Source organism: Lactuca virosa, chromosome 4, assembly GCF_052849685.1.
Source record: "Lactuca virosa cultivar CGN04683 chromosome 4, Lactuca_virosa_CGN04683_v6, whole genome shotgun sequence".
Taxonomy (NCBI): Eukaryota; Viridiplantae; Streptophyta; class Magnoliopsida; order Asterales; family Asteraceae; genus Lactuca; species Lactuca virosa.
In genome coordinates, this window is record NC_136429.1 from 315,617,155 (window position 1) to 315,689,243 (window position 72,089).

Below are 72,089 nucleotides of genomic sequence, written 5' to 3' on the forward strand. Positions count from 1 at the left end.
TTCTGAGTATTGGATTCAACCCGCGCTCATTTGAATCACTTCATGGATTTTATCATGAGTGATCATGAGACGATAATATCTTATATTCTTCAAACTTAGAGATATGAGTTGGTTCTACATTGATTGCACGAAAACGCATTCGGTAACTCGATGTTATAAAACGTGCCTTTGTGTATGATTCAACAAGTTGTAGAACAAGCCATATGAGTCGAAGTTTATCCATTCCTTTTACCTTCGGGATAAAAGCGATATCTATGGGCCCCTCGATGATTTAAAGATGATACATGTGAGTGCTTGGCCAAGCCAGGACTGATTTGATTTGTTCAATCAGTCGGTCATCATGAATCGGAAATCGGGAAACAACAAATGGACAGAGAGAATGATTGATAATCCATGTCTCAGTCCATATGATATCTAGAATGGAGGAATATATGATCCCCTATCTAATGGACAAGTCATTGACAAAGGTCAGAGTTCATCGACAAGGTCAGAGTTCGACAGAATCTTTTGAGAGCTATGATTGCTGATCGGTTCCTGAAGTCATACGCAATAATAGTTTTAGACTTATCCAAGTGGGAGACTGTTGGATTAATGTCTAAGTCCATAACTATAATTGGTAAGACTTGACCCGACCCGGCGTGGTCCATTTGGGTTGCATGGCATCATGCATTTGGATAGACTATAATGAGAGAAATAACACTTAAGGTTGGTTAATATATTATAAGTTCTAATATATTAATAAGGTTATTTAATTAGTATTGATCAAGAATTAATTTGGAATTAATTAAGTGATCAAAAGGAGACTAATTAAATATATGGGTTGATTGTGTAAATCATTCATTCTTATATATGTGGGCTTGTGATCCAAGATTCCTTATGTTGGACTAAGTCCATGGGGTGACCCATGGATACTCCATGGAGGTTAAAATCCATGGAGCATAAGGAATGGGTAAAGTTATGAGTTACATGGTGTAACCCTAATAGCCACCATATAAAAGAATCCCATGGCTCAAGAAATCGTGCACTAATGTGTGAATATGAGGGCTAGACGATTTCAAGGAGTGCTCCATTTCTCTCAAGTCATTCCATGTGCATTTGGTGTTGTGTGAACCATTTGAGGTGTCACACTTGGGGCACTAGGCACTCAAGCTTCATGGAGACAAGTTACATCAAACAAAGGTATGTATTCTATCCATTTGATTACCCAAGTATCAAGTAGTGTATGCTAGATAGGGTAATACCTTGGAAAGTTCATAATTGCATGTATAATAGAGAAAACATAGATCCAAGGTATTTAGGGTTGCATGTACACTTAGGAGTGTTAGAATGCGCAAAACCCATCAGCTATATGGCTAAAGAACTTCATCGGAGACCTTGGAGTTGTACCAGCTATAAAGGAGCCAATGGAGATTTTCTGTGACAGCAATAGTGCGGTTGCCTTAGCCAAGGAACCAAGAGATCATGGGAGATCCAGACACATTGACAGAAAATATCACTTCATCAGACATCGAATAGAAGAAGGAATCCTCGTGGCAAAGAGGGTATCATCGGATGAGAACCCAGCAGATCCCCTCAGGAAGGGACTGACTCGGGCTAAGCATCTCCAGCATGCTCGGAGCATAGGGCTGAAGGATGATATTAGTTTTAGTAGTTAGATAATCTTGAAATTTGTAAAATGTAATTGACATTTGATGATAAATAAAAGCTATTATTTATGAGTAAAGTGTTGCTATCTCTTGTCAATCGTTTACTATTATTTCTTTTTGCATGTTTTGACTTCCAGAATAATTATGTTATGGTTTATATCATATTATTCAAACTCTCCACAGTCGGTCATATGTTGGAAGTAGATATGAATCAAGACTGTCATGGGTTGGCTTGTAGAGGTCTAAGATGTTAGACAAAGCGGGGCTACAGCACTCATGAGTGCTCATAAGTTCCGAGTATTGGATTCAACCCACGCTCACTTGTATCACTTCATGGAATTTATCTCGAGTGATCGTGAGACGGTAATATCAGATAAGTCTTCAAACCTAGAGATATGATTTGTTGCCTATGAGTTGGTTATGCATTGATTGCACGAAAACGCATTGGTAACTCGATGTTATAAACCGTGCTTTTGTGTGTAATTCAACAAGTAGTAGAGCAAACATATGAGTCGAAGTTTATCTGTTCCTTGTAGGATTAGAAGCGATATCTGGGCCCCTCGATGATTTTGTTTTGACCTATGTACCGGGCCCGGTCAGAACTAAATTGATGTGTTCAGTTAAGTTCTATGTCAAACAAATCGGAAATCGGGAAACAAATGCTGGACAATAAGCAAGACCATGTTCCATGTATTTGTCCGGCTGATATCTAGAACAGAGGATTATATGATCACTTATCTAAAATGGCGCTTCATAGTTCAACAGAGTTTAAAGAGCTACGATTGTTGATCGGTTCCTGAAGTCATACTTGCAACTATAGTTATTAGACTTATCCAAGTGGGAGACTGTTGGATATAGTGTCTAAGTCCATAACTATATTTGGTATGTACTTGACCCGACCCGGCATGGTCCATTTGGGTTGCACTTCACCTGAACAATTTATGGATAATCGTTTGAGAATAGTATAAGTTATGATTTATTAATATATTATAAGTCCTAATATATTAATATAAAATCATATTATTTAATTAGTATTGATCTATAATTAATTTAGAGATCAAAAGTATGACTAATTAAATATGGGCTCTTGTATTTATATAGTGTGGGCTAATGCTTATTTGGAATGGGCTAGGCTTGCATGGAAAGTCCATGGATACTCCATGGAGCTTTAACCCATGGATCTCATGGAAATGAAAAGACATGGGTATTAGGGTTTACATGGATGTAACCCTAATCCACCACACTATATAAAGGAGGCTTTGGTTCTTGAAATTGCACTAGTTGATGTGTGTAAACTAAGAGGGCCGATTTCAAGAAGTTTGTGAATATTCTCTCAAGTTTCCAAGTTTGTGGTGATTTGTGACTTCCATTTGAGGCATCCACATTATTGGTGCTAGGCTCTCAAACTCCAAGCAATCAACTACTACTACAAGGTAAGTAATTCTACTAGTTTTATTTGATTCAAGTACCCCATGCCATGCTAGTTAGGATAAGAACCTTGGAAAAATAATTATTTGCATGTATCTTAGTCAAACATAGATCCAAGGTTTCTAGGGTTGCATGTACACCATAGGAGTGTCAGAATGCTCAAAACCCATCAATACTAAGATACTCTCCTCCACGATCGGATCGCAACATCGTTATCTTCCTGCCCAATTGATTCTCCACTTCTTGCTTAAACTCTTTGAACTTCTCAAAGGTTTCTGACTTATGCTTGATTAAGTAAATATACTCATATCTGCTATAATCATTAGTAAAAGTCAGATAGAAGCGGTTAGCATCCCTTATGGCGGTTCTGAATGGTCCACACACATCAGTGTGTATGAGATCCAACAGACCTTCACCCCTTTCACAAGTACCAGTGAAGGGTGACTTGGTCATCTTTCCAAGTAAACAAGATTCGCAAGTGTCATCCAAATTTAAGTCGAATGACTCCAAAACTCCATCCTTTTGGAGTTGGGCTATGCGTTTCTTGTTGACAGGACCAAGACGACAATGCCACAAGCATGCTTTATCCAAATCATTGGAAGAATCAATATTTAACACATTATTTTGCTAAATTACCTACAAACATCACAGTTTCATATATACCATTGCAAGGTAATGCTTCAAAATAAAATCCACCATTACAATAAACATAAATACCACCATTTTCATTATTAAAAGAAAAGGTAAAACCTTGTTTATACAAACTGTGAAAGGAAATAACATTTCTCGCCATATCGGCCGAGTAACAACAATTATTCAAATCTAAATTAAAACCATTATTAAGAAATAAAGAATAAACTCCAATCTTGGTAACAGGCGACATTTTCCTATTTCCCATGATTAAGTTTATCTTCCCGTGCTCCACATCCCTACTTGTTTTTAGTCCCTGCAAATCAGATCAAATGTGAATACCACAACCTGTATCAAGGACCCAAGAATTAGCATGTGATGAGTTATTAGATTAAATAGTGTAAATACCTACAAAGGAGGGTTTGATCTTCCCATCCTTTTGTCCTGCAAGTACTTAGGGCAGCTTCGTTTCCAGTGCCCTTTATCATGACAGTGGAAGCACTCTGCTTCCTTCGGGTTGGAAGAGGGATTAGCAGAACCAGCTTTGGTCCCACTTGAAGAGAATCCATCAAGAGACTTTCCCTTGCAGCTCTTGTAGGGAGCCTTCCTCTTCTTTCCCTTCCCATGCCCGATTGCCAGAACAGGGGTAGAAGTAGTAGTAGGAGTAGATACAACCGTTTTGCCTTTCAGGTTGCTTTCTACAGTCCTAAGAAGGCCTTGAAGCTTTCTAAGAGTGACCTCCTCCTTGTTCATATGATAAGTCATACAAAACTGATCATAACAAGAAGGTAAAGAGTGTAAAATAATATATATGGACAACTCTTCATCAAAATTAACATTTAATTTAAGCAAGCGGTTCACGAATCTCTGCATTCTCTGCAAGTGGGTCGTGATGGGTTCACCATCCTTCATTTTGGTTGTGATCATGGAGGAAATGATCTCATACCTCTCCTGCCGAGCACTTTGATGGTATCTTTCCATCAAATCATGATACATTTCATAAGGATAGTAGTCCTCATAGGACTTCTGCAGCTCAGCAGTCATGGTTGCAATCATTAGACACGACACCTTTGTCGCATCCCTCTCATGAGTAGTATGTTCAACGATTTGTTCAGGAGTAGCAGTGGTGATATCAATCTCCTTAAGCTCTTTATCAAGGACATATTCGTTGTCCTCATAGCGAATAGCCATCCTGATGTTTCAAATCCAGTCATTGAAATTCGAGCCATCAAAAATGACCCTCCCACACAGATTCATTAGGGAGAAAGAGCCTGAAGAGATTGGGTTGGAAGCATTGTTTGGGATAGACATTTGTAAAAGAAGAAGAACAACGTTTAGGTTAGATGATTATCCTTAATATTACACCCAATATGAAATATTAAGGCTAGGACCCAACACAATATTCTACAATTACGAATAGGGATTCCGTAATCCAATTGTAAAATATTTGAAGGTATGTAAATGAAGATTTACCAATTTCCACCATGAAAAACGAAATAGATTAAGTTTTAATTGGATTTGAAATTCCTAGATATTTGAGATTCATTGAACTTTTCAATGGCATGTTTAAATCTCGATTGTGCCCTTCAAGTTTGTGACTGGGATGCCGAGGATCACAAACAATGAGTGAATAACCATGCAAATTAGCTTGGTACACCCAATGTTACAAATCACCTAATCAATGTGCCAGTTAACCACACACGCTCCATTGATCTATGATTAACACCAAGTTACCCTTTGCTACTCATTGTCAGTCCCAGATTAGTGTGCCGGTTAACCACACACGCTCCACTGATGACTTAACAAGGTGCAAAGTGTAATTTCATGGATTAGCACCATTTCACATTTTTCCTAAAGTAACTAAGATTAGGAATTTAATAAAAGTTTAGTTACTTTATATTTATCATTATACTTTTTAATGAAGGAGAATTAATGTCATATCCTACCTGTTCGGCTAACGACCCTCCACCAGTCAAGGAAGCGGTGGGTGAGAGTGGACACCCATTAAACTACCATTTTATAGGCACTAACCTTATACCCCCCTTATAGACTGGCTTCGTGAATGAGGCCTACTAACGGTAAGACCGACTTTATATTATGCATATATATATATATATATATATATATATATATATATATATATATATATATATATATATATATATATAAACTTATAATATTATAAAGTATAAGGGTTGAATTTTAACTTTTAAAACTCTAGGGTTTGGAATTAAAGTTTCATTTAATAAGACTTTGCAAATTCCAAAACTTGAGGGCAAGTTTTGAAACTTGTCAAAACTCTTCACATTCATAACTTATGAGTTTAATTGATTTTAATGTATGAGACCTTTCATTTTCCATAACTTGAGGACAAGTTATGGAGGTCATTAAAATACATTTAGATCATTTTTTCTAATAACAAAATTATCACATAACCTATGATCTAACTAAACTCATAATCAAGATAATTTCTAGTCAACAATTTGAAAGCAATTTTGTTTATCATATAAAAACAACAATTATTTTAAAACTTTGACAATTATCTTGTGGTTGGATGATTACAAGCACTACCATATCATAAAAAACATTTTCAATGATCCAAAACAGTTTATGGTAGTGTTCCTAATCCAAACTAGGCCAAGAAACTCGAAATTCTGCAAACAGGGCCTTCAACTCGTCGAGTGTATGAACTAACTCACCGAGTTGCCTTGTTTACTGAGTGGACTCGTCTAGTCTGTTCATGTACTCAGCGAGTTCATCAGTCAGTGGCTAAAATTTCGACTTTTCCAGCTTTGAAAAACTAGTAAGCATCAAATATAATAGAAAACAATCCTAGTCTCTGATACCACTGTTGGGTTTTGAGAACTATAACACTCCTATGGTGCACATGCAACCCTAAATGATTTGGATCTATGTTTTCTATAATTATACATGCATTTTCTTTTTCCAAAGCATTTTCCCTAACTAGCATATAATTGAAGCTATATAATATAAAACTTAGTTTGGATGCTTACCTCTTGAGTAGGGTAGAGTTCTTGACCTTTGAAAGCTTGAGCACCTCAAGTGTGATGCCTCTATTGGTTCACAAACATCAAAATGCAAGAGGAGATTTTAGGAGAATAATATGCTTGACTCCAAAGAGTGTGTAGCCGATTTTGGCTTATGGGGTCACTATTTTTAATGTGGCAAACACTAGGGTTACACTTTATAAACCCTAATGCTCCATGTCTTTTAACATTCTTATACTCCATGGGTTAACCTCCATGGACTATCCATGGATTATCTTATTGGTTTAGCCCAACCATATAGTCATGGACCATTAGCCCATATTACAAGAATCATTGATTTACATAATCAATCTCCATATATTTAATTAGTCTCTTTTGATCACAAAATTAATTCCAAATTCATTTTTGACCAATACTAATTAAATAGTATTAATATATTATACTTGTAATATATTAATAAATCACAAATAATCTTATTCTCAAAAATCCTTCCTATCAAATTGCACTGGTGAAGGCAACCCAAAAAGGGACCATGCTACAATCGGGTCAAGTACATACCAGTTATAGTTATGGGCTTAGACACCAAATCCAACAGTTACCCCTTGTCCACGCCGTGTTCCGCCAGCATCCAAACAGTCGGGTAAACTCCAGCCAACACGCTGTGTTGACTTGCAAACATGTCGTATTTGTCGAAGTTCCAACAGCTTAATACATTAAGCTGCTTCTTTCGATTCCAAGAGCTCCAAAGCTCAGATCTAGACCAAAATGTGATTTAGGAGGATAAAGTTTCCAACTTTATCCATTGTGACTACCCAAAAAGGGTCCAAAACCCAATCCATATGGCTTAATAATGCAAAGGCTTAACCAATAAGCACTTAATCCTTAAAGTCTGAAGTCCATCCTTTCCAGAAGTGATTCCAATACCAAAACTATCCCAAAGGTTGGTGCTTTATAGACATACATGTCCAATGCATGTATTACACCCAATTTAGGTTAAAATGGGGATTTATGATCCAATCTCTATGCATGGCATCAAAACTTGATTATAGTGCAGATCCAAGACACTACTAACTCATTTTGACATGGAGATTCATAAAGTTGCAACATTTATGAAGTCTAAATATTCCATCATTCAAGAACAAGAAACTAAAGGGACAAAACTCAAGATCTAACCACTTGATGATAAAAATTGAGTCTTGGACACTTACAAAGGTCCAGAAGAGTGCCAAACTGAAGAATGAGAGCTTGTTTGCTAGATATTTTCTTCTTTCTTCCACCTTCTTCCTTCTTTAGCTTCAAAAGGCCCCAAAATAGCTCAAAAATAGTGGAAGGTGACTAGGGTTTTTTGTCAGGGCTTGAGGGACTGATGGGGGATGAGGATGAACAAACCCTAGCCTCCACATTCCTTAAATAGGGAGCAAAAACCCGGAAGATTAGGGTTTTCATTCCAGTCGTCAACACGTCATGTTCAAAGAGCCAACTCACCGTGTTGACTTTAGTGAAAGTCGTGCTTCTTCTTATCTGGACACGCCGTGTTGGTTCCTCCAGCACGTCGTGTCCAATCCTCAAAAGGGGATTATTCCCAACAATTGTTCCTCAAGATTCCGGGTGTTACAGTAATTCAATCTCATATTCTGAATACACAAACTCAACAATTGTTCCTCAAGATTTCGGGTGTTATAGTAATTTATTATCTCTTTTAGTTTTGAGGTAAATACAGTAGATGATTTTGTGTATCACAGATTAAGTGGGGGTAAATTTATCTTTCTGGTTTTGGGCAGATATCTACGCAAACTAAGTTTGGATCATAAGAAAGTAGCCAAATGGATTTTAAGATACCTATATATAATAAAAGGCTATATGCTCAACTATAGGAAATCAGATGTTTTAGAGATCACTTTTATTAAGAATATGATTTTATTAGATGCCAAAATGGAATAGATTGCGGTACCACGCATAGGATATCCAAAGTTGTACCATGATGAGCCATTTCATGGAATAGATTTCGGTAGCTTCTTCCATAATGGCAACGTAATTTGAAGCATTGTCACAACTAGCAAATTTGGGTTATGTTCTCTATCCTTGTACAACAAAATTTCTTTGTGTAATCTTGTAACCCTACTTTTGGTATAAGTCAAACTTCAATGCTATACAAGCTTATACATCCAAAAATTGTGATTCAAGTCGAAACTTCCTCGTGTAAGCCCAAAACCTAACCCAATAAGCTATGTCCACTCAACTTTGGGCCTTAACCCAAGCTTTCTCGGTCCAAACCTCTTAATGGACCAAGACCTTCTTATTGGGCCCTAATGGGCGGTAGCCCTTCCAGTTGATCTTTTGGGCCGTAAAACCCTTATTGGGCCTTATTGGGCTGCAAGAATTTATTCTTAGATGCTAATGGGCCAAATACCTCTATTAGGTACTATTTTGGGCCAGAAAACCGCCATTGGGCTCTTTTTGGGCCAAAAGCCCTAATTGACCTTTATATAGGCCGAGAACCCATATTTGAGCCATTGTTGGGCCGAAAATCATTTTTAGGGCTCATCAAACCGAAAACCACTATTGGGCCCCTTTTTGGGCCGTAAACTTTTCCATTTAATCTCATTGGGCCGAAAACCCATATATGGGCGGTAATGGGTCGAAAATTCTTATTGGGCCCAATGTATTCTCGGTTGTCCTTCAAGCCCAAAAACCTTTTTCTCCCCTCTCCTTGGGCCGATCGGTTAGCCCATTTAATAATAATAAAAAAAAGAAATAGAGGTTAATGCATGTGTCACCTCACTTTTGCATGGCAAATAACCATGCATTTACCCCCCATGTAACTAAGACCCTCACATCAACTCTAGCTAAGGTCAACCCCTATCACCCCCTCTTCCCTTCATCGGCCGACCCCCCCCCCCCCTCTCATTCCATAATTCACTTTCAACTTTATTCTCCACTCATTTCCTCTCTAATCTTTAAGTGTTCCCTCCTTCTTTTCTCCAATGAATTCGTGAGTGCTAGTGTGTTTCAAGAAGTTTTCGTCAAGCATTGTACTCTTGGTAAGATCCTATCAAACTAAAGATGTTTTATTTACATATTATACTAAGATCATTCCTCATACCACTTTATTTTCATGATTTTGCTCTTAGAACTCCATAACTTCGAAAATCTCCTCAGGGAAACAAGCTAGAACCGAAATCCTTCTCCATTTTTCCTCTTCAAAACCAAAAAAGCCCCAAGGTGAGCTTCATACCCCTATTTTTCGAGTTTTCTTTCTTTTGGGGGAGGATACAAGTCTAGTCTTGTGAAAGATCTTTGTATATTTGCTTGCATGTGTATGTTTTACATGTTATGTGTGTTGAAATGTTGTGAAATCATGCTAAAAGTCCATGAACTCTAGATTTTTGGTTGAATCTCAAGTTGTTGGAACATAGTTAAGTTGATATGTTGCTAAAAATGAAAACTAGTTTCTAAATGAAAAAAAATGTTTTCACTTGATGCATGTTAAAAATCACAAGGATTACTCAAAGAATATGTTTAAACAAAGTTTGGTTATGAAAGCTTGGAAAATAATCAAATATGAATATTTTTGGTAAAAATGGGCCATTTGTAAACATTTTGGTAAAATGGGTTTTTATGGCAATTTTGGTGAAAATGGGTCTTATATATTTTAGTAAAAATGGGCCTTTTATGACAATTTGTGTAAAATGGACCTTATGCGACAATTTTAGTAAAAATTGGGCCTTTATTGACAATTTTAGTAAAATTGGGCATTTATTGACAATTTTAGTAAAATTGGGCCTTTATTGACAATTTTGGTAAAATTGGGCTATTTTTGACAACAATGGTAAAAATGGGCTATTTTTGACACTTATGGTAAAAATGGTTTATAATTTGTAGTTGGAAATATACACTAGTAACATTATTTATAACGTTAAATAATGGAATTCAATATTCGCGTAAATTCCGTTAAGGCTCTTGTGGGACACTCATTCACTCGTACCTACCTAGTGTACATCGTAAGTCATGTAGTTATAACCACAGTCTCCTAGAGGGAGAGCGGGATATTGTGTATAGATCTATACGGGGTTGACACCCCCACACCTGAGTTGTTCCTACAGCTAGACAGACCAATCTAGGGTGACAATTATCTTTAGAAACTGACGCCTGAAGAACGTCAAGACGGACGCTTTAGTCATATTAGTATGGTTGTAACGACTCACATAGAGAATAACAATAATCTTTTAAAAATTTACTCATAACATATACTCTACTCATTTTATAAGGTACAAAACTACGTGTCGTTTATTTCGCAAAGAATTTCACCACTCGGGTCTTAGGGTTTTAAGACCACAACTTTTCGTATAACAGAAAATATAGGATTTTCTGGGAATCACTCTCTATATACTTTCAAACAAGATAAACAAAGAATACACATGCAATTATACATGATTTGAAACGAGACTCACGAACTATTTTTACAAGAAAATATTGGATTTTCTGGAAGTTTACAAACTATTACAAAGTTTCTTACAAACATGCTTATGAACTCACCAACATTCTATGTTGATGCTTTTTCAAAACGACTTGTATTCTCAGGGACTCAGTAAGCAGGTTGGCAGCTAAGGAATTTGGATAATTGTTGTATTTTTGAATTATCATACATTATGTTATTTTGGATATATTTCGTAAACAAACACAAAGATGTAAACAATGCATGTTGATATCGTTAATGTATGGTGATGATGGTTGTTATGTTTCATTCATATTCAATTGTTATGATATTACAAGATGAAGTCACCCGCCCCCGGACGTTTCCGCCGTCCCGTTTCGGGGGTGTGACAAGCATGGAATATGGTTGCGGATATTTGTCACGAGGCTATACATTATTGGTATTGAAAGACCACTAAAGTTGTGATAATAAGTCATCAATTTTATATTCCAACAACAGAAGTTCTATTAAGTCAAAACATATTGACATCAAGTTTCCTTCTGTTAATATAATACTACAAAATGGAAATATATATAGCACATATGAACAAACTCCATGAAAGCGGGTCCGCTCATAAAGGGATTACCTCCGTAGGTCTTTCATGAGCATACTACACACGTTGGTGTGATATTTGGTTTTAGTGGGAATTTTATGGTGCTTTATGTCTTGTTTAAGAATATGTTTTTCTGGACAGAATTAAAAATTCGGTTAACTCCATTATTAGTTGCACTTATTTGAAGTTTGATCTCACTTCAATCTAAAGATGAACTCGTTGGAAATCTATTTAGATTTTAAAACCACACATCATGTTTAATCTATATCGTTAGTTATTTATGTATATGTGACCATTGATAGGTTTAGTTACTTAAATTGTAACGAAAACCGTTTTGATCCTATACTATTATGATTAGTGGACGAGATTGTTTAAGGGTACCAATATTATGATAACATTCATTAAAGCGCTTATACAGTTATACGTACATTTATATATTTGTGGTCTAGTGGGAGATTGTTAGATAATTATGGGACCACGTCATATATATGTAATGTTATCATTAAATCCAGGTAGTATGGTAAGAATATAAATTGTTGATGAACCGGTTTGCTGGGGGATTTAAAGATAGTTATTGAGATCAACTAGAAAACCAAACCCTAGTTTTTCAGATCTGAATATCATAATGAAATCAGGTATGTAATCATTTCTTTAATGTTTAAGTTTTCTTTTAATCAAATTCGAGATTAAAGATCCAAAGTTTATGCTTCCGCGTTTATACTTTGGTTATCAAAATATCCAACATATGCAGGTTAGGGATGTAAGATTATATGATTGTTACCGGCTCTATAAATAACTTAATAAAAAAAATTGCGTTTCTTATACACACACACACACACACACACACACACACACATATATATATATATATATATATATATATATATATATATATATATATATATATATATATATATATATATATATATATATATATATATAGGGTGGCGTTCAATAGAGAACCATAATTAACCAATGAACCAATCTTTTTTTCAACTTTTAGAACTTATTTTTTATCAAAAAAAAAACTAAAAATACAGAAATTCATAGCTTTTTATCCTTTTTCCAATGATATCAAATTCGAATTTTTTTTTATTTTACGTCAAATTCACAATGTGAATCTTTGAAAATTCACAATGTGAATCCGGATTCACACGGTGAATCCGAAAAATATTTTTCACATTCACAATGTTAATATATGAATGTAGATATTTTTAGATTTTTTTTTCGATAAAGAATAAGCTCTACAAATTGAAAAAAAAAAATTTGGTTCCTTGAAGAACCAATAATTATGGTTCTCTATTGAACTTTTCCCTATATATATATATATATATATATATATATATATATATATATATATATATATATATATATATATATATATATATATATATATATATATATATATATATATATATATATATATATATATATATATATATGCTTAGGTTATTCTATTCAAAGTAATTATTGTGTTATTGTATACATAAATGTGGGCCAATCAAATTTACTTATTTTAAGAAAGTGATTAATATACATTATTGAATTAAATATAATTGAAAATATCATCTTAATTAATTACAAGGGTAATTTAGTCAATTAATATAGATTTAATAAAGGAAAATTGCATTTTTAAAGGGATAATAGATTCTATTAATTTTAAAAATCCGATTTTACGAATTATAATTCTTTTAATTCGGACATTCTGACAGAATATGTTTATGAGTATATTCAAAAATAAAAATATTCTTGAACCATAAATAATAAAAATATTCTTGAACCTATTTCTTGATCATGAATTTAAAAACTTCGTGTAGATTAACAAATTCTTGAAGAATAAATTGAAGAATAAAAACAAAAAATACATTATTTCTTATAGAATACGTGTAACAATTGTTAAGAATTACATTTCTTGTTAAAGAATAAAACTAAAAAAACTTTCAAAACGGGAAAGAAAACATCAAAATCTAACAACGACTAATACATTCTAAAAGAATAAGGTGGTCCGTTTCAATTTTGTGGTCCGTTCTTCAAGCATCAACTTCTGTGATTCCAACAGAATTGGAATTCGTGATTCCATTCCAACAGAATTGGAATTCGTGATTCCATTCCAATAGAATTGGAATCTCACCAATACCCTTATGTGATTCCATTTCATTATGGTTTTCAGGACATTACTACACTCAAACCCAAAGGAAAAAGTGTTTCCTCTTCACAATAGATGTTGTCACACGGATTACAGTCACGAAATACAAGAACAATCTTGTTATTTCCCTTATGTACCCAACAAACCAACAAAAAAAAAAAGAGGGCAGTTTCCCATTCGTTTTCTTTCTTCTCCCATTCCTGTGAAAACAACAAACCCAATCAACTCTACAAACACCCATCGATTTTGTGTCAAAAGCAACCCCAAAATATCTAATTTTGTACAACTGAAATGGTGTTCCCTTTACCCTTTCTGAATTGAACTAAAGTGCACTCCTTTCTTCACTGCTAGCCTCAGACCACCCAAACACCAGCTGTTCCCTCTTGTTGTTCCTACTTCCTTCTTTCCTGTCAAACAATCAAACCCATAACCTGATAAAAATTAATAACTTATCACAAATTCCGATTTCAATCTTTGATCGATCTTGGTGTTTCTTGTACGATTCTGTGGTTAAATAACCTACTTGTTTCAATCGGTTTTGTTTGGGAACCAATTTTTATGAATCCTTGATCGTATGTGCTTTGACAAATTCTTTAAAGCGATTGGGTGTTTGGAAATTTCGACTACCAGTGATGAATAGATAAAGATCGGATGAACATAATTGGGTTGTGGTTTTATTGGACAAAACTGTAATGTTTGATCTCACTGGGTTTGGAAGAGTGATGTTGGGAACGATTGAAATCGGAATTTGATCTTAATCGACATGATTTGAGCAGATGTTCTTGGCAGTCAAGGGAAAAAGTCAAAATTGAATTTGTGAATCCTTTGGTACGAACTGTGTCACATGCGAATGGTTGGGGCTTGACCACCTGCGAATGGAATCGATCTCATCTGGGATGAACGACGGTCAAAATCAAAAAGTCAAATTTGTGAATGGATTCACTACCTGCGAACAACTTGGATTCAATATTGGATCTTGGGCTCACACTCGTTCTTCACCCACGAACGTTCGATGACTGTGGTTCGTAGCGAATATGTGCTTGGCTACCTGTTCTTCGGACCATTCGAACACCGGAGGTGCTCACCTCCTTACGACTCCTCCCTCCTCGCAAATCGAAAGACGAAGCGCACCTGCAAGCTTTTGGCTACCTTCATTCTCTGCTTCCGTTCCCCTCTTTCTTGCCCGATGAATCAGCCAGCCATAGAGCCGTTTTTATTCAACTTTCTGTGTTGTTCTTATTTTCCTAGCCGATGGCTTTCTTTCCCAGCCGATTGGTGATGAAGATTGATCAGATCAGTAGACCGTTTATAAAAGGGGGGAATTAGGTTAAAATCAACGTAACTAACAAAATTATAGGGAGTATATGTGGAAGTTATTTCTGAAATTACCTAGTTACCCTTATTGATTTATTTAATTATTGTTTTTTCTATTATTTTTTGATTGGTCCACAATCATGCATACAATAACACAATACTTACTTAAAACACCTGAATATATATATATATATATATATATATATATATATATATATATTGATCACATATACGTTATACCTAATACTAACAATACACTATCAAAATACGTTCATTTCACTACAAGACAAATCTGTAGATCATAAACCATCAATTCATACACGTACACGTGGACAGCCATGATCATCCCACTTGATGACCTCTAGTAGGTTCTTATCCTCACCGGCCGTCCACGTCTCCTGCATTATATGGTCCTACACATTATCACCCAACAATAACAAATTACTCAATTAAAATTCATCCCCCAATCAATCCTCAGACTTTTGGAAAATGTCATACCGCACCCTCATAAAATAAAAAATTTAAGGACGTGGGCCACGTTATCGCCTACAAGTATACAGTAAGCTACTCCATGCCCAATTAATTTAATCAATTTTACCACAAACTTTTGTATTAGACCCTGACCCTTCATCTACCCTTTCAGATACTGGTCCAGATTCATCTCTGAGTAAATAGATACACACATTTTCGAAAGGTTTTCTATACATACAACAGTCAGGTGAGTATCTTGTTTGTCTTTCCTATTTTTGGTTTTGCTTATTTGAAAAGACATGATGATTATGTTAATTTCCTTATTTGGTTGTGATTTAGTCCATGTTTGATGAATTTACGTTCTGGGTCTTGTTAGTTTTGTCTTTTTCAAAAAGAAATGGAACATGATTGTTGTTCTAAGTTGTGTGCTCTGTTTTTGATGATTTGAGGTTGCAATGGTAATTCATGAATAGGGCTTACATAATTTCAAATTTTGGCTGAGATTTTGCTCATTTCAAGTTTCAACGTGTGTCGACAATGGCGAACTTAAACAAATTTGTTACTGAAAACTGAAAAGGATTTTCTCTAAATTTGCTACATGTCATTGCTATCTGGTTATTTCGTAATCCAGCTTGATCTAAATCAATTTCTGTTTTATATTAGGAAATTGAGTTGGGATTTGATTTGGGATTTGATTGTATAATCATATCAAGTTTAGAGCATTCAGGGGAGAATTATGAACTTCAAAAACTTCGCAAATCAGCCAACGGATAGCAGAAATGGGAGCGGCCGGCCACCGGGGAACTTCCCGTTGGCGAGGCAAGGTTCCATCTATTCGTTGACCTTTGATGAGCTACAAAACACCATGGGAAGCATCGGAAAAGATTTTGGGTCAATGAACATGGATGAATTACTAAAAAACATCTGGAACGCTGAAGAAATGCAAACAACGGGATCTAACTCCGGCGCCACCGTTCAAGATCGCGGCGGAGCTGGTGGAGCAAATTTACAGAGACAAGGATCGTTAACACTCCCAAGAACATTAAGCCAAAAAACAGTCGATGAAGTTTGGAAAGATTTATCAAACAACGGATTCGGACACCCGAATTTACCCCAAAGGCAACAGACTCTCGGAGAGATGACTCTCGAGGAGTTTCTGGTTAAAGCCGGCGTTGTTCGGGAAGAAATTCAATTATCCGGTAAACCAAATGATAACGTGTTGTTCTCCGATTTAACAAATTCTCAAAATAACAACGGGTTTGGTGCTATCGGATTCCAACAGGCGGTAGGTGTAGGTCAGAATTCCGCCATTGATGATCCTCGTAGTAATCAAATTTCATTTCAGTCTGGAAATCAACAAATGAACGGCAATGGGGTTCGATCTATTTTACCTTACGGAGCTCCTCCCGTCGCTATTCCAAGAAACAATCATTTGGGTAGTCCTGTAATCAGGAATGGAGTCGTGGGTGTAGGTCTTTCCGATCCGATGATGAACAATAATAACACTTTAGTTTCGGCCGCCACTCTTCAAGGCGGGATGGCAGGGATGGGTGGTGGCGGTGGTGGTGGTGGTGGTGGGGTCACAGTTGCCACCGGGTCTCCGGCGCTTTCATCGGAGGGGTTAGCAAAGAGTAATGGTGATACGTCGTCTGTATCACCTGTTCCTTATGTTTTTAATGGAGTTTTCCGGGGAAGGAAAAGCGGTGCGGTTGAGAAAGTCGTTGAACGGAGACAGCGGCGGATGATCAAGAACCGAGAATCGGCTGCCAGATCTCGGGCTCGTAAGCAGGTGAATATTTTAATTTTTAATTTTTAATTTTAATATTTCTTCATTAATAGATTTAGTATATTTTTGTAGTTTTTTAAAAAATTATTATGGTTTAAAGCTTATAAAAACATAAAAAGGACAAAAAGATGGAGAGATTTAGGATACGAATCCGAGGTCATTAAATTCTTGTAAATCCATGGATTTGATGCATGAAAGATTGGTTATTTTATGCGGCAGAGTTGTAATTTGATAGATAGAGATATGCCTCGTGATGAACGATTGAGATGTTTCACACAAGGATGTCACTTCGCATCAGGTAACAAAAAGGCATATTTTAAGTTTTAAGGAACATAATAGATTAGGGAGTCTATAATCTTGAATTAGAACAAGCCACGTGTTACTTCGTTTTCATTAAAGGTCGTCTTAGATAATCAATGTTTAAAAACATTTAAGAGAAAAAAGTAATTACGACAAATTTGTAAAAAGGCTGGAACCAACGAAAAAATTGTGTACCTCATTTAATATATTGAAGATAGAAAGTAATGGTTTATTTGGATAAAACCGAATTGTCCAATTTGACAATTTGGATTGGACTATTTAGTTCGGATATTCGGATCTTTAGATTGGTTTTCAACAAAACCGAATTATTATTTTGGATTTCGGATTGGTTTTGGTTTATAAAATAAGAACCGAATAGTTTAAAAAAACCGAATAAACATTTATTATTTATTTATTTATAATATATATTTATAGTTATTTATTAATTTTGTAATTTATTTTTTCAAACATGTTCAAAACGTTTCATCCAATAAAAAAAACATTAATATGTATTTTCTCTCAAAAGTTTTCTATCTATAAAATATTTAACTATAATATATCTTCTTAGTAGTTTATAAATTTCAAATCACAACTAAATAATTTGTTTTCTCTTATTGTATAAAGTTAAGTAATATTATAAGGGAAATCTCTAGAAAAATCCTAAAATTTTACCCTAATTTACGAAAAAATCTCAAACTAAATTTTGTTTACGAAAAAGCATGAATTACCGGTAAAAATGGCGATTTGACCACCTTTTTTCGGTTTACCGGTTTTATTACTTACCTGTTTCACTAAAGTCTCATTATTTTACCCTAATTTGCGAATAAGTCCCAAAATAAAATTTACTGATGATTTGACCATTTTCTCTATATAATATACATTTTACCGGTTTCATTACTGACCCGGACGCCTAGTCATTAAATGAGATGATGAGATGGATATGTTGAGTTATATAATGCTATGTTTAGCATAAAACTTGATATCCTGATGAATTGTATATCTTTTTGGAACATAAAATGCATCCAACGAAGACTACAATAATTACATAAACTAACAACAACTGCGTTATTTTTTACGTTTATAAGAAATATCAAATTGTCTATCTAATCTTATGTAACCCAATATATCAATCTCATCAGACATCAACTCATTTTCTGCCCTTTTTTCTTGGAAACATACATTTTATTGGTTTCATTGCTGACGTAGATACATAATCATCAATGAGCCGATGAAATGTGTATCAAATTTTATAGTAAATGTGGCATTATATAACCCATCGTATTCATCTTATCAGCTAATTTAATGACTGAGTGTGTTTAAGTCAGCAATGAAACCGATAAAATGTATATTACATGAAGAAAATGGCCAAATCATCAGTAAATTTTATTTTGGGACTTATTCACAAATTAGGGTAAAATAATGGACTTTAGTGAAACATTTAAGTAATAAATCGGTAAACCAGAAAAAAGGAGTCAAATCGCCATTTTTACCGGTAATTCATGGTTTTTCGTAAACAAATTTTAGTTTGGGACTTTTTCGTAAATTAGGGTAAAATTTTAGAACTTTTCTGGAGATTTCTCATATTATAATTATATGTCGTTTTAAAATGTTTCGGTTTTTGAAAACCGAATTATAAAAATCGATCCAACCGAATTGTAATTGGATCGGATCAGATTGGATTTGAATTTAATTTGGACTATTTGGATCCATGTTTTGAAAACCGAAATCAATTTGGATTCACTTGATTGGATCAGATCAAACCGATTCATCTAAACGAACACCCCTAGTAATGGTAATGGTGGAGTTGTTGGAAGAATAATTTTTTTCATATATAGATTATTTATTTATTGATTTATTTATTTGCAATTGTAGGCATATACAATGGAACTTGAAGCAGAAGTATCGGAATTGAAACAGAAGAACCAAGAACTGAAACGGAAACAGGTTAAAGCATATCAGATTATACGAGTCATTATTTTTTTATTATTTTTTATAAATTACGACTTTGAATTCACATAACTCAAATCTTGCAGGCTGAGCTACTAGAAATGCAGAAAAATCAGGTATGCAAGAAAAAGTTTTACAAAACAATGGCATGCTAGTTTTCTTTTTCTATTTAGTCTTTATTATATTTAGCAAAGATAAATGCAACAAATATGAACATACTTTTTATTGATTTGATTATTGTTGCATTCTATATTTATTTATTTTTTTAATACAATGTTATATTATCAAAAAGTCTACTCACTTATAGCAATGTTATCCAAATATTTTACAGTTTTATTGTTGTAATTGGGTGACTTTTTCAAAATATAATGATCTAATAAGAAAAGAATTACAATATAATATAAGAGTAGTCATTTGTACACAATAATTTTTAGTCATACATAACAATTTATGCTTTAGATAGTTGTACTGTATAACTGTGTAAAGCACAATTTGTTATGTATGACTAAAAATTATTGCGTACGGATTATCACCCATAATATTATAAATAAGTGGATTTTTCAAAGGACAATATAGATAAAAGAAAGTTAAAAGTACAATGAATGGGAAAATATGATTTTATTACAAGTAAATAAAAGTATGATGCTATTTATTGCATTTAGCCCAGGTAATAATACTATTAAATTTGTTAAAATTGTTTAAAATTGTTTAAAATATATAGTACCATCGTTGTTTTCCCTAGATTGACCATGCATATAACAAGATCAAACAAAAATGTATAAATTTCAAATTATTTAATGAAAAATTTGTTATTATTTCAAATTCATTTGAAAAAAAAAATCTATATTAAATGTTTTGTAATGTTAGGAAAGCATGTGTTACATAACTTAAGAGAACACAGTTAGACATTCTCAAAAAACGGGAGGTTTTAAAAAACAAAGAGCTTAAAATAAAAGTATATATTTTAATAATATATCTATAATGTGTTGTCTTTTTCTCCTTCTCCTTTATTTCTTCATAACGTTTTTGGTAACTTGTAACAATAGAATATGAAAAATGAGGGTTTAAATTGTGGCTATATAGGTCTTTTACTTAATTTTGGTTAAATCTTAGAACAAATTAATAAAATTAGGCTAATTTTTTTTTCTCAAAAGACAGCGGTCACCTAATATAACATTAAATTGGTGTTGTTAATAGCAGGTTATGGAGATGATGAACATGCAACCAGGGACAAAACGACATCGTCTAAAAAAAACACTTTCTGGGCCATGGTAAATAGTGTTTATTTATGTACCCAATCATCAATTGGTGCATGTAAATAATAAATATATGTTTTCGTTAGGTAAAAAAGTCAGTTCCTTATACTACATGAAGTAGAGTAGTTAAAGTTATAACAGATAATATATTAATATATTAGGTAGTAGTGAAAAGATTGATTACACTGTGTGTAATCCATTTGTTTATTTTGTTAGGATGATGATTAGTTATGTAAAAGAGTGTGGCTATTTTGTTTTTTGCTTTTTGTTTTTTTAATGTCATTAGTTATGAAATTAATAAAGACAAAATTGTAAAAATAGTGCATGTGTATGCATTTTTTTGGGGTTTTAGTCCAATAACTTTCGGATTGGTGGTCATTTTGAAGTAGTTTACATGCAGTTTTGGTCCCTGTCCAAACTACAATGACTATTATACCCTTAATGAATTTAGTTTTCATTTTTCTTTCACTTTTTAAAATTATTATTATTATTAAATATAAAATTATTATTATTAGTAAATATAAAAGGGAAATATGAGACCCACTTCGTTGGTCTTCATCGATCTCGAATGGTACGAACGGAGTAGACCAAAATTGAAACGAATGTGGAGATGGTTGTTCTTACTGCAGCAGGAGGGCGGCGATAGTCGGAACTTCCACAACAACAGTGGGAGGTGGCGATATAGCAGTGGCAGCCGGTGGTGATTGCACTCACGGCGACAACAACGATTGGCGGCAGCTCCACCGCTTCCTTCCTCTCCTCCGACTGTGAACTACGAGTGGAGAGAGTGCGGGGTGACACTGGTGATGGAGGGGCTGTGGTGGTGCAAGATAGGGAGGAAATGGGTGGAGTGGCGGTGTTTTCTTGGTGGTATGTGACAGAACAATAAAGTAAGGTGGTGGTTCGACGGAGATGGTCGGCGGCAGCAGCAACGTAGAATGACGGTGGTGGTTGACTCCTCAACAGCAGCGATGGGGGTGGCAAGTGGTGGCAGCACAGCGGTGGTGGCTATCTCCAACAACAGTGGCGACGACAGCTTGTTGCCTTCGTTCTCTTCGTTTGCCGGCAATAAATGAGAGGGGGAGAGAGGCGGTAGAAGGCAACAGATGGTCGGAGAGGAGTAGTTCTGAAAGCAACAACAAAGATGGGTGGTGGTGGCTTACGTCGGCGATGGGTAGCAGCTACGCTGCCCGGTTTTCTTCTTCCGTATACATTCGTTGTTGTAGTGTCATCGAGAGGAGGGTAGTGGCGAGTTGCATGTGACGAGAAGGAGGTTGTGGAGGGTGGTGAACGACAGCAGAGGTCGCAAACGGTGGTGGGTTGTTACAGCCGGCAGCTCGCCGGTGTCATTGTCTTCGTCGGTGGAGTACGAATGAGTGAGAGGGGTCACAAAGATGACTGATGAGGTGGTGACATGGGTTTCACCCGTGAGAGAGAGAGAGAGAGAGAGAGAGAGAGAGAGAGAGATTTGGGCCAAATTAATCAATTATTTTCTTTTTCCTTTAAATTAAATAGAAAAAATATAAAAAAAATATATCAGAAGGGCATTACAGTCATTTCAGTTTACCGAGGGACCAAAAACGCAACGAAACTACCTCAAAAGGACCACCGATCCAAAAAAGTCGTGGTTTGGACTAAAACAGTAAAACCCCAAAAAAAATCATACCACAGCGACCATTTTTGCAAATTCGTCACTAATAAAAATAAAGAAAAAACATCATAAATGGTCCCTGTGGTTTCACCAGATCTGAAGTTTAGTCCCCGTGGTTTAAAAACATCATAGATGGTCCCTGTGCTTTCAAAACTTTTGACGATTGGTCATTATTGCTAACTCCATTAAGCTTGGTTCGTTAACTGAAGGGCATTTTCATCATTTCACTACCACAGGGACCATTTATGATGTTTTCACTTATTTAAATAAATAATATGCAAATGGGTCTCTCTCTCTCTCTCTCTCTCTCTCTCTCCCTCCCCCAAGACTTCTGCCACTTCCCTACTTAGATTTTTACACTAAACATCTACTTTTCTCCACCGCCGACAACCACCACCCTCATGACGGATCCTGGTATCATATTGTTTGGCAAGAAGATCGGGTTGTTGGAAACCCCCAAGATTTCCGATTCTCCCCCCCCCCTTCGCCGTCGCTGATGGTGGTGATAATGGTTTTCAGACGGACGACAGCCCGAAAACTCCATCTATTGATGAAGACAATTCGCCAGAGAAACACCAAACCACCGGAGGTCTAAAGAAACCTGACAAGATTCTCCCTTGTCCTCGATGCGAAAGCATGAACACGAGTTTGTTATTACAACAACTCGAACTTCAACCATCCACACCATTTTTGCAAGAGTTATCAAAGGTACTAGACTGCCGGAGGCACGATGAGGAATATGTCGATCGGAGCAGGTCGCCGGAAGAAAAGAACGCTTCATCGGATTGTCATTTCATTATCTCCCACGAAGCTTTTGATGTGGGACCTCAGATTGAATTCGCTGCTGATAATTCTGACTGGGTTTACAATACTTCTCGTCAACCAAAAGTTCTTTCCTTTACTCCAAATTCGCCGTTATGTCGAGGGAAAGAAAGCGGAGACGATTGTTCAAGTGGAACAACCACCGTTGTTTCTTCCAATTCCGTAGTTGAGAAACCACACGAGATTAACAGATTCCATTCTCAAGTTCATTGGATTCCTGGGACTCCATGGTCGTATAATCCATGGGTTCTAATGCAGATTCCGACAGGATACCCTCCGATTCCATTCTACCCTCCACCGTACTGGAATTCCGTTTCTTGGTTACCTCCAGTGACCTCTGCTCCAAACTATTCAATCCTAGGAAAACATTCATCAGATCGGGTATCAATTAACCCAATTAAGGAGCCAAAGAAACAGAAGAATTCAATTTTGATCCCCAAAACGCTTAGAATTGATGATCCAGATGAAGCTGCGCAGAGTTCTATATGGGCGACACTCAGAATCAAGAACGAAAACTGTATCATACGAGATATTTTCAAGGGGTTTCAAGCAAAAGGAGATGAAAAGAAGAAACAACCGACAGAACCTTCATTATTATTACAAGCAAATCCTGCTGCGTTTTCAAGATCGCTTTACTTTCAGGAAAGAGCCTAATGGTGATTGTACTCTTTGAGAGAGAGAGAGAGAGAGAGAGAGAGAGAGAGAGAGACCCCTTTGCATATTATTTATTTCTTTATTTATTTAAATAAGTGAAAACATCATAAATGGTCTCCTATGGTAGTGAAATGATGAAAATGCCCTTCAGTTAACGAACCAAACTTAACAGTGTTAGCAATAATGACCAATCGTCAAAAGTTTTGAAAGCACATGGACCATCTATGATGTTTTTAAACCATGGGGACTAAAATTCAGATATGGAGAAACCACAAGGACCATTTATGATGTTTTTTCAAAAATAAAAATAGGATAAACTTTCAAGTGTCAACGGGACGATGACAATTGTTTATTTATCTGAAACAAGAAAATTACAAGGTTAAACAGAATGAAGTTTGCAACTTCATGTATAGAAGTATAAATTCTTGGATATTCTTTTGTATGCGTAACATCCTAAGTTTTGGAATTTATTAAAAGAAATCTTTTTTCATGTTTAATAAGTATTATTGGGAAATAAAATTTAGGGTTTGTGAATTATGGAATAAAGTATATGAAAATGGAAAGCCTAATAATTTCAAATTGCCAGTGTGGTGTGTTACGACCTGTGGGTATTATATAATTAGGTTATAGCTCGTAGAAACCACAGTTACAAAAATAATTAAATTTTTATAACAAAAACTCATAATTATTAAACAATTATTTTCAAGAAATTATTAGTTAAGAGATTTTGTTTTGCTTATATAAAATTATAATCGTTGATTCAAATAAATATGTGAAATTATTTTTCAAGATATATTAGACAGTTTTTATTTGTGAATTAACGAAAAAAATAATGATATTGAATAATGAAATGCTAAATTGATTATAAAAATAAAACAACCATAATAAATGAAGTAACTTAAAATTGGTATATGGCAAACATTAAGTTGTTGAAATAAACATATATGAAAAAATATAACAAATTACAAATAAAAATTAACAATAAAGTCTTATTATAAATAATAATAAAAGATGTTATAAGATACCAGATTATTTTGCTATTGGTATATGGGCAACAAATGGGTATAGGGCAATAAATGGGATAAAATGTAAATAATGATGAAAAAATGAAAACAAAAACAGTTGACAAACTAAAATAACATGGATAATAACAAAATCATATTAGGTAAACATAAATTTGCAAACACTTCGTTGTAAATATAGTTGGAATTTTAATGTATTGGTTTCTACGAGAATTGATTTAGTATTATTGATCTTTTTAGCAGCTAACGGGTGATATAGACGTAGAAACCTGCAATATTATGAAATTTGTTTAGAACATCATGTCAAAACAATAAACGTTTTTGCTTAGAATACCATGTCAAAACAATATTGTGAAATTTTGTTAGAATATCATCTTAAAACAATAAACATTCTTGTGAAATTTGATCTATTATGGTTTGTGTATTATAACAACAAACTCTATTTCTCAGATATAGTAGTTTGAAATTTATTTCTCAGATATAGTTTGTGAAATTTGATCTATTATGTTCTTGTGAAATAACAACATACTTTCATTGTTTTGTGTATTACATCATCATACTTCTATTTCTTTCTATTATGGCAGTGCACCTTCAAAAAATTTATTTCTCAGATATAGTAGTTTGAAATTTTACCCAAGTATATATATATATATATATATATATATATATATATATATATATATATATATTCTCTATTGCTATATTTGGGTAGATTTTTTAAAATACAATGTTATAGTCAAAAAAGTAAAAATGGGATGCTATAATAAAAAATCAATGAAAGTACGTTGTCATTTCTTACATATAAAATTACGTATAATGGTTCAATTGGGAAAAATCATATATGTATTGGAATTGTTAGAGACATTGGTTTTGGTCTACAAGGGTAGCTTGTTTAGGTAAATGGTCAATATGTAGTTTGTAGACACTTGCATCAACGATAAAAATTTGTAATTAATAAGGAAATGAGTAATATTTTAGAATAACAATCACTAACATGGAATGAAATCTTGACTTCCTATTCGATGTTTAACATGGAATGAAATCTTTTAATTACCAACCTAACAAATACTGTTAGAATCCATGAACCAACGACCTCATGAAGCTCTTACTTTCAGATGGTTGTTTATTTTTCAAAACCTATTTCATTGGATTATAGGTTATTAGTATCCAAATGTGAAATAAGAATGGCTAAAGTACACCACCATGGAGTAATGTTTCTTTTTTGCTTCATCTTGAAATGTAACAAAAAAAGATGTCAAATAAAGCACTATTTAGACCAAATTTACTACTAACCTTAGATTCCACATCCATGATTGAGTGCAGTCTTACTTAACCTTCTTTATCATAACGAAGATTAAAGTTTTTATTTGTTTTGGGAAGACTAAACTGCAAATTTGGTCCCTGTGGTTAGCAAAAAATTATGGATGGAGTCCAAAAAGTTTCCAACTTGCATCACTGGTCCAAAATCACAAAATTTTTGTGGATTTGGTCCCTGAACAATTTGAAATGACTATTTTACCCTTTTGATTTGTTTTTTCTATTTTCTTTATTAATTTTAGTATTTAAATGTTTAAAAAAAATAAATAAAAAAATAAAATCCTACCCCATCCATCCCTCTCCACCGGTAACCTCTCTCTCTCTCTCTCTCTCTCTCTTTTTCTCTCTCCACTTGCAAAACCCTCTTTCTCTCATCGTCTTATTCATCCCTCCAATGACAAAAACACCTGGTAACATAATTTTAGAGCTACCTTAAAAAACCTTAAGCCAGCACTGTCATTGAAATTATTCCCTAGAACTGGAGAAATTTTTGATCTTAAATGGAATTCCCCTAAAAACTGATTCTCATGAAAAATGGGGTCAATCTTCTAAAGCATCTTAACCCACCCTCCCAATTCGTAAACCCCACCCCTCCCTTTCTTTATTGGGTTCAGCACACACAAGAACAACCACGAGTTAAAACACATATCTGCAACACCTTCCGGTGGTGAACTTGAGTCACTGTAAAGAGTCAGAATTTGCATGTTGGACCTTCAAGAAATTGAATCAGAATCTGAAGATTGGGCCTTCAAGAAATTGAGATATGGAAATAATGGTGTTGAACAAGTGTTTGAAAATGAGAGCTTCATCACATACATACACCGATGAACACAGAAATTGACACCACCTGAGTATCTAAAAACCCTAAAATCTCGGATCTGAACAACTACACATACATTGATGATCGCTTCGCTCTTGGAGGTTTACCGAATGAAAACCTAGCTCCGACGGTGAAAATCCTTTGCTGGAATGAGAGACTCAAGAAAGAGAGTATTAGAGGGAGGTGCTGGCTTATCAATGTTCTCAATCTGGTTTATCAGTATGTATGTATGCGTGTGTGTGTGTGTGTCTTTGTTGAATCAGGAAGAGAGAACGAGAGACACAAGAGAGAGAGGTGTGTGTGTGCACATATCTGTGTTTAATCTGCATCAATTTTTCCAAAACTTCATTATGTGTGCTCATATGTGTTGAATCTGCATAATTTTTTCCCAGAACTTCATTGTGTTCATAGTTTATGTGTGTGTATCAGGGTATGATTATGAATTAAATCAGTAAGAGAGGGGTAGGGTTATCGGCGTAAGAGGTGGGGGTGGGAGGGGTGCTGATAATATTTTCTTTTTGCTTATTTTTTCAATTACTGAATTACTGAAATACATAAAAAAATGGAATAAACAAAATGGAAGGTTAAAATAGTCTTTCTAAGTAATTTTAAAATTTTCAGGGACCAAAACCACAAAAAGTTTCAGCTTTTGGACTAATGTTGCAAGTTGAAAACATTTTGGACCTTATCCATACTTTTTGGATAACCACAGGGACCAAAAATGCAGTTTTGTCTTTTGGGAATATAAACATCTCTTACAAAATAAAAAATAACATATGTATTAAAAAAAAGATAAATTGGAATATTGGATTAATGGAACACAAGTCAATAGGCCATTTCATATTTGTTCTATAATTCCATCAAAGAGTTCAATCATGCAAGATAACTCTAGATCCATAGAGAAAGGATGAAAAGCTAGGTTAAATATCCTTACAAATGATTTAGCAAAATGATTCCAGAGATTGGAGAGTGTTGTTTGATTGCTTCTTGCACCCAATCTTCTCCTACTTCCTTTAAAACCACCAAAAAAGGCTTGAAAATGAGCTCAAGAGCTTCAAGGTGGGTTAGGGTTAGCTTTTGGGGCTTGAGAGTGATGGAGGCTGAAGATGGCAACCCTAGCCTCCCCACTTTCCTTTAAATACCCGAAAAAATAGGGTTTCCACGACAGAGGGTCGCCACGTTGTGGCCAATATATGCCACATCGTGGGGATCATTAAATGATCTGAAAACTTCCAGAAAATCCAAAATACATTAAAATTAAACACCTCAAAAAATATGGATGTTACAATACCATACTATACTTTTAGTCTGGCATGTTATTTTTCTTTCATCTTATAAAATTTATTGTCACACCCCCAAACCAGAACGGCGGAAACGTCTGGGGGTGGGTGACTTCATGTACAGTATCATAACAATTGAATATTAATGATCAAAGCCATACAACCGTCATAATGATAATTTATAAGTTTACATTGTATTCAAATCATTGTTTGTTTGACATCAAATACATATGACAAAAATATATGACGTGATGTTGCAACGCTCCATCCTCAAAAAAACGTTTTGATTACTTGTTTACTGATTTTTCTGAAAATACAAGCAGTTTTGAAAAGAAATGTCAACAATTAAGTTGGTGAGTTCATAAGAGTTTTGTATGAAAATGATTGGTAACTTTTCCTTGTAGAAATGATAGAGTGTACTTTCAGAAAATCCAATATTTTCTTTAAAATGAGCTATAAGCCTTAAATCCAAAGACTAAAAATGTAAGTAATGTTGTATTGGAAAATAGTATTATGAAGTTTTATCTTTATATAAAACTACTTGAATGTATAATAACCCCGTAAACCAAATGTTTTGTTAATACCCCATGTGAGTTATCATAACCATGCTAGTGACTAGTGGCCTGCTACGACGTTCTTCAGGCGTCGGAATGTTAGACATTTGTCACCCTAGACCTGTCGGTCTAACTTTAGCTAACATCTTGGGTGCGGGGTTGTCAGTCTCGTATAGATCTATACACAAGTGTCACGCTCTCCATACAAGAGACTCTGGTTATAATTCAGGACTATAGTGTGTACTCTGGTAGGTACGGTGAAGTTAAATGTCTTACAAAATTGTATCAACCAGTTTACATCTAGTGTAATGAAAACCCTTTTTCTTGTAATGAAAGTATTACCCTTCCTTAGTGGTTATATAGTGTAAAATAATTATACCTTTAAATAAAAATTTCTTTGTCCCGAGAGGGTAAGCTAGTGAAAATGCCCAATAAACTATACTTATTATAGTTTATAAAAATGCTTCGTTGACATGAAAAAAACTTTTGTATGTAATGTTATCATTTTACCATGATAAAAGTAATATGGAATGAAATAATTACATATGTATTTTATATAATTATGCACATTGTTCAACATGTTACAAAGGTGACAAAGTCTCACAAACTATACTTACATAGTTTATTATAGCAATTAAATTTGTACCCAATATATATATATATATATATATATATATATATATATATATATATATATATACGAATAACATAGCGTGTTTGTGCTCGTTTTTCATAGCTTTATGTTTTTATCAAAACTTTGCATGTAAAAGTTCACAAGTTTGGTAATAAAGCTATTTCATGTATTTAGCACTTTTTCACAAAAAGTAAGAAAACTTATTTAAACATTTGTGTTTTAACATAAGTTTTCTTGTGTTTTACTTGTATCCCCCCACCCTAAAACATGAAAAAGTCTCGAAAAATGTAGGGGTATGAACTCACCTTGAGTGTGATTGTGGTGGGATGAAGAGGTGATGGTGAAAATGTTCAGGCCTAGAACACTTAAAGGTAGTTGTATCCTATGAGTTTTTAACACATAGTAATGTGTGTGAATGAGATGAACTATCATAAAAGTGTTGTAAAAATACTAGATTTACAAGGAACACTTACAAATAATTCCTAAGAAACCACTTGAAGATTCATTCCCTGTGAAAGTTTGAACTTGATCTTAGAGAGAGAAGGTGACGAAGGCGAAGAAATGTTGAAAATTCGAAAGAGGTTGGAGAGGCTCTTGGCCGAAGTTTATACAGGGGGAAAAAGAGGGTGGGGTGAAATGACGTTTGCATTGAATTGTGTAATATATCACGTTGAAAAAGATCCACCAATGAAGTTACAACACCACCGAAATCACTTGGTGATTTCGGTCCAAGACCCCAACCGAGAACCCCTTTAAGCCACTAAAATCACATGTGATTTCGGTCCAAGTGAAACCAAAATCCCAAGGTTTTCGGGCTTATACCACCAAAGTCTTCAAGGTCTTCGGTCCTAACCACTGAAATCTCAAGGTTTTTGGTCCTAACCGAGAACCTTAAAAGCAAGGTATAATTTATGATTTATGTCCTAACTATCTGACTTTCATTGAGTTGTTTGACTTTTGTTGACCTAGAACAGCTGGTTGACATATCATCCCCCCCGTTAGAGAGAATTTCGTCCCGAAATTAGTTCTAGAGTGGGTACTCATGAGCTAGGGAAAAGATGTGGGTACTTCTGTTTCATTTGATCTTCTCGTTCCCAGGTATATTCTGGCCCTCGCTTGGTGTTCCAACGGATCTTCACTATGGGTATGTGGCTATGTTTCGTCCTTTGACCTCCCTGTCCATGATTTCCACAGGTTCTTCTACGAAGTGTAGACTCTCGTTTACCTCGATTTCATCGAGTGGGATTACAAGAGTCTCGCCGGACAGACACTTCTTCAGATTGGACACGTGGAAGATGGGGTGTACGTTGCTGAGTTCCTGTGGTAGTCGGAGTTTATAAGCTACCGGGCCGATTCTGTAAATGATTTCGAATGGTCCGATATACCTTGGACTTAATTTCCCATGTTTTCCAAAACGTATCATTCCCTTCCAGGGTGAGACCTTTAACAGCACGCGGTCACCAACATGGAATTCCAAGGGTTTGCGTCGCTTATCTGCATAACTCTTTTGCCAATCCCGGGATGCCTTTAATCGTTCACAGATCTGAACAATCTTCTTCGTAGTTTCTCGTATGATCTCGGGGCCGGTGAGAGTGTTGTTAGGAACTTGCCCCCTTGCTAGCTGCATGTGACCACTTCAGCCCAACACAGAGGTGATCTGCACTTGCGTCCGTAGAGGGCTTCGAATGGAGCAACCTTAATGCTAGTGTGATAACTGTTATTGTATAAGAACTCTATGAGCGGTAAATGGGTATCCCAGGCTTTACCAAAGTCTATCACGCAAGCCCTCAACATGTCTTCCAGCGTCTGTATGGTTCTCTCGCTTTTCCCGTCAGTTTGAGGGTGATAAGCTGTACTCATGTCGAGTTTGGTCCCCAAGGACTTCTGTAGTGACTGCCAGAACCGTGAGGTGAATCTACTATCCCTGTCGGAGATGATGGATATTGGCACGCCATGCAATCGTACAATCTCTTTGATGTACGTCCTTGTTAGCTTCTCAATCTTGTCGGTCTCTTTTATTGGTAGGAAGTGTGCAGATTTGGTTAGCCTGTCAACGATCACCCAGATGATGTCAAGTCCACCCGTCGTCTTGGGCAATTTGGTTATGAAATCCATGGTTATCTGCTCCCACTTCCACTCGGATATATCCGGTTGTTGTAGTAAACCCAAGGGCTTCTGGTATTCTACCTTGACCTTGGCGCAAGTCAAGAACTTGCCCACATAGGTAGCAATTTCTGCCTTCATGTTTGGCCACCAATAAAGTTTCTTGAGGTCCAGGTACATCTTGTCCGAACCGGGATGAACGAAGTATCTGGTCTTGTGAGCCTCAATCATGACAACGTCTCTGTACCCTCCAAGTTTCGGTGTCCAGATTCGGTTCATGAGATAATAAGCTTCGTCGTCCTTGACTGTAAGGTTCTTATCCATTCCTCGCAAGGCTTCATTTAAGACATTCTCGGGTTTCAAGGCTTCCAGTTGAGCCTCTTTGATCTGCGTGGACAGGTGTGAGTGGATGGTCATGGTTAATGATTTTACTCGGCGGCCCGAGTATTCTTTTCGACTTAGGGCATCTGCTACTACGTTGTCCTTGCCTGGATGATAACGAATTTTGCATTCGTAGTCATTTAGCAGTTCTACCCATCGTCGTTGTCTCATGTTGAGCTCTTTTTTCTTATTCCCGAACTTCCGCTTGTTGTGTCCCCTCGTTGGTTGTTCAGGCGTGGGGGTTATAATGCCTTGACGAATTCCTTGATTGACAAGAGTTTGTGCCAAACGCTTTGCACTGTCGACAATGCTCGGGTTGGCGGATGTGACCATTCCCTGGATCTGAGGGGATAGTCCCCAAATGTAACGTTCCACTTTCTTGGCCTCTGGGGTGACCATTTCATGGCACAGAGTTGCCAGTTCATTAAATCGGGTGCTGTAGGTGGCAATATCAGAGCCTTTCATGGTGTGTTCCCACAGTTCTTGTTCCAGTTTCTGCATCTCGCTCCTTGTACAGTATTCCTCGAGCATCATAAATTTCAGGTCCTCCCAACTCATGGCGTTAGCCACAGCTAGAGTCAGAGTTTTAACGTGGCCGCTCCACCACGACAAGGCCGAGTCCGCGAATGTACACCTTGCATATTTGACTTTGAATTCATCCAGGCATGCATAGATTTCAAATATGGATTCAGTTTTCTCAAACCATCTTGTCAAAGTGATGACACCACCGTCGCCATGATAGGTTCTGGGTTTGCAGTTCATGAATTCTTTGTAGGAGCACATCCGTTGTGGCCCTTGGTTTTCGCCCAGATTGGAAACTATTAGTCCCGTTTCCACTTTCGTTGCCGTTTTCATTCCCGTTCCCATTCGTGCCGTTACTGCTGATTTGGCCCATCGCGGCAGCCATGGCGGCTGTTACAGCAGCCTGGAACATGGCGGAGTCCTTTTATGGAGGTGGCGTTGGTGGAGCTGTTGAGGTGTTGACGATGCGCCTGATGACTCTTCGTGGTGGTATCTTTCTGCTAGAAAGTTAAAGGTGGAATGATGATAAGTCTTTGATAAGGGTTATGAGTCGGGCTTTACCGTAATGGAATGTCTTGGTTATATATGTATCAAGTCTCGTTGTTATTGAAGTTTGTAAGCAATTCATAAATGAAATTTACTATAAAAGTAAACAAATGTATAACAAATAACAACACCCAATGAAATAAAATGCATGCCCATTTCATTGGTAATATAGTATTAGTACATAGTTTTGTGAAAATTGACCTTTAAGAAGGTCTACAATACATCAAGAGATAAGAAGAAGGAAAATTTTGACAGCTTAACGACCCCTTGAATAGTGTAATCACTTTTTCGTAGGGTCGAACCTACATACAGGAAAGACTAGCACCAACGCTTACTCGTAAACCTAATCTATAACAAAATGCGAGTAGTATGAGCCCTACTCGCGATGGATGGTCTCCTGTGGGCCACGGGATGAAGTCGTAGATGCCTGCATCTCCGCTATCCGGCGCTCAGCCGCGATCACCCTCTCCTCGAGAGTCGAGTGTCTCTCCTGGTACTCCCTCGTTTCCGCTCGAGCGGTGGTGAGGTCCTCCTGGAGGTTGTCAATAATACTACATGTCCGGGGGTAGTCCCTTTCCAGTCGTCGAGCTCGCGCGTCAGCGATCTCCGCGGTAGCCCCCACTTCCAGGATCCGACTAGTCGATGCCCTGGTCTGATCCCCTAGTCCTGTGATCTGCTGAACCATGACAGGGAGGGCCCTGTCTGCCGAACCTCCGTGACTGAGGTTATAGAAACCTCGATCCATGCCGTATGGGGAACGCTGATGTTGTTGTCTGCTCCACATCTCCAGGTCCTCCGCCCAACGGGGCGTGGGCCCCTGGTAGCCTAGATGATGTGCGGGAACTCGGGCGACATAGGTAGGATTAATGACCTCGGACTCTGCATCCGAGTCCTCCTCTATCTCCTCCTCGTCTTCTTCCTCATCTGGATCCTCTTCGGGATCTTCCTCCATTACCTCCTCAGGATCCTCTTCGGGATCCTCTACGATCCAACCACCATTTCCCTGGTTAGGGAAATAGGGGTCTCCATGCATGTGGAAGCCTGCCATGACATCTGTGCAAGAATAGAGATATGATAAATATAAGAAGGTTTTAAGTGTATGGCTCTGTAGTATTCTAAAATACTCCTATTGTATTTTAAGATTTATGTTTGGTTCTTAGAGTTTCTTTGTATGGGGTTGGTAAGTTTTAGATTCGTTGCCCACCATGACCATTCCTAAACACATGTTAGTCATATCTCGTATAAATATAGTTGATCAGGCTATATTTATCCCAAATATGATTACATAACTGTCTACGCATAATTGTAGTGTTCAACTTATCATAATACTTTTATAGGGTTCTTGTTATGACACAATCCTAGTATATATGCATGTATGTATACTTTTTATAAAAATACTATTATATTTTAAAAATATATATATATATATATATACTTCTTAGTCAGAGTGTTTTAGCCCCATTGTATTTATAGTTGTATATCTTACATGGTTTAATATATTTAGTTCACTATAAACAATGCTTTGATACCAATCTGTCACCCCCCAAACCATAACGGTAGAAACGTCTGGGGGTGGGTGACTTCATGTATAGTATCATAACAATTGAGTATTAATGATCAAAGTCATACAACCATCATGATGATAATTTATAAGTTTACATTGTATTTAAATCATTGTTTGTTTGACATCAAATACATATGACAAAAATATATGACGTGATGTTGCAGCGCTCCATCCTCAAAAAAACGTTTTGATTACCTGTTTACTGATTTCCTGAGAATACAAGCAGTTTTGAAAAGAAGTGTCAACAACTAAGTTGGTGAGTTCATAAGAGTTTTGTATGAGAAGAATTGGTAACTTTTCCTTGTAGAAATGATAGAGTGTACTTTCAGAAAATCCAATATTTTCTTTAAAATGAGCTGTAAGCCTTAAATCCAATGACTAAAAATGTAAGTAGTGTTGTACAGGAAAATAGTATTATGAAGTTTTATCTTTATATAAAACTACTTGAATGTATGTTAACCCCGTAAACCAAATGTTTTGTTAATACCCCATGTGAGTTATCATAACCATGCTAGCGACTAGTGGTCTGCTACGACGTTCTTCAGGCGTCGGAATGTTAGACATTTGTCACCCTAGACCTGCCGGTCTAACTGTAGCAAACAACTTGGGTGCGGGGTTGTCAGTCCCATATAGATCAATACCCAAGTGTCACTTTCTCCCTACAAGAGACTCTGGTTATAATTCAAGACTTTAGTGTGTACTCTGGTAGGTACGGTGAAGCCAAATGTCTCAAAAAATTGTATCAACCGGTTTACGTCTAGTGTAATGAAAACCCTTTTTCTTGTAATGAAAGTATCACAATTCCTTAGTGGTTACATAGTGTAAAATAATTATACCGTTAAATAATCATTTCTTTGTCCCGAGAGGGTAAGCTAGTGAAAATTTCGCATAAACTATACTTATTATAGTTTATAAAAATGGTTCGTTGACATGGAAAAAAAACTTTTGTGTGTAATGTTATCATTTTACCATGACAAAATTAATATGGAATGAAATAATTACATATGTATTTTATATAATTATGTACCTTTCTCAACATGTTACGAAGGTGACAAAGTCTCATAAACTATACTTACATAGTTTATTATAGCAATTAAATTTGTACCCAATATATATATATATATATATATATATATATATATATATATATATATATATATATATATATATATATATATACGAATAACATAGCGTGTTTGTACTTGTTTTTCATAGCTTTATGTTTTTATCAAAACTTTGAATGTAAAAGTTCACGAGTTTGGTAATAAATCTATTTCATGTATTTAGCACTTTTTCACAAAAAGTAAGAAAACTTATTTAAACATTTGTGTTTTAACGTAAGTTTTCTTGTGTTTTACTTGTATTCCCCCCCTCCCCCCTAAAACATGAAAAAGTCTCGATAAATGTAGGGGTATGAACTCACCTTGAGTGTGATTGTGGTGGGATGAAGAGATGATGGTGAAAATCTTCAGGTCTAGAACACTTAAAGGTAGTTGTATCCTATGAGTTTTTAACACAAAGTAATGTGTGTGAATGAGATGAACTATCATAAAAGTGTTGTAAAAATACTAGATTTACAAGGAACACTTACAAATAATTCCTAAGAAACCACTTGAAGATTCATTCCCTGTGAAAGTTTGAACTTGATCTTAGAGAGAAAAGGTGAAGAAGGTGAAGAAATGTTGAAAATGCGAAAGAGGTTGGAGAGGCTCTTGGCCGAAGTTTATATAGAGGGAAAAAGAGGGTGGGGTGAAATGACGTTTGCATTGAATTGTGTAATATATCACGTTGGAAAAAAGATCCACCAATCAAGTTGCAGCACCACCGAAATCACTTGGTGATTTCGGTCCAAGACCCCAACCGAGAACCCCTTTAAGCCACCGAAATCACATGTGATTTCGGTCCAAGTGAAACCGAAATTCCAAGGTTTTCGGTCTTGTACCAATGAAGTCTTCAAGGTCTTTGGTCCTAACCACCGAAATCTCAAGGTTTTCGGTCCTAACCGAGAACCTTAAAAGCAAGGTATAATTTATGATTTATGTCCTAACTATCTGACTTTCGTTGACTTGTTTGACTTTTGTTGACCTAGAACAGCCGGTTGTCAGAACTTATGGATATCATACCACACATTACCACATTTTTTTCTTTATTTAATTTAATAATATATATATATATATATATATATATATATATATATATATATATATATATATATATATATATATATATATATGTATATATATGTGTGTGTGTGTGTGTGTGTGTATAAATAATATATCAATGTTAAACTCTATTTATAGGGTTTTAAAAAACCATAAATTTTGATATAGTTTTTTTTAATAAACTCTATTTATAGGGTTTTAAGAACCCTAAAACCCTCCTAAAACCGGCCAAGCCTCGAGGAAGATTCTAGAGTGCCTCTTGTTCAGCTATTGAATAATTACACTTTAACCTCTGCATTTTTAATTAATTCTATTAATCCCAAAATTAATTCTAATTGATTTCTGATTAATTATTAATTAAATAATACTATTTATAATTAATATATTATTTTCATAATACATTAATAAACCTTTTATATTAATTTATTAATCTCATAATAAATTAATCTCTCTCTCTCTAAAAGTCATCTTGTCCAGTTGCTAACTTTGAGGGCAACCCAAAAGGAGTGTGCTACTATCAATTCAAGTATATACCAATTATAGTTATGAACTTAGACACCTAATCCAACAGTCTTCCACTTGGATAAATCTGTAACTATAACTGCCAATATAACTTCTGAATTGATCAACAAATTATAGCTTCCAAAAGCTGCTGCCGAACTCTGACCGAGTCAGTTACGTGTCCTAAGATAAGTGATCATATAATCCTTCATTATGCAAGATATCATTCGAACATGAGACATGGAATAAAATCAATCTCATTGTCCTAGACTTTGTTTTGTGATTTCTGATTTGTGATGACATAGGACTTCTAATCGAACACATCGATTTAGTCCTGGATGGGCCCAACATAATAAATCAACGCCAAATCACTGAGGGGCCCAAATATATCTCTTTTCCCGTTAGGGCAAAAGGAACGGATAAACTCTGAATCATATGCTTGCATCCTTTACTCATCAAATCATTCATGACAATACGTTTTATAACATCAAGTTACTGATGCGTTTACGCATTACCAATGTACAACCAACTTGTAAATTACAACTCATATGTCTCTGTTTCAAGATCATAATATATTATCGTCTCAGAATTACTCGTGATAGATTCCATGAAGTAATTTTCTGAGTGTGGGTTTATCCAATACTTAAATCTCTATTTCTAAGTACTCACGAACATTGCAGCAACACTATTGCTATGTCTAACACCCTTAAACAATCTACAATCCAGTTCATGACAGTCTTAATGCACTACTTACTTCCAAAAGTATGACCGACTGTGAAATTTAATTAATCATATTATTCGGGAAGTAAAACATGCAAAATGAAACACAAGAATAAACAATTGACTAAAGGTAGTAAATAAACTCATAAATAATTCTCTTTTATTTAATCACCAAAAATCAATTACATTTACTTTGTTACAAGTTTCAAACTAACTATCTAACTACTAAAATTAATATCATCTCTCAGACCAATGCTCCTAGCATGTTGACTATGTGTAACATCCGGAATCTTGAGGAGCAATTGTAAGGTATGAATCCCATTTTGAGGACTGGACACGGCGTGTTGGAGGAACCAACACGGCGTGTCTAGTTGAGGAAAAGTGTGGTTCTCATTAAGGTCAACACAACGTGTTGGTGTCTAAACACGACGTGTTGGAAGCTGGGAAGGAAACCCTAATTTTTAGGATGTTGCACCCTATATAATCTCTTTAAGCCCAAAGGGATGGTCTCCTTACCAGCCTCCATTGACACTAAAACCCTAAAATCGATATTTAAGTCTCTTGTTGGTGTTCTTGAGCTAGTAAGAAGTTCTTAGTGCTCATTGTTGGTCTTTGTGAAGAAAGAAGAGATCTTGAAGTTGCTTTGTTTGGGGAAGAGGCTTTAGATCTAGAATCGTCATCTTGTGAGGAAGATTTCTGAGGTATCAAGTTTGCATCTTGTCTTCTATATGTTTAGATCTCTTCTTTTTTGTGTTTTGGGGTTATGTCTTCAAGGATCAAGTGCTTATTGGTTAAGCCCTTGCATAATCAAGCCTTGTGGGTTAGGTTTTTTGTCATACCCCGAAACCAAGGATGGCGTAAACGTCCGGGGGTGGAGGACTTCATGTATAGTATCACAACAACGAGTATAATAGTGCTCAAAGTAAATACAACAATCATAAATATAATTGAAAATGTACACCATAGTATGTGTTTACATGTTTCAAATCAATTACACTATGATGACAAAAATGAAAAGTTTGACGATTCAACGTCCCATCCTCAAAAGCTGTTGATTTCCTGTTTCACTGTTTTCCTGAGAATACAAGTAATTTTGAAAGAGTGTCAACAATTAAGTTGGTGAGTTCATAAGAGTTTTATTTGAGAAAGAAGCCGTTATCTTTGTAAAAGCGATAGAGTATGATTCCAGAAAATTCAATATTTTCTGTATTAAGTGTGAAATGAAAGCTCCTATGTTATGCAATAATGTACCCTAGAAATACCCGTAGATTCCTTCTATAATCGCCCAATGTATATAAGTTATATAAAATTTAAGTTAAATAAACCGTCGAATATAATGGGTCTGCCCTAGGTCCACAACCAAACAAGGAACAGGAAGTAAGGCGGGCCCACCAATTCTAAGTCGATTGCGACTAAATTCATATATAACTCTAACATGTACACTTAGCAATTATAGTTGAAGTCTAACAATTCTAGATGAAACGTAGTTTTAATATCATAAAAGCCATTTTGTGTAAACCCGGTACTTTGTAATGTATACTTCAAGGAAAATCATTTGTTTTCCTTATAAAATGTTATGTAGCCTTAAATCCCAAGGCCAAGAGTATGTGCGTATTTTGTACTTATATTTTGTTTTTAATAGTAATGTGTTTCCAAAGAAAATCCAATATTTTCCTTATACAAAGTTATGTAGTCTTAAATCCCAAGACTGAGAGTATGCAATTTTAGATAGATAAAACCCCTTTTTAAAGTAGAATTTTCCCGTAAACTTGAAAGTTTGTTAACTCCCCATGTGAGTCGTTATAACCATACTATAACTAGAATTAACCTGCAACAACGTTTTTCAGACGTCAAGATCCTATGACTTTTGTCACCCGTAGACCTGCAGGTCCCGCTGTAGCTAGCAGCAAGGTGTGGGGTGTCAATCCCAATATAGATCTATACACAATTATCACGCTCTCCCTATAAGAGATTCTGGTTATAACTTACAGGAATTTTAACCCGTACTCTAAGAGTACAATTGAAGAATTGTCTCACAACTTACGTTAACTAGTTTACATATAGTTTGAATATAAAACATTTTTCGTGGTGGAAGTGAAATCACCCTTTATGTAATAAATTCGTGATGTGAAATCCATAAACTATTACTATTATAGTTTATCATGTAGTGTATGAAAGACCCATTTGTATTGAGAGTAAAACCTTTTTCATGTAGTGTGCTTGTATTGTAAAATCCATAAACTATACTTATTGTAGTTTATTGTATGTGTTCAAAATGATTGAAAATCCTTATCATGAATGACTAATTTCTGTTTATGATGATAAACTAACAAGAAATGCATCCAACATTTAGAAACTTATTGTTATGCACTTTGCTCAACATACTACAAAGTGTTGTTAATATTGTAAGCTATGTAACTAGTTTTTAACCATTCTGCACTGTTTTAAAAACATCATAGAAAAATCATACGAAGTCGAAAACTGAATCCGTAAACTGTGAGAGTTTAGAAAATGTGTCTAGTTTAATCATAATTTTTATTATGATTTTTCGAAGTCTCTAACTTGTGTGAAAATGTTCGTATTCATAGACTGGTCCGAATTCGTTTTTGAAATGATAGGCAGTTTTGTAAATATCACCATAAACTGTAGAAAAATCGTATGGAGATGTGAAAGTAGTCATTTTAAAGGTATGAACCTGAAATATTTGAATATTAAACAGTTTTGAAAGATATTAAGTTTAAGATGGTCAAAACAGTCTGTGAATGAAACTAAACTTTCCTGTTGAAAGCTGATGTTTGAGTTTAGTTAAGTTTTTGGTATTTTAACTTGTATTCTCCGCCTAAAACTTGAAGAAAACATGAAAATGTGGGGGTATGAACTCACCTTAAGTGATCTCTTAGGATGGATGATGAAGAGAAGAAGTTTCCAAGTCAAGAACACTTGGGAGATGCTTGAAGATTCGAAGATCTAAGAACATATATGTCGATATTTGTGTAAGAATTCCATGATTTGAGTGAAAGAGTGTAGGATATTCAAGTAAAGGATGAATTTACTTACCAAAATAGGATGTAAAGCTCAAAAGTCCCTGGAGAATCACGAAATCTTGGAGAGAAAATGAGAGAGAAAATGAGAGAGAAAAGTGTATTTGCTTTTGGTGAAGTGTTTGTGATCTAGGGAATGTGAGTAGTATAGGTTCTTGTGTGTGTGGGTTTAAGGAAACTTGTGGGGGAAGAATAAGGGTACAATGCGTGGACAAGGCTGATGTGAATAGTGACTGAGAGTGGTCATAGAGTGGGTATGGGAGGTTGCTTGTGTCATAGTTTTATGGAAAAGTCAACACTCCACCTCAATATCTTACCCAATAGATATTATTCTTAGACAAAGGTTTACCTCAAAATGTGACTAAAATATGAATATTTATGGTCTTATATTTCAAAATATGAGTTTGGGTGAAAATTCCACGTTAAAATCATGAAAAACGAGCTTAAAACGCGAAAAGGATCGAAAACCGGGAAAAGAAGGCGAAATCTGTGAAAATCCGAGATCAGGGCCGAAGGTTCGGTCCTTGGATGCTCAGAACCGAAGGGATGTTAGGTTGTTTGGTGAGAAGCGAAAGGGGGTTCGGCCGAGGGTCTCGCAGGCGAAGTCGTCAGAGGGGAACCGAAAGCGAGGGGAGCGAAGGCGAAGGTGAAGGGGCTTTCGGGTTCGGTCTCGGATATGCTTCGGCTCGCCAGGGTTTCGGTTCTTCAGCAGTTTGGTCCAAGCAGGTTCGGTTCTTACCAGGAGCTTCGGTCTATGCGAGGTGTTTCGGTCCAGGAGGCTTCTTAGGTTTTCGCTCCTTAGGGTTTCGCCTCTAAGAGGTTCGGTTCCATTAGGGTTTCGGTCCTATAGGGTTGTTTTACCAATAAACTTCCCGTTTTACGCGGTTTTTGACTAAGCTAAGGGTCTGGATGCCCCGAATGATTATAAAAGTTGAGGGAGGTTATGAGAGAGATTTGGGAGAGATTTGAGAGAGATTTGAGATAAAAAGAGATAGAGCGAGAGAGATTGAGAGAGACTTTGTTTGTGACCTTTGCGAGTGTTTAGCTTCGAAATGCAAGGTTTGTAAACCCCGTTTTGCCTTGTTATAAGCGTTATACGCCCCCGAAGGGTATGTGTTAATGTTTTATTGAGTTGTTCCATCACTTATCCTGATTAGGGTTTAGATTTTCTGAGCACGTGAAGACTCAAAGTGATACTTTGCATAAAGATAGTATGTTGTACAATAGTAAACACGATGTAAACCCTAATATACAAGGGTTAATTGAGTTGACCGGTTTGACTTGTTGACTTTATTTGACTTTGACTTGACCGGAAATTGACGGTTGTCACATCATCCCCCCCGTTAGAAGGAATTTCGTCCCGAAATTAGTGTTTTGACCGGGACTTCTAGAGTTGGGGAAAAGATGCGGGTATTTTTGTTTCATCTGATCCTCGCGTTCCCAGGTGAATTCGGGTCCTCGTTTAGCGTTCCAACGGACCTTCACAATCGGAATACGACTTTGTTTCGTTCTCTTGATCTCTCTATCCATGATTTCTACCGGTTCTTCCACGAATTGGAGACTCTCGTTGGTTTTTATTTCGTCGGGAGGTATCACAAGAGTCTCGTCAGACATACATTTCTTTAAATTTGACGCGTGGATGGTTGGATGTACATTATTAGGTTCTTGTGGTAGTCGGAGTTTGTATGCCACTGGGCCAATCCTGGCAAGGATTTCGAATGGCCCACTGTACCTTGGATTTAGTTTCCCACGTTTATCGAAACATATCATTCTTTTCAACGGTGAGGCCTTAAGCAGAACTCGGTCACCAACCCGTAATTCCGAGGGTTTGCATTGCTTATCTATGCAGCTCCTTTTGTCGCTCTCGAGATGCTTTCAGTCTTTTTCAGATTTGTATGATCTTTTTCGTGGTCTTTCTTTATGATTTCAGGGCCAATGAGGGTGTTGTTTAGGGACTCGCCCCATTTGCTAGTTGGGTAACTCCCCTTTCAGCCCAATGTAGCGGTGATCTGCACTTGCGGCTATAGAGGGCTTCGAATGGAGCGACCTTGGTGCTAGTGTGATAACTGTTTTTGTACGAGAATTCGACGAGTGGTAAATGGGTATCCCAAGCTTTACCAAAGTCAATCACACACGCTCTTAACATATCATCCTAGGTCTGAACAGTTCTTTTGTTCTGCCCGTCGGTTTGTATATGGTAGGCCGCACTCCTGGGCAGCCTTTTCAACGGTGAGGCCTTAAGCAGAACTCGGTCACCAACCCGTAATTCCGAGGGTTTGCATTGCTTATCTGTGCAGCTCCTTTTGTCGCTCTCGAGATGCTTTCAGTCTTTTTCAGATTTGTATGATCTTTTCCGTGGTCTTTCTTTATGATTTCAGGGCCAATGAGGGTGCTGTTTAGGGACTCGCCCCATTTGCTAGTTGGGTAACTCCCCTTTCAGCCCAATGCAGCGGTGATCTGCACTTGCGGATATAGAGGGCTTCGAATGAAGCGACCTTGGTGCTAGTGTGATAACTGGTTTTGTACGAGAATTCGACGAGTGGTAAATGGGTATCCCAAGCTTTACCAAAGTCAATCACACATGCTCTTAACATATCATCCTAGGTCTGAACAGTTCTTTTGTTCTGCCCGTCGGTTTGTATATGGTAGGCCGCACTCCTGGGCAGCCTTGTCCCGAAGTTCATGGTAGGACTCGTACCTGGTCCATCTATCAGTAACTTGTGCATATAGGTCGTATGTAATTAAGATTGGTAACGCAGTCAGATGGGTGACCTCGCCCCAAGTCCACAACCAGACAAGGAACAGGAAATAGGGCGTGAACACTCATCCAACGTCCATCGAATCTTACTTATATACCGCTCTCGTGTATACACTCAGTAGCGATAGGTTAACCGCATTCGTCCCAAGCCTCTATGCTTGAACCTTATCTGCTGCATGCATGACATTCCCGAAGGGTCTTCTGGGAATACTTGTGGAAAGGTTTCAGAAGGTATAATACTCCTCTAGTGAGTGTTTTGGGGTTTCGCAGCGAGAGATGACCTGGAGGTCCGTGTCGGATTTGTGTTTATGAGAGACGAGGGTTTCGATATTCAGTGGGTTAGATGAAGGGTCTTTTTGTAGCCGTTTAATCAGGAAGGTGAGGACTATACCAATCGAAATCGAATAACGACAATATATCTTTTTAGGTAAAACATGTGTTAAGTTGTATTCGTACGAATTATTCGTTAGGGAGATAGAGCATCATGTGATTCTTGTTAGTATGTTTTGTATTGGTCGGTGTTATTATTACTACAGATGATTCGCATTGCTGCTACTAGTACCGATAGTAGGAGTGTTTTGATTTGATTAAACGAGAGAGTATTTTAACTTCTTTTTGAAAGACGAAAATCTTAGCATACATACCACATTTATTACAAACATATGGTACTTAAACGTTCTTGTTGTTGGAAACATTACAAAAGTCCTAATAAGGTTCCTTGTTGCTCCTGCTGGCTTGTTTGTCACACTTCTCATGCTCCCCCGTCATTCCTCTCAGTTGGACAGTCTCTCTTGAAGTGTCCCGTTTCACCGCATAGGTGGCATACTGGACTTACACTGGTATTGGTGATTGAGGCGATGTGATGGGTCTGGGTCCTGCAGAAACGGGCAGTATGCCCATTCCTGTCGCAGTTTTTACAGTGCGACACCCGGCAAACCCCATTGTGATGGTAGCTACACTTGTTACACTTTGGAAGTGTTCCCATATATCGTCTGACCGGTGCTTGAGTGACAGACGTTGTGGCTAGTGTCGAGGCATGAGTCGTGACTGCTGTTGTAACTACAGGGGCAACCACGGATTGTTGTCTTTTAGCGAGTTTTTGAGATAGATTGCACTCTTTTTGTCCTGAAACTTTCGTTTCTTGCTCTTGGGTTTGTAGTCTGAGGCGTTTACGTTGGTAGACACCCGATGGTGTTCTTGATTGTTACTGCGGTTAGAATTGCCAACACCGCCTTCATCTCTGTTGGCGTTGTTAGCATTGAGTTGCGCCATGACGGCTGTCACGGCTGTTGTGACCGCAACTTGAAAAGTAGCAGAGTCTATCTGCAGGATTGCGGCCTTGCTTGTTGGCTGGTTACCTTCTTATGAAGACATAACCTTGTTGCATGGGGAGAAACGATTTCATGAGTGGGGATGATTATCTCTAGTTATATCCTTACCATTTATATACACATATATAAATTTCACACTTTACTGAACTATTCTCGATGTTTCTGCTAACGTTCCTGAGACGGAGTTATGGTAGTGGGTAGAAGTAGGTTTTGCATGGGCGTTAAGTTTTACCCATCCTAGGATTATGTTTATCCAAACACACTTAGTTGAGGAGTTCTGATGGGATCTGGTGCATTAGTGATGGTATGATCGCACCCTCTAGACCTATGAGAAGGGCACCTTTCAACCATGACGTTTAAAAAGGTGCGATGGTAATGAGTCTTGAATAAGGATTTATACATCATGAGTTGTCTAACTAAGTTTATCTTAGTTCTGAGTGTATCGTGTTCCGATTTTTATGGTGTTCTGAAAACAATTCATAATGAGAGTCTATATATAATAAACTTATGAATTTTTAGTACTATTGTTCCCAATGAAATAATACGCATGCCCATTTCATTTGTATGATTCTAGTATATTCAGTTTTTAGAGAAAGATTTTGAGCCTGATGCAGGTCTACACCACATCATTGCAAGGGAAAAGTTTGGACCGTAAATAAATCCCTCGACTAGTGTAATCACTAACTTGTAGGGTCGAGCCTACACATAGAGGAGAGCAGCACCAACGCATACTCATAGACATAATCTACAAGGTCTTGTGAGTAACATGAACTCTGCTCAGGATAATACGTCCCTGGTGGCGCTTGAAACGAAGCCGATACGTCCTGTAGTGCTGCCAACCTACGCTCGGCTGCGACCACTCTCTCTTCGAGTGTCGAGTGTCTATCCTGATACTCCTTTGCCTTCGCCTGAGCGACGACAAGGTCCTTAATGAGTTGGTCTCTGAAATAGTAGTCTCTTTCCAATTCTTGATTTTGTGAGATGGTAGCGTCTGTAGCAGCGCGTAGTTCCCTAACTCGATGTTCGTGATCTGCTGGGCCATCATCGGGAGGGCTCTGTCAACCGGTCCCCCATGGTTGAGGTCATCGCAACCTCGTTTGTCTCCAAATGGCGATTGTTATTGCTGATGGCGACTCCACCCCTCGATCAATGCTGCCCAACGGGGCACACAATCGATGTAGTCGAAACAGTTCGCAAGAGCCCTGACTATGTAAGGAGAGTTGTCGACCTCTGGCTCCACTTCTGACTCTTTTCCTAATCACCCACTAACTCTCCGGGTTTGGAAAGTAGGGGTCTCCTGGTAAGTAAAATTTTGCCATGATGTCCGTGCGAGAATAGGGGTGAGGTAAGAGGCATATAATAATCATATTCCTAGAAATACTTATAGGGGTTTGATCCTCCTTAGTTACTGCTATAATGACATGGTGCATACCAGTTACATATAACAAAAGATATGATAGACCTTCGAATAAGTGATCTTACTCCAAAACCACAACCAAACAAGGAACAGGAAGTAAAGCAATGATCACAGATTCTAAGTCTATGATATCTAAGTTATATATAACTTTAGCGTATCCACTTAGTGATTGTAGATCTACTAGCAAGAATCTGTTTAGTTTTCGCATAAGTTATAGTACCACAAAATACTCCTATAGTATTTTAAATGTATGTTTGGTTCTTAACGATTTTATTGTATGGGAAGTTTTTAGGCTTGTTGCTCACTATGATTATTCCCCGGCATACATTAGTCACACCTCAGATAAATATAGTTGATCAGGCTATATTCATCCCAAGTCTGATTACATATCCCAGGGTCTACTCGTAGTGTCCAACTCCTCATTTTACTTTTGTATCGTCCAAGATATGATAGTATACTAGTATGTATGCATGTACTCATACTTTTAACAAGAAACTATTTATTTCTAAAAGTACAGTTATTTGAAAATGTTTAATCAGAGACTTTAGTCCCAATGCATTTATAGTTTGTATATCTTATGTGGTTCGATATACTTAGTTCACTATAAACAATGCTCTGATACCAATCTGTCACACCCCCAAACCAAGGATGGCGGAAACGTCCGGGGGTGGAGGACTTCATGTATAGTATCACAACAACGAGTATAATAGTGCTCAAAGTAAATACAACCATCATAAATATAATTGAAAAAGTACACCATAGTATGTGTTTACATGTTTCAAATCAATTACACTATGATGACAAAAATGAAAAGCTTGACGATTCAACGTCCCATCCTCAAAAGATGTTGATTTCATGTTTCACTGTTTTCCTGAGAATACAAGTAGTTTTGAAAGAGTGTCAACAATTAAGTTGGTGAGTTCATAAGAGTTTTATTTGAGAAAGAAGTCGTTTTCCTTGTAAAAGCGATAGAGTATGATTCAAGAAAATTCAATATTTTCTGTATTAAGTGTGAAATGAAAGCTCCTATGTTATGCAATAATGTACCCTAGAAATACCCGTAGATTCCTTCTATAATCACCCAGTGTATATAAGTTATATAAAATTTAAGTTAAATAAACCATCGAATATAATAGGTCTGCCCTAGGTCCACAACCAAACAAGGAACAGGAAGTAAGGCGAGCCTACCAATTCTAAGTCGATTGCGACTAAATTCATATATAACTCTATCATGTACACTTAGCAATTATAGCTGAAGTCTAACAATTCTAGATGAAACGTAGTTTTAATATCATAAAAGCCATTTTGTGTAAACCCGGTACTTTGTAATGTATACTTCAAGGAAAATCCCTTATTTTCCTTATAAAAAGTTATGTAGCCTTAAATCCCAAGGCCAAGAGTATGTGCGTATTTTGTACTTATATTTTGTTTTTAATAGTAATGTGTTTCCAAAGAAAATCCAATATTTTCCTTATACAAAGTTAGGTAGTCTTAAATCCCAAGACTGAGAGTATGCAGTTTTAGATAGATAAAACCCCTTTTTAAAGTAGAATTTTCCCGTAAACTTGAAAGATTGTTAACTCCCCATGTGAGTCGTTATAACAATACTATAACTAGAATTAACCTGCAACAACGTTTTTCAGACGTCAAGATCCTATGACTTTTGTCACCCGTAGACCTGCAGGTCCCGCTGTATCTAGCAGCAAGGTGTGGGGTGTCAATCCCAATATAGATCTATACACAATTATCACGCTCTCCCTACAAGATATTCTGGTTATAACTTACAGAAATTTTAACCCGTACTCTAAGAGTACAATTGAAGAATTGTCTCACAACTTACGTTAACTAGTTTACATATAGTTTGAATATAAAACCTTTTCCATGGTGGAAGTGAAATCACCCTTTATGTAATAAGTTCATGATGTGAAATCCATAAACTATTACTATTATAGTTTATCATGTAGTATATGAAAGACCCGTTTGTATTGAGAGTAAAACCTTTTTCATGTAGTGTGCTTGTATTGTAAAATCCATAAACTATACTTATTGTAGTTTATTGTATGTGTTCGAAATGAATGAAAATCCTTATCATGAATGACTAATTTCTGTTTATGATGATAAACTAACAAGAAATGCATCCAACATTTAGAAACTTATTGTTATGCACTTTGCCCAACATACTACAAAGTGTTGTTAATATTGTAAGCTATGTAACTAGTTTTTAACCTTTCTGCACTGTTTTAAAAACATCATAAAAAAATCATACGTAGCCGAAAGCTGAATCCGTAAACCCTGAGAGTTTAGAAAATGTGTCTAGTTTAATCATAATTTTTATTATGATTTTTAGACGTCTCTAAGTTGTGTGAAAATGTTCTTACTCACAGACTAGTCCGAATTCGTTTATGAAATGATAGGCAGTTTTGTAAAAATCACCATATATTGTAGAAAAATCGTATGGAGATGTGCAAGTAGTTATTTTAAAGGTACGAACCTGAACTATTTGCATATTAAACAGTTTTGAACTATATTAAGTTTAAGATGGTCAAAACAGTCCGTGAATGGAACTAAACTTTCCTGTTGAAAGCTGATGTTTGAGTTTAGTTAAGTTTTTGGTATTTTAACTTGTATTCTCCCCCTAAAAATTGAAGAAAATATGAAAATGTGGGGGTATGAACTCACCTTGAGTGATCTCTTAGGATGGATGATGAAGAGAAGAAGTTCCCAAGTCAAGAACACTTGGGAGATGCTTGAAGATTCGAAGATCTAAGAACAAATATGTCGATATTTGTGTAAGAGATCCATGATTTGAGTGAAAGAGTGTAGGATATTCAAGTAAAGGATGAATTTACTTACCAAAATAGGATGGAAAGCTCAAAAGTCCCTGGAGAATCATGAATTCTTGGAGAGAAAATGAGAAAGAAAAGTGTATTTGCTTTTGGTGAAGTGTTTGTGATCTAGGGAATGTGAGTAGTATAGGTTCTTTGTGTGTGTGGGTTTAAGGAAACTTGTGGGGGAAGAATAAGGGTACAATGCGTGGACAAGGCTGATATGAATAGTGACTGAGAGTGGTCATAGAGTGGGTATGGGAGGTTGCTTGTGTCATAGTTTTATGGAAAAGTCAACACTCCACCTCAATATCTTACCCAATAGATATTATTCTTAGACAAAGGTTTACCTCAAAATGTGACTAAAATATGAATATTTAGGGTCTTATATGCCAAAATATGAGTTTGGGTGAAAATCCCACGTTAAAATCATGAAAAACGATCTTAAAACGTGAAAAGGATCGAAAACCGGGAAAAGAAGGCGAAATCTGTGAAAATCCGAGATCAGGGCTGAAGGTTCGGTCCTTGGATGCTTAGAACCGAAGGGATGTTTGGTTGTTTGGTGAGAAGCGAAAGGGGGTTCGGCCGAGGGTCTCGCAGGCGAAGTCGTCAGAGGGGAACCGAAAGCGAGGGGAGCGAAGGCGAAGGTGAAGGGGCTTTTGGGTTTGGTCTCGGATCTGCTTCGACTCGCCAGGGTTTCGGTTCTTCAGCAGTTCGGTCCAAGCAGGTTCGGTTCTTACCAGGAGCTTCGGTCTATGCGAGGTGTTTCGGTTCAGGAGGCTTCTTAGGGTTTCGCTCCTTAGGGTTTCGCCTCTAAGAGGTTCGGTTCCATTAGGGTTTCGGTCCTATAGGGTTGTTTTATCAACAAACTTCCCGTTTTGCGCGGTTTTTGACTAAGCTAAGGGTCGGGATGCCCCGAATGATTATAAAAAGTTGAGGGAGGTTATGAGAGAGATTTGGGAGAGATTTGAGAGAGATTTGAGATAGAGAGAGATAGAGCGAGAGAGATTGAGATAGACTTTGTTTGTGACCTTTGCGAGTGTTTAGCTTCGAAATGCAAGGTTTGTAAACCCCGTTTTGCCTTGTTATGAGCGTTATACGCCCCCGAAGGGTATGTATTAATGTTTTATTGAGTTGTTCCATCACTTATCCTGATTAGGGTTTAGATTTTCTGAACACGTGAAGACTCAAAGTGATACTTTGCATAAAGATAGTGTGTTGTACAATAGTAAACACGATGTAAACCCTAATATACAAGGGTTAATTGAGTTGACCGGTTTGACTTGTTGACTTTATTTGACTTTGACTTGACCGAAAATTGACGGTTGTCACATTTTTGGACCTTTTGGTAGTCCTTATGGGTAAAGATGGAAACTTTAACTTTCTAAGTCTCATTTTGGTTTAGATCTAAGCTTTGGGGCTCTTGGAATCGGAGAAAACAACTTATTGTATTAAGCTGTTGAATCTTGGGCAAACACGGTGTGCTGGCTGGGGATTTCCCGATTATCTGGAAGAGGGAGGAACACGGCATGTCGAAGGGGCAACACGGCGTGTTTGATCAACATGGGCTGTTGACTTTGACTTTAACCAGAAGTTTGATTAGGGTTGACCTTGGGATGTTTTGGGCCATGTTTGGGCCTTTTGAATTGTTGAATTGGGCCTTGGCTTGGGGGCCAATTTATAAAGAGGGTAAAATGGTATTTTACCCTAGTTTGGATACTTAGTGTGGGTCGGATCCGATTATTGATGGATGTTTATCTTGTGGTTGATAGCGTGAGAATCTGTCTAGGTAACAGCCAGGAATTATCTGAATGATTCGGCAGCGCGAGGTGAGTTTCCTCACTGGGTTTAGCGGGTCTAAGGCACCAAGTCCGACCCTCGATTGGTTATGTTATTATACTTGTTTTCTATGTAATACTTGTATGTGCTTGTATATGTACGTTTATTGGGCGGGGCCCATTATTCGAGTATGGGCGGGACCTGTATCTCATTGGGTGGGGCCTGTTATCCGAGTGTGGGCAGGGCCCGTATCTCATTATTATTCGAGTGTGGGGGAGGGGGGCCCGTATCTCATTGGGAGTGCCCTTTATGTGAGTGTGGGTGGGGCCCGTATCTCATTTGGGCGGGGGCCGTTATATGATATGTATGGTATGTGGTATCTTGGGTAACTCACTAAGCTTTGTGCTTACGGTTTTCAGTTTATGTTTCAGGTACTTCGGTTTTCAAATGGAAGAGCTCGGGATGGTTGTAGGGAACACACCACATGTTTCTGCATTCTGTGATTTACTCTGATTCGATGATGTTTTGCTAAATCTTGATTACCATAGTTTCATGGAAATGATATGTATTAACTATTTATTAATTTAAAAATAAAAATTTTATGTCATTATAAATAGGGATGTTTCAAGTTGGTATCAGAGCCTTGGTTTGAGGGATTCGGGCACACTCTCGGGTGTGTCTGAACTCAAACTGAGGATTTGGTAAAGTTTTTCATAAAGATATTTTTAGAAAGTGATTTTTCTAAAAGAAGAAAGGGCGTGGTTCATGCAATCAGCCGATCTCAAGTAAGTTTTCCCAAAATACCCATACATGTTATCTTATATGCTTTTGATCTGTGAATCTATGAATCGCATACTAGTTAGGGCTAAGGATCTGCGCAATTTTTTCATGATAGAATGCTAGGAGAGATGTCTTGTATGCCTATTGTATGAGCTTGTAGACTTGCATGCTAGTTTTATTAGCCAGTGATAGGTTGTCTTGATATGTGATGCTTCGTATCCTAGGGAGCATGGGATGTTGGATTAGGTATGTTTTGTATGCGTAAGGCAATCAGTAGCGGGAGTGGGAACCCCTAGTATGAATGGTAGTATGTTGAATTGGATGCTCGTGATTATTATGTGGATTGGAGCGCTACTGCACGAATGTTGCTTTCTTTGTATTTTGTAAACTCTTAGGTGATAGGAGTTAGTTACTAAGTGAATATGTCAAGTCACATGTGACAAGGGTTGAATAATCTTAGAGTGATGGATTTGACCCTATTACGCAGCTCTTGTCTGAGTCCAACTGTTGAAGGGATGGGTCTGTTACTCGAAGGATTATCTAATCTTTGTTGCATGTGATTGTATTCATGAGGTGGGTGACTGGGATTATGGGGAGTTCTTCAGCAGCTGATGGCAGGGTGAGGTCGGGAACGTAGGAAAGCCTAGGGATTGCTTCAGTGGGAGTTGTTGTGCTAGTTAGCGAGTGTTGGTGTTTGGATTTGAGAAGGTGACTTAGAGGATTCGGGAGGATTCTTGAGGAAAGTATGGATAGGTGTGGAAGGTAGTATTGGGCCCATACTACTGGAAGCACAGGATCCATACTCGAATCGAGGAGAGTCTTGGAGAATCTAGGAAACCCACGGGATAAGGATTCTTGGGTGTATTCGGATCATCTGCATGTTGTTTTCGGTATGGTGTTGAGCACTCGGGTATGGGGTTCAGGTTTTGATTCTGGCTCAGTAGCAGGTATTGAGCAGATCGATGCGCTGACGCGAGAGTTCACTTCATCGGAGATTACTCGCAGAATTTTGGAATGGACCTCGGTGATCTTCGGTTTAGTCAAGGAAGGAAGGAAGGGATTTTGGAACTCTTGGATGGTCATCTCGGGCCCTTCGTGCCGAGATTGTATTAGGGCAGTTGGGAGCTCGTCTGGAGCCCAAAGCTTGTGGATCCCTAGAATCCTTTAGGAAGGAGGACCCTGTTGTTAATTATTGTCATTTGGGATCGGAGGTGAGTTTTTCACCATGTCCTCAGGAGGAGGAGGTCAGGATCCCTTCAGATGCTTTTACGGGTATGATATCTTCTATTTTCTTCTAGGTTATTATTTCGTATTTGTATTGCGTTGGAATTTTGATTGGGTTTGGGTAAGTTATATATCGGGCTGGTTCTTTGCTATTGTCCAGGTTATCAAGGATTGTTAGATGTCATTCTGCATGCCAAGAGTCTTTAGTGAATCTTTAGAGGGTCGTATACCGTTGAGCGGGTTTCAGCGTGTTCAGTTGTTGATCTGGGTCTTTGTCGAGATAAATTCAAGGGTATTTCTTGGAGGATCTTTGGTCAGGGTTAGCGGATTTCTTCTCCAGTGAAGTCAAGGTTCAGTGGTTTTATCGTCTGTTCTAGTATGATCGGCAGTTGTCTATGGAAGAACCTTTGGGTTCAAGCACTACCGTTGTTAGGAGAGGAGCGGTAGCAAGAAGATGGTGATGTCAGTTGCATGAGTTTTTGTTCATTGGAAATGTCAAGGGAGTTTTATATTCGTATGGGTTGTAGACGGTTAGAAGTCAGTGATTCCTTGAGAATGGAAGTTAGGGTGAGGATTTGTCAGTTAGGGAAGGGGTTACGGTTCTTAGTCGCCAGCATAGGAACTCAAGGAATTGGTATGGTAGCATGGGAGGTGATTTGGATTATTAGACTGGTTAAGGTCTCAAGACTATTCTTCCGAATTTCAGGAGTTGGGCAATCATTGAGATTGGCTAGTAATGGAACACTAGTTTTGTTAAGCGCAGGTCATAGTCGGTTCATGCTATATGAGGTTTGATGGGTTAGGAATCCATCGGACTTATGGTATGAAAGAGCTTCATTGAATCCAAGTGGGGGAGAATCGATCAGAATTTCTGGGAGTTGGATCGGGTGTGGAACTAGGGCAAGTTTCGCATCCTGGTAAGGAAGAGAGACGAACCAAGTGTCCGTTTAGATTGAGGTGGTGTAAGTGGGAGTTTGGGAAACTTCAAATCGTTGGTCGGCGTCTTCTTTATTTATGCATAATAGGTTTGTGGTTGAGTTCAGGCTGAGGGTTTCGGAATTCGAAGTATGACCCGAACACCTGGTTGGATGGGGGTTTCGACTCAGGATGTGTGGGGTTGTGATGGTTAAGGTGTGGTAAGGCCATGGGTGGTAGGGGTGAGTGCGGTGCGGTTCGGTGCAGTTATTGACCAAAACCTCACCACTAACCGCAAATGCGGTTAATCCATTTTTAAAACCGCTTAGTACGGTTATTTTTGCGGTGCGGTTAGGCGGTTATTTTTGCGGTGTGGTTTTGTTTTTTTTTTTTTTTTTTTTTTTTGTGTTTTGGTTATTAACCGCATAGATTTGGTGCGGTTATTTTGTGTGGTTTTTAACCGCAGTTTAGAGTTCAAACGGTTTTAAGAGTTCAAACATATTACTTGTAATAATACAATACCATAAGGTATAAAACAATTAACTTAAATCATAAAAAACTAATATCTTAAAAACATCAAATCATTAGTAATTAACAATAAACATCTTAAAATTGTCAAATTTCACCATTTTCCAAAGTTACACATAACAAAAAATCAACACTTTTGTCTTCTAGAATTTTATTGTTCTTTCATCCATGAAACTTGTCTTGTTTTTACTATTTAATATATTAATAATTAATAAAAAAAATTGTATATAATATATGCGGTGCGCTGCAGTGCGGTTTTTTGTGGTTTTTAAAAACTAATAACCGCACCGCACCACACCACAAATTTGTGGTTTTTGAAAAACAGAAAACCTCACCATCGATTTATATTGCGGTTGAGGTTTATCGGTTGCGGTTTATGGTGGTTTTGCGGTTAATTTTAGTTGCAGTGCGTTTTTTTCTCACCCCTAATGGGTGGTAACCATGGTTGGTTTGAAGTGTTGTAAGACTGCGATGGGATCGTAGCATTCACCAGTTCGAGGTAGATCATCTTTGGAGGTGGTCATGAGCGTAAAGGGGGGAATCAGTTTGTTTCTTGGGCACGCCAGTCAGGATTATGGAGGAGTATTTCTTTGTTTTAGGCTGAGGACCATTAGGGTCCGGGGCAGAGTCGGTCATGTGTAGCTCTAGATAGGTGGGACTCGTGGGCGAGGCCCGTGTGATTATGGCAATGTAGGTGGGATCTAGAAGAGACCGTTGGGTCAAGGTATTGGATCTTGAGTTTCAGGATTGAGTGTGTGGTCAGTAAGTGGTGCAGATGGATGTTTGGGCTGGGTAGCCTTGTCATTTCGACTCTTGGGAGTTTGGTGGCTGGACCAGGTGCGAAACTGGTAGTCTCAAAGATGGTTTGGAAATCTTTATACCCCAGATTAGTGAGGGGTTGCTGTGAATCGGAAGGTTTCGGGTGAAATGCAAGTGTAAATCCTTTGATCTCGGGTTATAAGTTGGGTACCGAGATGGTTCTTGGTGGAAATTTGCGTTGGGAATCGCGGGTGTTTATGTGCAAGACCTTCTCTTCTATAGGATATGAGTTAAGGAATATAAATGGAAGGGTTCAAGGTTAAGAGATGGCTCAAATTTTGTTAGCAAATCAGGCTCTTGTGTTTTGGGTTGGTTCTATATGTGTAGGGGTCGGGCAAGCATAGGGTTTTGGATTTTTAGATGAATTTCATTATATGTTTGGTCATGGATTTCTTCGAATGGTTTAGACCAGGGTGGGTCAGTTCGTAAGGCTGTGGGAAGACCACAATATGCATGGAACCAGGAAGTGGTAGGTCATTAGAGGCCGGTTGTGATATAAGACTACAGTTGGTCTTGTAGCATTCACTTTTAGCATTGGTTTTGGTGGCGTCAGGTTTGTCGGGCTGTTATGATCGGTTGGAGCCATAAGTGGCATGATAGCTTGGACAATTATTGTCAGATGAGGCTTTCATTCGGAAGTCACGTGGGGCGGTTGTGTGTGTCTTTTGACTCAGCAGCCGGGCGGGAACCCGATGTTTCAATTGGTGGCATACAAATTAGGACTAGGGAGGTCTCGGTTGCTTTTGGAAAGCATCTAGGGGCGTCGACGTAATTCAAGGCAGTATTAGTGATTTGGGATTCGAATCTGGAGTCGCTTGTTAATCGGAAAATATGGTAAGATATTTGCAGCTTGGATTAGATAATCTCAGAGTAAATGATTTGACCCTGTTGCAAAATTCTCGTCTGAGTCAAACTGTTGCAGGGATGAGTCCTCTACTCGAAAGATTATCTAAGTCTTCTTTCAAGCATAAGTGTTCTACAACGGTATATGGTCAATGATTTTGTTCCCAATGGAAGCATCAATATAATCAAGGGTTGGAAACGTTTTGATTGGTTTGGAATTCAATGAGGTTTTGGCATGGTAGTGAATCAGTATGGGCGATCTGTCGGGGAGTCAGACAATTTGAGACTTCAGAATTCAGGTTTCAGGTAAGGTAGAAATGGTTTTCTACAAGGGATTAATGATTCATTCATCGGGTTTGGAGATTTCTGCTGAGTTTAGGTTCGGTAGCCTTGGGAAGGCCGTTGTGTGTTTGGAATTATGGTTGTGTTATCCAGGCTGTCTGGCATGCCTGGGGATTGTAACAACCCGAAATTTCTATCTTGTAAAGCCAATCAATTCAATCAAAAGTCAGACTTGTTTCTGTTAACTTTTAGCTTCGTTAAGGGTCTGTTTGAGAGTTTTAAGTCTAGTACACTCAAGGATTATGTGTTAGGAAGTATTAACTTAAGATTATTGAGCTGCAATCGAGCCGGAACCACCTTCACAAGGAGTCCACGGCCGCAAATTAGGGTTCACGGCCGTGAACCCATGTCGGCGGTGAACCCCTCTTCATAAGTATGGTGTTCCTTCATTATTTCTTCATTTCTCACATCTTCAAGTCAAGAATTTTTCTTTCTCTCTCAAGTATCATCAAGGATATCCTCTTTGATCTTCAAAAGTTTAAGTGATTCTTCCATTCTTACTTGATATCCTTCTTGTTCAAATGAAACCCTTTGATTTCATCCATGAATTCAACTCTTTTGGGTTTAGATCTTAAAATCACCATCTTTTAACCAAGAACACCAAGATCACGCACTTGTTCTTGGGCCGCGAACACCTTCAAGACTTCCATTACGTAAGTATCCTTTCCATACACTTGTTATCCATTAGAAGCTCTTGAAATCCCCATGAAACAAACACCCAAAATGCAAGATCTTCAAGAGTTCACAGCCGTGAACCCTTCATGTGGCCGTGAACCCTTCATAAGATCTTGATATGGCCGTGAACCCTCCTTCCTTGGCCGTAAACCCTTCATAGGATCAAGCCTTGGGCCGTAAACACTTCATGTGTGGCCGTAAACTCTCCTTGGCCGTGAACACATCTTTGTGTGGCCGTGAACACCCTTTCATACAATCATATGTCATTGTAACACTTCATTACAAGTGTTTCCTAGTACCTAAGGTTGTTCCCTTACATGATTAGTGTTAGGATTAAAACCCTAATTGAGATTTGATGAACAAGATGCGGAAAATAAGAACAAACACAAATACGAAGATTAGGTTGAATGATCACTCGATTTATTGAATTATGAGGAACAAATTACACTTAAGAAATAAGAATCTAACTCTACAAGAAACCTCACAACCTGGTGGCTACATTTTGCCTCACTCTTAACCCTAATAATGAATAATACATGGCTATTTATAGGGAAAAGACAAGTCTTGGGCTTTTGACCTACACTTCATCAAGGGGGCCCATTGCCATCATCCATGGAGTGCTTTGAAACCCTACAATCTCCCCCTCAGAGTATGGAATGGATGACAATGCTTTAACTTCCAAAACAAGCATCTAGCAAATAAAAAGATCTGCAACGAGGAATATCTGAAGCAATCCACGAATCTTGATTCTTCAATAGTCTTCAAACACGGGCTCTAGGATATATAAACCAAGCACTGAAGTAATATCTTTAAACTTCATTTTCGAATGTAATCCCAAAAAAAATCTTCATGAAAACCAAACCCGCCATGAAAAACCCATTTCAGAACAAAGAAACCAAATCACTTCTTGTCTTTGAAGAGCTCCCCCTCCAAGTCATAATGATCTTCAAATAAGCTAATGATATAAGCCATCAAAAAATATCATGTAGCAACCCAAACTTTAAGATTCGTAACGCCACGTGATCGAGAAAATACAAGAAGTCGGAGATATAACAAGTCCTTAGATGAGCTCGATGAAGAACTGCTACTGTAAAGGATACTTCTCTGTAAAAGCTTTAGAAGAGCTCGATGAAGAACTGCTACTGTAAAAGCTACCTTCATAATTCTACCACAAGCTTTATCAAAAATCTTCAAATTTGAAAAGTCACAAATCCAATTTCGAATGACCATACCAAATTCTCCCCCAATTTATAATCAAAAACATGATTATAAAGCCTTCAAATGGTCATGAGAATGATCTTGAATGGATAAAAAAATTACTATGCTCCCCCGTGACAAAATGATATAAACGATGAAGTTTAAAATCCGAAAGAGTCTAAAGTATTTGACGTTATTGCGAAAAAAGCGACTTTCCGAACCGCCAAGACTTGATGGAATCTTTATTTTTCTGTTCACGAAAAAATATGTGCGTTAAAGAATTCAAAACTGTTCACCAGCCCTTAAATTTGTAAACATTTCAAAATATTGGGCTGAAATTGTCACTTTGCCGAAAGTCACGGGACTGAAATGTTAAAACTGCATCATTTTCCCCTTAATTTGTAACACTTTCTGAATTTGAGCCAAAATTGCCAAGCTGTGAAAACAACAGGGACCAAAAGTGTCAAATCGTTGAAGTTTCAGGGACTAAAAGTGAAACTTTGAGTTTTCTTCCCACGAATGATCGACGAACACAGCAATTTATGGTCGTTTACTAAAAACTTTGATTCCACCAATTATACCATTCGTTCTGAGCAAAAAAAAAAAAATGCGAATCTGAGTCCAGTCCCAACGCGAGCACAAATCAATTTTGACATTCATATGGGAAGTAATGCGAATCACCAGCAACAACGAATCTAAGCACAGATTCGCCACGAACCACAGTCGAGCATTCGTAGGTGAAGAACGAGTGTGAGCCCATGATCATTTACTGAATCCAAGTCGTTCGCAGGTAGTGAATCCATTCACAAATTTGACTTTTCGATTTTGACCGTCGTTCATCTCAGATGAGATCGATTCCATTCGCAGGTGGTCAAGCCCCAACCATTCGCATGTGACACAGTTCGTACCAAAGGATTCACAAATTCAATTTTGACTTTTTTTCCCTTGACTGCCAAGAACATCTGCTCAAATCATGTCGATTAAGATCAAATTCCGATTTCAATCGTTCGCATTACACATCCGGTTACGAATCTGATTAAGATGGCGGTCCCAATTTTGACTTTCTATGGTTTGACAATTCAAATCGAAAATCAATTCTGATTCCTTCTTTGAATATGAAAAACATTAACCATCGGAACTCAATTTTTGAAAAACACGGAATTCACTTCCTTCAAATTGATTTTAGATCAAATACCCAATTTTCAACCAAAATCACAATCACTCTACATCCGTTCTGCATCTGTTCTTCATCGGTTCTCAAAATATCAATTCATCAACAAGAATACCCAATAAACATCGAATATCTAAATCATCTTTAACTTCTCAGTTCAATACAGTCAAGAAACAAAATCGATTTCGGAACATGACAGATTAGATCGACTCAATTTAAACATATAATCAAATAACAAAATCAAAATCGATTTTGAGAATGATACTTTTCAGAAATTTCGACTCAAGAACAAAAATCGATTAGTAAATCAAATAAGAGTAGTGAACAGAAATCGACTCAAGACTCGCTTAGTTTGAGCAAAGGATTTCGAGATACAAGATGAGTCGACTTGCGTTATTCAGAAGAACGATTTCAAAGAACAAAAATATGTGGGCTAAACCAATAAACAATATCAACATTTATGGGCCATAAAAAAACGAATGAACAACGAAAAGAAATAATAAGGATCGGCTGAATGCATAGTGATTAGATCAAGAATATGGATAAAAAAATTGGGGCAAGACGATTTGGTTAAGGGTAAGAAATCAGATCAGATCCAAAAACAAATTAAGAATGAAAAGAGAATTTGATCGAAATTATACCTAGATGAATAGTAGAAAAACACCATAAGTCTCCATGAACAGTATCTTGAGCAAAATTTTGATTCCAAGACGCCAAAACACCAATAATCTTCACTAATTTGTGCAGAAAATCATCAAATCAAGAACCGATACTTCAAAAATCAATAGATCTTCAAAGAACCGCTCTGATACCACTTGTTAGGATTAAAACCCTAATTGAGATTTTATGAACAAGATGCGGAAAATAAGAACAAACACAAATATGAAGATTAGGTTGAATGATCACTCGATTTATTGAATTATGAGGAACAAATTACACTTAAGAAATAAGAATCTAACTCTACAAGCAACCTCACAACGTGGCGACTACATTTTGCCTCACTCTTAACCCTAATAATGAATAATACATGACTATTTATAGGGAAAAGACAAGTCTTGGGCTTTTAACCTACACTTCATCAAGGGGGCCCATTTCCATCATCCATGGACTGCTTTGAAACCCTACAATTAGTTGTTATATACACTAATTGTATGCCTATATATGTGATTATATGTCTAATAGGATCAAATTGTGCTTCAGGACTTCATTTGTGATCTCAAGCATCCTATATCTATCTTTCATTCGAATCACTCACTACAGGTGAGTTCATACCCCTAAATTTACCTTTTAATGATTTTAAATGCTTTTATGGGGGGGGGGGATACAAGTAGAAAACAATATAGTTGTATGATCAATCACATGTGATTTATAACTATCAAAAGAAGAGATTCCTTATACTTCAAAACTGTGTTACCAAACAAACTGTTTCAAATCCTTTTATAAACGGACATTAAGTCATCAATAAGCATTCAAATAGTTAAAACTCTTTTTATATGATAAACTCTTTAAATGTTTTACAAAACTCTTTTAAACTTATATATTGTCAAAATCATGTCTATATAGATATAGTTATATAAACAAGGTTTAAAGGGCTTAGGACTGATAATTCGCTTTATTTCCTTTTCCTTGTTTGAATGTGGACTTAGGGTATCAGTTGTTTGTCCGAATGTCGTTTAAATCTTAGTTATATATTATGTATATATATGTACATATAAAAGTACTTCCAATTAGTTCAATACCTTTGGGTAGCAAAGGTGTACAAACATGATCAATCATTCAATTACAGGGATTACTAGTAAACTTTAATAGGTATAGTTTAGGAGGTTACTACTTACTATTTCTAGAACAATGAAACTTACATGAATCAGTACTTACAGGATTTAGTTATTACCTGAGTTATTTATTACATGAGTCAGTTCATACATGAGTCAGTTCAAACATACAATAACAAGTACAGAAAGGAACATAAATCCTTTTACAATAACAAGATAACATTAATGTGAAACCACTACTTCAAGGCATAGCAATATAGTTGTTGTTGGATTAGTATCTAAGCCCGTAACTATATTTGGTATGTACTTGACCCGGTTGTGCATGGTCCTTCTGGGTTGCCTTCACTAAAGCAACTTGACAAGGTAATTTGATATGAGAGAGAGGATATTATGGTTTATTAGTATATTATAAGAATAATATATTAAAGGAGAAATCATATTTATTTAATTAGTATTAGTCATAAATTAATTAGGAATTAATTTGGTGACTAAAAGAGATTAATTAAATAAAGGGGTATAAACTGTCAAATGTGTGATAGTTGGATTTTGGGCTAGGAAACCTAATGGACAAGAGGGGGAACGAAAATATGATGAAAGGATCATCATATTTCGTCCAAGGCCCTATTCCAGAAGGTTCCTTGGGCTGCTTGGTGGCTAAGCTGTCCATTAGGGTTTAGACTGAAACCCTAGTAGCCTGCAAGTATAAATATGACCCCTAGGGTATGGAAATCAGCTAGACATTATTCCAAGAGAAACCCTAGGCCGATTTCTAGCATCCTCCCTCCTCTCTCTTATTGCCTTCTTGCTACTTGGTGTTTGTGATCCATTAGAGGAATTACAATTGTGATTCTAAGCTCAAGCAAAGAAGATTCAAGCTATATGAAGAGGTAAACATCTAGATCTGATGTTGTTTGTTATTTTGATAATATGTATGCTAGTTTAGGGTTTGCAAGACTTGGATTCAAAGCATGTACAATAGAGAAACCTAGATCCAAGCATTAGGGTTTGTATGAGCACATAGGATTGTTTCTTATGCATAAAACCCATCAGTGGTATCAGAGCCTTGATTGGTTTCAATTGTATGTGATGCTTAACTGTTTTGCTTGCTGAAAATCGAGTTTTTTGCCTCTGCCCGACTCAACTCGGCGAGTCAGTATCTGGACTCGGCGAGTTGGCACCTACTCGGCGAGTTCAGAGCTGACTCGGCGAGTTCGAGCGTCAGACAGAGGATATTTCGGGATTTAGTTGCTGTTTTGACTTGGATACAATGCCTAAATCGTTTTTTGAAGTTAAAATCCGAATTTTATCTTAATTAAATGATTATCCTTGCCAAAACAATAGATAATTTCAAATCTTTTGAATATTGGTTGTTTATATGATAAATATGGATTATTTAAAATTATTTGGTAATTATCTAATGACTAAATAAAGTTAGATCAAATATAGATAATTATGAAATTAATTGTTTAATTTAAATTATGTGTTATTTGATCCCTTATGTTTTGAAAAGTTCAAAACTTGCCCTCAAGTTTTGAAATTTGAATTTTATGATTAAAAGTTTAATTTGAATAATTTAAATTTCAAACCGTTAGAATTTTACAAGTTTAAAATTCAACCTTATGCTATTATATTATTACAAGATTAATTAATATATATGTATAAGAATAAGCTAGTCTTATCGCTAGTAGGCCTCATTCACGAAGCCAGTCTATAAGGTGGGTATAAGGTTGCTGCCTATAAAATGGCGCTTAATGGGTGTACACTCACACCTACCGCTTGCTTGACTGGTGGAGGGTCGTTAGCCGAACGGATAAGATAGGGCATTTAATTCATCATTATAAGTATAATGGAAATATTAAAGTAACTACATTGTTTTATAAATTCCCAATCTTAGTTACTTTAGGGTAAAATGTGAAAATGATGCTACTCCATGGAATTACACTTTGTACCTCTGTCAATCGTTAGTGGAGCGTGCGTGGTTAACCGGCACACTAATTTGGGATTGACATTGGTGACAAAGGGTGGCTCGATGTTTTATCGTAGATCAATGGAGCGTGCGTGGATAACCAGCACATTGATTAGGTGGTGAAGACATTGAGGGCACCATGTTGATTCGCATGGTTATTCACAAACTTGTTTGCGATCCTCGGCATCCCAGTCGCAAATCTGAAGTGCATATCGAGATTTAAACATGCCATTGAAATGTTCAATGAATCTCAAAAGAAATCTAGGAATTTTCGAACACATCTAAAACTTAATTTCCTTTCGTTTTTATGGTGAAAATTAGTGAATCGTCATTCACTTACCTTCAAATTATTTACTTTTAGATTACGGCATCCCTTTTCTAAGTTGTAAATAATGTTGTTGGATCCTAGCCCTAATTTCTCATTTGGGTGTTTAATTGGGGATTCATTTCTAATCAAACTTTGTTCCTTTCTATTTCAGATGTCTAACGCAAACGCAAACAACAACACTTCTGGGTCATTCTCGTTGATGAACCTGTGTCAAAAGGTGACATTTGATGGCTCGAACTTCAATGAGTGGATGAGATACATTCGCATGATAACTCGCTATGAGGACAAAGAATATGTCCTCGACGAGAAGCTAGAGAAGATTAACCCAGAAGAAGCTACTCCTGAAGAGCTGGCTGCCTTTGAGGCCCACGAGCGTGATGCAACGAAAGTTCATTGCATCATGTTGGCCACCATGAACCTCGAACTCCAAAAGTCCTATGAGGACATGTATCCATATGAAATGCATCAAGATTTGCTGGACAGGTACCACCAGAGCGCGAGGCAAGAGCGCTATGAGATCATCACCAACATGATCACCGCTAGGATGGGAAGTGGAGAATCCCTAACATCCCATTTGCAAAGAATGCAAAGGTATGTTGATCGTCTTCACAAACTTAATGTTAAGTTTGATGAGGATTTGGCTATCGACATCATCCTCCACTCCTTGCCTTCCTGCTACAACCAAGTCAGGATGACCTACCACATGAACAAGGAAGAGGTCACCCTGAGTAAACTCCAAGGGCTCCTGAGGACAGCTGAGAGCAACCTCAAGGACAAATCTGTTGCATCATCCTCTACTGTAGCTGCTCCTGTGTTGGCAATTAGCCAAGGAAAGGGTAAGAAGAGGAAGGCTCCTTCCAAGAGCCACCATAAGGGTAAGACCCAAGATGGTTCCTCTTCTAGTGGGACCAAAGCAGGTTCTATTAAACCCTCTTCTGACCCCAAGGAAGCAGAGTGCTTCTACTGCCACCAGAAGGACCACTGGAAACGAAGTTGCCCCAAGTATCTGCAGGATATCAAGGATGGGAAGATAAAGCCCACCTTCGCAGGTATGTATTTAATTAAATCTAATAACTCATCACTTGCTACTTCATGGGTCCTTGATACAGGATGTGGTTACCATATTTGTTCTGATTTGCAGGGGCTAAGAAAAAGTAGGGAAGTGGAGCATGGAAGGATAAGCTTGATCATGGGAAACAAGAAGTCTTCACCAGTAACCAAGATCAGAGTTTATTCCTTAGTGTTGAGTAATGGGTTAGGACTACATTTGAATAATTGTTGCTATTCGCCAGATATGGCAAGGAACATCATTTCCTTTCATGGATTGTTTAGATAAGGTTTCAGATATTCGTTTGATAATAGTAATGGTTCTATTAATGCTTATTTGAATGGTGTCTTTTATTTCAATGCATTACCTTGTAATGGGATTTATGAATCTGTGTTAGTTATTGGTAATTTAGGAAATGATGTTTTGAATATTGATTCGTCCACAAGTTTGGACAAAGCATGCTTGTGGCATTGTCGCCTTGGCCATGTTAACAAGAAACGTATAGCCCAACTCCAAAAGGATGGAGTCTTGGAGTCATTCGACCTTAGGGACGATGACGTGTGCGAGTCTTGTTTGCTTGGGAAGATGACCAAGTCACCCTTTACTGGCTCATGTGAAAGGGGTGAGGGTGTATTGGATCTCATACATACAGATGTATGTGGACCCTTTAGATCCACCACAAGGGACGCTTGTCGCTTCTACGTGACTTTTACAGACGATTATAGCAGATATGGATATATCTACTTAATCAAACAGAAGTCGGAAACCTTTGAAAAGTTCAAAGAGTTCAAGAATGAAGTGGAGAATCAGTTGGGCAGGAAAATCAAGATGCTTCGATCTGATTGAGGAGGAGAGTACCTAAGTCTTGAATTTCACGACTATCTAAAAGAATGCGGAATAGTTTCACAATTGGCGCCTCCTAGAACGCCACAATTGAATGGTGTGGCTGAGAGACGTAATCGAACCTTGTTGGACATGGTTCGCTCTATGATGAGTCGTGCTTCGTTACCAATCTCATTCTGGGGGTATGCCTTAGAGACTGCCGCCCATATCCTTAACTTAGTTCCCACCAAGAAGGTTACCAAGACACCTCACGAGATGTGGACAGGGAAAGCTCCCTCGTTAGCACATATCAAGGTTTGGGGTTGTGAAGCTTTCGTAAGACGAGAGACTCACGACAAGCTAGAACCTCGTAGTGAGAAGTGTTATTTCATCGGCTACCCACAAAAGTCTTTTGGCTATCTCTTCTATAGACCAAGTGACAATGTTGTCTTTGTTGCTAGGAGAGGGGTTTTCAGAGAGAGAGAACTCATAAGTCAAAGAGACAGTGGGAGTCAGATTGACCTTGAAGAGCTTCAAGAGTCAGGAGATGAAGGAACCTCTGACACTGGCATGCAACCTGAGGAGGAAACTCCTGTTGAACCAATTGACCAGTCCTTACCTCTCAGACGTTCAAGTAGAGTTGTTGTTCCACCCCAGTTTTATGGTTTCCATATTACTACTGACGGGGATACGTTTATTAGTGATAGTACACTAGTAAATCTGGACGAACCTAATAGCTACAAGGAAGCCATGGCAGGCCCAGAGTCTGATAAATGGAAAGAGGCAATGGACAGCGAGATTCAGTCCATGTATGACAACCAAGTTTGGAATTTGGTTGATAATGTACCAGGTCGTAAGACGGTCGGGTGCAAGTGGATCTTCAAGAAGAAGACAGACATGGATGGGAAAGTGCACACTTATAAAGCACGATTGGTCGCAAAGGGCTTTACTCAAACTCCTGGAGTTGACTATGATGAGACCTTTTCGCCAGTTGCCAAAATAAAGTCTATTAGGGTAATGCTCGCAATAGCTGCGTTTCATGATTATGAAATCTGGCAGATGGACGTAAAAACCGCTTTCCTAAATGAGAAGTTGGCTGAGGATGTTTACATGAATCAGCCAGAGGGTTTCGTCGATGCGAAGCATCCAAATAGAGTATGCAAGCTTGAGAAATCCATTTATGGATTAAAGCAAGCATCTCGCAGATGGAATCTTTGTTTTGACGAGAAAGTCAAAGAGTTTGGTTTTCTGCGAAACGAGGATGAGTCATGTGTGTATGTCAAGACCAGTGGGAGTATAGTGAGCTTCCTCGTATTTTATGTCGATGACATACTACTCATAGGAAACAACATCCCAACCTTGCAGGAGGTAAAGTCCTGGCTTGGGAAGTGTTTCGCTATGAAGGACCTCGGAGAAGCTGCATATATTCTGGGAATAAGGATAGTGAGAGACAGAAGTAAGAGACTGATAGGACTCAGTCAGGATACATACTTGGAAAAGGTACTAAAACATTTTAGTATGGAAAATTCCAAGAGAGGGGAGTTACCAATCCAATGCAATACCAAACTGAGTAAGACTCAGAGCCCAAGTACAGAGGCAGAGATAGCAGATATGAGCCGAGTACCTTACGCTTCCGCAGTTGGCTCGATTATGTACGCTATGACCTGTACTCGCCCTGATGTGGCTTTCGCTTTGAGCATGGTCAACAGATATCAAGGGAACCCTGGTAGAGCACATTGGATTGCTGTCAAGAATATTCTTAAGTACCTACGAAGGACCAAGGAATGGTTTCTAGTCCTCGGTGGGAGTGATGACTTAAGGGTGCGAGGGTACAGTGACGCTAGTTTCCAGACAGATCAGGATAATTACCGATCACAGTCGGGCTGGGTCTTTACCCTGAATGGAGGAGCAGTGACTTGGAAGAGTTCCAAGCAAGAGACCGTAGCTGATTCAACGTGCGAATCGGAGTACATTGCGGCAAGCGAAGCGTCAAAGGAGGCTATATGGTTAAAGAACTTCATAGGAGACCTTGGAGTTGTGCCAACCATAAAGGAGCCCATGGAAATTTTCTGTGATAATGAAGGAGCGGTTGCCTTGACCAGGGAACCAAGGGATCATGGCAGATCTCGATATATCGACAGGAAATATCATTTTATTAGACATCGGGTAGAAGAGGGACTCCTCGTTGTGAAGAGGGTATCGTCAGAAGATAACTCAGCAGATCCCCTTACGAAGGGACTGAGTAGGGTCAAGCATTTGAAGCACGCTAGGAGCATTGGGCTAAAGGACGATATTAGTTTAGATTAGATAGGTAGGAAACTTGTAATAGATAATTTTATATTCAACATTTGATGATTAAATAAAGGTGTTTTATTTATAAGAAAGTTACTATCTTATGTTGATTATTTATCTATTGTTTCAATTTTGCATGTTTTGACTTCCTGAATAATAAGATTATTCGAACAGTCCACAATCGATCATATGTTGGAAGTAGATATGAAAGAAGATTGTCATAAATTAGTTTGTAGATTGTCAAAAAGGTTTTAGACATAGCAAAGGTTTGCTGCAAAGTTTATGAGTGCTTATGAAATATGTTTTGAGCATTGGAATAAACCCGCACTTGCTAGTATCACTTCTTGAATGTTATCATAAGTGATCGCAAGATGATAATATCATATAATCTTAAAACCTAGAGATATGGTTGTTGTTTGCTAGTTGATTATATATTGATAATACGAAAACGCATCAGTAACTTGATGTTATAAAACGTATTATTGTGTGTAACTTAGCTAGTAGATAATAAAAGCATATAAGTCGAAGTTTATCTGTTCCTTTTATTCTAAGAGGATAAAAGCGATATCTTGGCCACTCGATGATTTGGTTTGACTTATGTGCCGGGCCCGGTCAGGATAATGTTGATGTGTTCAACTGAAGTCTATGTCGAACGAATCAGAGATCAAGAAACAGAAAGCTAGACAATAAGTATTGTCTGCATGATATCTAGAACAGAGGATTATAGGATCCCTTATATGAAGGACAGGATTTTGATCAGAGTGACAGAAGCGTATAAGAGCTACGATTGCTAATCGGATTCTAAAGACGTATGTGAGATATAGTTACTAGACTTATTCAAATGGGAGACTGTTGGATTAGTGTCTAAGCCCGTAACTATATTTGGTATGTACTTGACCCGGTTGTGCATGGTCCTTCTGGGTTATCTTAACCAAAGCAACTTGACAAGGTAATTTGATATGAGAGAGAGGATATTATGGTTTATTAGTATATTATAAGAATAATATATTAAAGGAGAAATCATATTTATTTAATTAGTATTAGTCATAAATTAATTAGGTGACTAAAAGAGATTAATTAAATAAAGGGGTATAAACTGTCAAATGTGTGATAGTTGGATTTTGGGCTAGGAAACCTAATGGACAAGAGGGGGAACGAAAATATGATGAAAGGATCATCATATTTAGTCCAAGGCCCTATTCCAGAAGGTTCCTTGGGCTGCTTGGTGGCTAAGCTGTCCTTTAGGGTTTAGACTGAAACCCTAGTAGCCTGCAAGTATAAATATGACCCCTAGGCTATGGAAATCAGCTAGACATTATTCCAAGAGAAACCCTAGGCCGATTTCTAGCATCCTCCCTCCTCTCTCTTATTGCCTTCTTGCTACTTGGTGTTTGTGATCCATTAGAGGAATTACAATTGTGATTCTAAGCTCAAGCAAAGAAGATTCAAGCTATTTGAAGAGGTAAACATCTAGATCTGATGTTGTTTGTTATTTTGATAATATGTATGCTAGTTTAGGGTTTGCAAGACTTGGATTCAAAGCATGTACAATAGAGAAACCTAGATCCAAGCATTAGGGTTTGTATGAGCACATAGGATTGTTTCTTATGCATAAAACCCATCAGTTGTTAGGTCGCGTTTTGTAACCAGAGTCTCCTGGAGGGAGAGCGGGCATTGTGTGTAAAGATCTATAGGGTACTGACAATCCCACATCCCAAATGTTAGCTACAGTCCGGCATGCAAGCGAAGGGGTGACAAATGTCACATCAGTTTCGACGCCAACAGGTCGTCGTGTTAAACACTCGTTAATCAGTATGGTTATAACCATATCACATTTTAACCTTAATTAAACAAATTGATTTTAAGGTAGTTAGTGCTTCAATAGTTACTTTATACAACATTAATGTACACTTTCATTTTCCCATTACATTCATATAGTGATCTTCTTGCATAAAAGGTAATGTAAACTATTTTCTAGTAATGATAGTCATATACTTGGGAAAACACTCATTTTTACAGAAGAACAAACATACAAAACAGTCGGGTATTGGTAGAAGACTATCATTACTAGAATACTTATGAACTCACCAGCTTAAATGTTGATCTACTCTTTCAAAATAACTTGTATTCTCAGGTCACCAGTAGACAGGTATGCTGGACCAGGTTTTGAGAAGACGGAGCATGTTCAAGACTCGTATTTTATTTTGATATATATATATTTTTGGTGTCTTACAAATACATTCGGAACACACTTGTATTAACTATATTATTAATGTAATGGATGATGTTGTTGCTTGTTTTACTATTATGCATTGTTATGATACTGAGCATGATGTCCTCCGCCCCCGAACGTTTTCGCCATTCTGGTTTGGGGGTGTGACAGGGATGGTAAGGAATGATTTCGAAGACGAAATCTAATTTAAGTGGGGGAGAGTTGTAACATCCAGAATCTTGAGGAGCAATTGTAAGGAATGAATCCCATTTTGAGGACTGGACACAGCGTGTTGGAGGAACCAACACGACATGTCTAGTTGAGGAAAAGCGTGGTTCTCATTAAGATCAACACGGCGTGTTGGTGTCTAAACACGACGTGTTGCAAGATGGGTAGGAAACCCTAATTTTTAGGATGTTGCACCCTATATAATCTCTTTAATCCGCAAGGGTTGGTCTCCTTACCAGCCTCTATTGACACTAAAAACCCTAAAATTAATATTTCAGTCTCTTGTTGGTGTTCTTGAGCTAGTAAGAAGTTCTTGGTGCTCATTGTTGGTCCTTGTAAAGGAAGGGGAGATCTTGAAGTTGCTTTGTTTGGGGAAGAGGCTTTAGATCCTGAATCATCATCGTGTGAGGAAGCTTTCTGAGGTATCGAGTTTGCATCTTGTCTTGTATATGTTTAGATCTCTTCTTTTGTGCTTTGTTGTGCTTTTGGTCCCTTTTTGGGTTGATGAGAGAGTGAAGTCGTTTAAGGGCTTGTTATTCTAGATCTGAGTTTTTTTTGGTCCCTTTGAGCATAATGGTGTAAGCTTTTATGAGATTTTAGGTGTCATGCATGCATTAAGTCAATTATTAAGTCCCTTTTAAGCTTAAGAGCTTCATTTAGGCATGCATAAACGTAAAGTTGGCAACTTTACGCAGGTTTGTTGCTCAAGGAAGTCATATATGTGTTTTGGGGTTATGTCATCAAGGATCAAGTGCTTATTGGTTAATCCCTTGCATAATCAAGCCTTGTGGGTTGGGTTTTTGGACCTTTTGCTAGTCCTTATGGGTAAAGATGGAAACTTTACCTTTCTAAGTCTCATTTTGGTTTAGATCTGAGCTTTGGGGCTCTTGGAATCAGAGAAAACAACTTATTGTATTAAGATGTTGAATCTCGGGCAAACACGATTTGTTTGCAAGCCAACACAACGTGTTGGCTGGGGATTTCCCGATTATCTGGAAAAGGGAGGAACACGGCATGTCCAAGGGGCAACACGGCGTGTTTGGTCAACATGGGTTGTTGACTTTGACTTTGACCAGAAGTTTGATCAGAGTTGACCTTGGGATGTTTTGGGCCATGTTTGGGCCTTTTGGATTGTTGAATTGGGACTTGGCTTTATAGCCAAGTTATAAAGAGGGTAAAAAGGTCTTTTAACCTAGTCTGGACACTTACTGTGGGTCGGATCCGATTATTGATGAATATTTATCTTGTGGTTGATAGCATGAGGATCTGTCAAGCCAGCAACCAGGAATTATCCGAATGATTCGGCAGCGCGAGGTGAGTTTCCTCACTGGGTTTAGCAGGTCTAAGGCACCAAGGCCGACACTCGATTGGTTATGTTATTATACGTGTTATCTGTGTGATACTTGTATGTGCTTGTATATGTACGTTTATTGGGTGAGGCCCGTTACTCGAGTGTGGGTGGGGCCCGTATCTCAGTGTTATTCAAGTGTGGGCGGGGCCCGTATCTCATTGGGTGGGGCCTATTATTCGAGTGTGGGCGGGGCCCATATCTCATTGGGTGGGG

At 37.3% G+C, this 72,089-nt stretch overlaps 1 protein-coding gene and 1 pseudogene across 4 annotated transcripts; both read left to right on the forward strand.

Annotated features, from left to right (window-relative positions):
* The first annotated feature begins 15,777 nt into the window (after positions 1-15,777).
* LOC145108503 (ABSCISIC ACID-INSENSITIVE 5-like protein 5) lies at positions 15,778-21,219 on the forward strand. Of its 4 annotated transcripts, none has more exons than XR_013708313.1 (6): positions 15,778-15,917; positions 16,334-17,459; positions 17,676-17,754; positions 19,629-19,700; positions 19,790-19,819; positions 20,901-21,219. XR_013708313.1 is itself a non-coding variant. In XM_079045538.1 (5 exons), the coding sequence occupies exons 2-5, from the start codon at positions 16,407-16,409 to the stop codon at positions 20,976-20,978; spliced, it is 1,233 nt and encodes a 410-aa protein (XP_078901664.1). In that variant the 5' UTR covers positions 15,778-15,917; positions 16,334-16,406; the 3' UTR covers positions 20,979-21,219. The 4 variants fall into 4 exon arrangements, 2 of the variants coding, with proteins under 2 accessions (XP_078901664.1, XP_078901665.1); XR_013708312.1 differs by having other exon boundaries at positions 20,904-21,219; XM_079045538.1 differs by lacking the exon at positions 17,676-17,754.
* Positions 21,220-23,011: 1,792 nt separating this feature from the next.
* Positions 23,012-24,086, forward strand: LOC145108504 (cyclic dof factor 1-like; annotated as a pseudogene).
* The last annotated feature ends 48,003 nt before the right edge of the window (positions 24,087-72,089 follow it).

Excerpts from the sequence above, each read along its gene's own strand:
- LOC145108503 (XM_079045538.1), top strand. The coding sequence starts at position 16,407 with ATGAACTTCAAAAACTTCGCAAATCAGCCAACGGATAGCAGAAATGGG. Across the intron at positions 17,460-19,628 it reads GATCTCGGGCTCGTAAGCAG|GCATATACAATGGAACTTGA; the intron begins GTGAATATTTTA and ends TTGCAATTGTAG. Across the intron at positions 19,820-20,900 it reads TAGAAATGCAGAAAAATCAG|CAGGTTATGGAGATGATGAA; the intron begins GTATGCAAGAAA and ends TGTTGTTAATAG.